The sequence below is a fragment of the Oenanthe melanoleuca genome, chromosome 8 (genome assembly GCF_029582105.1).
Source record: "Oenanthe melanoleuca isolate GR-GAL-2019-014 chromosome 8, OMel1.0, whole genome shotgun sequence".
Taxonomy (NCBI): domain Eukaryota; kingdom Metazoa; phylum Chordata; class Aves; order Passeriformes; family Muscicapidae; genus Oenanthe; species Oenanthe melanoleuca.
In genome coordinates, this window is record NC_079342.1 from 19,130,620 (window position 1) to 19,188,072 (window position 57,453).

Here is a 57,453-nt window from a genome sequence, read left to right on the forward strand (position 1 = left end):
AGGGACGGGCAGAGAGCCGAGATAGGAGCAACGGGTGCCACGGCTCAGCTCAGCCTTCCTGCCGCCCTGGGAACACCCCGGGGAAAACATCCAGTGCTTGCTTTGGATGGTTTAGGTGCCACCTGACCCAGAAAAGATAAAACAGCTCAGGGTTTGCAAGGATGAGGCAGGGAGCAGCTTGTGGGCGATTTCTGCTGATGGCAGCCAAAAGCAAAGCCACCCTGGAGTTTTGTCTGGTGGGGACAGCAGGCAGGGCAGTGTGCAAGAGGGGACACATTTGTGAGAATGTCACGGGCTTGGGTGGCTTGAAGACACATGCAGGACTGCATGGCCACATCCATCCAAACGTGTATTTAGGACTGTCTGCAAATTCCCACAGGAATGAGACGTGCAAAATATTTCACAGCAAGCAAAGTGTTCTGGAGCTGGGACAGCTGCTGTAAAGCATCCCCTTGTTGCCAATTTCCCCCAGGCAGCCTTGGATGGGCAGTAGGTGAGACCACGGCTGGACCTTTCAGCCATGCAGGATGACTGCACCTCTGGTTTCTGTGGGCTCTGGGCAGGCCCTGGGCAGCAAGGTCCTAATCCTGTTGCAGGGGCTGTGCTGCAGGTGGTGACAATGGTGGAAGCAGAACAGCTGCAGGACTGGACACATGCCCTTCCCTTCCCTGGGCTTTGGCCATCTTCCAGCTGTACATCTGGAGTGGGACTCTGTTGTTCCCTGACACAAACACAGGGTGAACAGTCCGTGCAGGCAGCCATGCTTCCCTATCCACTGTAGACGTGGCATCTTTGGAGCCGTTCACTCCCGACAAGCACAGCTCCAGGTCTCATCAGGAAGGACCACGACTTGACAGCCCCTCACACAAAGACCTGCCACCTCCAGCCTGCTTATTTCTCATGATGCAAGCCAGGATGCTCTGCCATGCCTTGGGCATGTCCTTAAACCTATCCTAGCCCAGTCACCTCCTTCCCTTCTTTCCAGCATTCCTTGAGCTACACAGCGCCAGCAGAAAGCCGCCTTTCATCTCGCCGTGAGGAGCACGGTACCACGGCGGGTACCAAAAGCCCTTTGCTGCAGGACCAGTTGCCACCTTGGCACGGCCAGATAAAGCTGGCGCCATGCTGGATTTGCCAGAGGGATGGGCAGGGAGAGAAGGCCCCGGCCCCACCAAGTGCTGCCGGTCGGGCTCGGCCACGGCACATCAAAGCTCCGGGGCAGTTTAACCATGCTCCAGACGCTCCCTCCCATTTCCTGCTGGATTCCCGTCTCGCTCCCTGCACCCGCATCAGCAAAACAGAGTGTAAAAATAGAGGCTGGGCTTCACCAAAACACAATAGTAAATTGTTCCCCGGAAAGGTCACTGGGGCGGCTGAGAATAGCTCCAGGAGCAGGGGAAAAGGAATGTCTACCGGGGGGACAAGTTTGAAAGTGCCCGCTGGATCCACCCCCAGGAGATTTCCTGCATCCCCATCAGTGGTGCAGGTCCCCGCTGTGGCCCTTGAGCTCTCAAAGCATCCTCATCTCCTCTCCCATCCACACCTAGCCCTGCTCTCCCATCCCAGGTTGGGGATGGAAACTTAAAAAAAAAATGGGGAGTGAGGAATAAGGTGAAAGGAGAGGCAGGAGGATTAGAGAGAAAAACAGAGCTGGGAGGAGGGAGAGGATCCTGCTCGCTGCTCATCTTGCAGCGTGTGACAGAGCGGTCTCCCCTGGGCAGCGCTGGCCGGCTGCAGCCTTTGTGCGGCGGTGGGAATGGCAGGGATGAGCCCCGGCACGGAGAGCAGACCCAGCAGTCCCAGAGAGCCATAAATTACTGCCTCCTGTTGTCACTTCGCCTGTCACAGCCAAGAGGAGCAGCTTTCTCATCGGCTGCGGGGTGGGAATGTTTGGGTCCTGTCGTTTCCCTGAGCATATTTGATTCAATTATGTGGGAATGCCCTTAATGAAGCAGGTCCTTGCTCCTGGCTTCGGTGGTGTTCCCAGGCAGGGCTGCCCGTGCAGGCTGTCCTCAACATGGCTTTGCCAGAAAGGCAGTGATTAAAAACAGATAATGAGGCTGGAAAATAGTAGCTGCCCAAATTTGGAGTGATTTTGGGGGTTTGTGTTTGTTGTTTCATCATTTTGGATATATGCAACCCTCCCACCTTCTCTCTGGTTTTTAATTCAATTTTACCTCAATGTCGAGTCTCCTCTGTTCTCACTCCCCAGTGTCATCCATGCACTTGTGAGGGAAATTTTCTGCACTGAAAGCCTGAATGTCACTGAGTTCCTGGAACACATTACAAAACTGGATGAACAAAATACCTTTAATGCATCTGTTTCAAGCTTATGAAGAAACTGCTATTTGCCAGGAAAATTCCTGCCCTACAGACCAGAATCCCCAACACCTTGTGGTGCCACCAGTGAGAGTTGAGCCCCAGTGCTGTCCCAGCTGAGGACAATGCCATGACATCCAGGCCATCTCACTCCTGCTGCACCAATCCCCTCTGTGCCTTCCCCAACTTTTTTTTCTGTTTTACATGAACAGAGAAAAAAATGGGTCGGGTTGGGTTTTTCTCCCCCATATATTTGAATCAACAGAGCATTGCACATCACCCTTTGCAACACAACATGATTGTAAAAAGAAATTACCATTTGATGAGAAATGAATTAAATTTTCCTTTGGAAGACAGGAATGGGAAGGGCTTTCAAAAATTAATTTTAAAAAGAAATACAAAGGCAGTTGAATATCTGCGACCTTCTGTGACATTTGCATTTTGGTGGCCAAGCAGCAGCAAGGTCCAGATGCTCAGGAGAAAAAGATGTTGGAAGAGAGATACTTCTTCCAGCATGACCAACACGACACAACCCTGGAGCCTGTCCCAGCAGAGCAGCACCCAGGGTCCCCCCTCCACCAGAGTGAATCAGGAGTGATGAACATTGACCATCCTACCATGGAGCAGGTGGCACTGGAAGCCTCTCAGCCCTTTCCATAAGTTATAAAATCTATAAATGTGCACAGAGTTTTTTGAAGCCTTCACCCTGCAGGTATTTTTCCCTTAAGGATGTTTTTTTATTTGCTGTTTGCAAAATATTTGTGGCCATCAAGGATATTTTATTTGAAGAAAGCAAAAAAAAGCAGAAGGGTGAGGTGAAAGGAGAGTTGGCAATGGAAGGAGGGAGGGAGAGAGGCAGGAGGTGGGAGACAGAGATAACTGGTGGGTGAGCTATCAGCTCTTGCTGGGCTGGCAGCAGAACAGGAGACAGGGGTTAAACCAGATGTACAACCATGATCTCCCAGCTCCAGATAAACACCCAGCAGCCGCACACTGCCCACACCTGCCCCACGCCTTGTCCCCGTGCCTGGGATGAAACCAGCCCAGTCCTGGCTGCCAGGGCTTTGCTCAGCCTGGCTGTGGAGGGGACACCCCCATGTCCCTCCTCTGGGGTGGGCAGGGCTCCCTGCACCCCCAGGACGGAGCCTGAGAAAGGGTTTCCTCTTCCATCTGGGGGAAATTTCACCTAGAAACCTTAAAAGCAAGCGTTGGCTCCCAGGCTGCTGGGGAGGAGGGGTTAGCAGCTGAACTCTTGTGGGGAGGCTTTTAAAAAGCAAGGGATGTTTGAAAGGGTTTGTTTAAATCAGCAACGACTCTGTAACTCGTAGAAATTAAAGACAAGAAAATACTTGTGGTATTTTACCGTTCCTGCTCATCTACTCCATGCTCTGTATGGTGTCAGCCACCATCAGCAACATAGTGATGTATATATATATATATAATACATATATATAATATATGTATGTATAAGATATATATATATATGCATGTAAGATACATATATATATATATATTTAAAAACACACACACTTCAGTGGACCACTTAGCCTGTAAACACTCCCTAATTCGTGCTGTATATTTTTAAGGGCACTTATGCACGTGGCTGTGATAATTTCTTTCTGAAAAAAGAGGAATTACTCTTGCTGCCTGTTAAATCATGGTGCAAAGGGAAGTAGCATGGCCCCCAGCAGCCCCTTCCTTGCACAGGCAGGCTCTCCAGAAGAAGGGAAAAGGCCACTGGAGCTTTTGGGGGACCTGCAAATGGCAGGGGGTGAGGTGGGGTGGCTGGTAACGCTCGCCTGCGGCGGGGCATTGCTTCATCGCCCGCCTTCCTTCCTGCCGGCCCCGCGCTCTTCCTCCCGCCCAGGCTGGACCGTGTGAATCAAGCAAGAAACAAAATAAATTAGCAGATCCTTTTGCAACGTTTTTTGCTGCCTGTTTATGTGTTTGGCTGGCTGGGAATGGGCCACCCTGGCTTCTTGACCCCACAACATTTAGGGATGAAACACCAAGGTAATGATGGATTCAAGGGGTGAGGTGGGACAGAGGCAGACAGCGAGTGGAGGCTGCTTTGTAAAACTTTATTTAGAAATATTCTTGATATATTCATTATATATATATATTTATATATACACACACATTACAACAAATGTGTTTTCTAAATAGCACATCCACAGTGGGTTGAGACTCAGGGTACCAGGTCTGGTTACTTCATTTCTGCAGAAAAAATGCAGAAATCCAAGGGGAGGGCGGCAGAGAAAGGGGTGGGGCTGAAAAAACCCAAATTCGTAAGGCGGGAATTCACTCACACGGTACGACACTGCCCCAGAGCGCTGTTTCCAACAGGAATGGGGGTGATGGTCCACACAGCGAGAGATGAAGCAGGCAGGAGGAGAGGTGGGCAGAGGAAATGTACCATTCAAATCACGATTAGAGTACAACTGTACATAGCCCGGGGTCCTGGGGCACTCCCTGCAGGACTGTGTGTGCCTGGGGGCGTTTGGGGGTGCTGACAAGGTTGTACCATTTTCCCAACTGTTCAGCTACCGAGAAGATATAAACACGAAGTAATGGATTTGTGTGGAATGAGGGACTTCTGAGTATCGCTGAATTATTTTCTAGCAATGGTTTAATAGCAAGGGTGTAAAAACCCCAGATACCCCACCCAGGGTTATTTGGGAACCAGGAACGGCTTTACCTGTGTGACAGCACCCCCCTACCCCCCTGAGCGCCCCTGGCAGCTCCCCCTGCTTGCCTCTCCTACCCCTGGCACCAGTACCAGTCCAAACCTTTTCTCAGCATCTCTTCCTCACCTGCCAGCACCTTCCCTGGCCCAGCCCTGCAGGTAACCCCCTCTAGCAAAAACCCCCATGCACAGGCAATCCAGACCAAGAAATTTACTCCTTTTCCCCAATTTAAGATGGGGGAGATTGGTGCTTTCCAAAAATTTGAGGGCTATGCTGGAAATCCTTGCATGGGCTAGGATCCCTTCCCAGGCAACTAATTCTGCCTAATATGCCAAGCCACATGCCAGACTCTTACCTAATATTTACAAAGAGGCATCAAAACCAGGCAGGGGTGGAAATGACAGGGCTCTGAATTAAGCCTGGATGGGTTTGCAGACACCCACTCAAATTCTCTGTGCTCCCTTGTACCTCAGCATCCTTGGGAAGGCACAAGTGTGGTGGGAGATGTCCCCACTCAGAAAGATTTATTCCCTTCCAAAGGAAGTTTGTGTGTGGGTTTGGGGTTTTTTTCCTACTGTATCATGGTAGAGATTTCTGTGCCTTGATGTCTCAGCAGAGGAAGAGGATGGGTTTGGGGCAATCACTCCATCAGGCCTCAGGAGATGGGCTGGTGGGAGGTGGGTCTGATGCAGCAGGGATGGCACAGTGTGGTTCTCAGCTCCCAGCCACCACAGCAGCAGCCTCCTGCTCCCCTGCCCTCCTGCTTCCTAAATGTCCTCCTGGGGGGCAGCAGGATCAGAGCATCAGCTCAGTTTGGCAGCAGTTTGACCACTCAGGAATGGAGGCTAATCCCACCCATTTTTACTGCTTCCCCACAAGATTCAGAGAAGCTATGGACTCCCACTAGCCTCAACAGGTAAGGACCTTCCTAACACCAGAATAAATCCAGAACTATGGTCCACACTGTGGACATTGGCACAGCTGAACCACCATTTTCACACAATAAAGCAAAAAAAAATTCAAAGCATACCATCAAAAAACCTTTTTATAACCCTATGTACACACACACTGTTGATACATCATTGACTCCTTTTGCCCTGTTTTTTTTTTTTTTTTTTTGATTTTTTGAATTTAAAAATTCCCCAGTCCAAAGAGATAATTCACTAGCAAATATTTTCTTCCCTTACCAACTCTAAAATTCATCTTTCTTGAGAGAAGCTCTGGCTCCACAGAAACCACTAGAAAAACTCTAGGAGACCACAGCAGGTTTGAAATTCAGCTGCTGAATATTACCAGCAGAAGGATGAGGGACTGGGAGAGTGGCAGAAAACACCTATGTACCTTTTCATTCAGTGGATATTGGATGACAGCGTTAAACAGAAGTAATCCCATGTCATAAATACAACAAGCCCAAACAATCTGAAATAAAATAGAAGAGAAAGGAAGAAAGGGAAAGGGAAAGGGAAAAAAAAAAAAAAAAAAAAAAAAAAAAAAAAAAAAAAAAAAAAAAAGAAAAAAGGAGAGAAAAAGAAATAGTCTAAATCCTTTTAATAGTTCTTTTGCTGAGGGTATTTTTTCACCTCTTTAAAAAGATACAGTCAAAACTCTCGGACAACAGGAATGTGTGGCCAGGCTCCTGCTCAGACCAGCTGGATGTGGCACAGGCTGCAGAGTGCTGCAGCACTGGAGTGATGCAGCAGTTTCCAGCACCACGCGGAGCTGGAAAGCGCCGGTGGCCTCCGTGGGCAGCACAAGAGGAGTTCCATGCCTCACCCAGACGACTGTTTGAAAAGAGACCAAGTGGTCTGAAAACCCTCTAAAGGCTGGAGAGGCACCAGCCACTCTCCTTCTCCTCCTCAGAGTCCCATCCCGAGCAGTTCTGTACAACGAAGATGACTTCACGCTTCTCTTCTTTGTACGGTCACGTACCTAAACCCCGAACATCCGTCTGGGTCGGTCTCGTCCTCAGCCCGGGGTGGGGAGAGCGGGCAGGCCGAGCTTTGGGGGAAGGCAGAGTCATAGACCCCACCACAGGAGTTCCAGCAGCTGCAGAGCCGGGCCCGTGGCGCTGGGGGCCCTCAGTGCCGGGCTGTGCCCTCACAGCTGGGCCATGCCCTCAGCGCTGGGCCGTGCCCTCAGCGCCGGGCCGTGCCCTCACGGCTGGGCCTGGCCCTCAGCGCTGGGCCGTGCCCTCACGGCTGGGCCTGGCCCTCATGGCCGGGCCGTGCCCTCAGCGCTGGGCCGTGCCCTAACGGCTGGGCCTGGCCCTCATGGCCGGGCCGTGCCCTGAGCGCTGGGCCGTGCCCTCACGGCTGGGCCTGGCCCTCATGGCTGGGCCGTGCCCTCAGCGCTGGGCCGTGCCCTCACGGCTGGGCCTGGCCCTCATGGCTGGGCCTGGCCCTCAGCGCTGGGCCGTGCCCTGAGCGCTGGGCCGTGCCCTCAGCGCCGGGCCGTGCCCTCACCGCTGGGCCGTGCCCTCAGCGCTGGGCCTGGCCCTCATGGCTGGGCCGTGCCCTGAGCGCTGGGCCGTGCCCTCAGCGCCGGGCCGTGCCCTCAGCGCCGGGCCGTGCCCTCACCGCTGGGCCGTGCCCTCCACGGGCAGCATGGCGTGGTGCAGGCCCCGCGCGTGCTTGGCCTCCAGCTCCTGCTCCTCCGTGAAGCTGTCCGGGCTGGCCGCCCCGTCCAGAGAGCTGCCACAGCTCGAGTTGGGGGACAACATGTCCTGCAGCAGGTCTTCCTGGACTATCCCCGAGTCTTTGTTGGCTTTGCCCCTTTGGTTTCCCTCCTCCTCCTGGTCGTTGAGCAGCTTGGCCAGGAAGTTGATGTATTTCATGGCCAGGCGCAGGATCTCGTTCTTGCTGAGCTTCTTGTCGGGCGGGTGGGTGGGGATGAGCTTGCGCAGCTCTGCGAAGGCCCCGTTGACGTTCTGCTGCCTCCACCTCTCCCGGCTGTTGGTGAAAATGCGACGGACCACCTTGGTGTGGGGACCTGCAATTCCAACCACGCAGAGTTAGGAGCTGGGCTTAACAGGCCAGGCATTGCTTTGCTGAACAAGTCACCACTAACTGACTCATTTGAGTGAGGTTTAATCAGCAGGGCAGTGAAACAAGTTTCCAGCTAGGTGGAAGGTGACCCCATGAGCTGAGAAAGCCCACAAACAGAAAAAAGCCTTGAACTGAAAGTAACTTCTGTTCAACCCAGTGGAAGGGGGAAATGGAGTTTCATCTCTTTGGATGTCTCCTCAGATACCTAAATTTACCTCTTCAAGGAAGAAGGGTTAGGCCATGGTATGTGTGCAGAAGGCTGCTATAATTTTAGGGTATCTCAACTCATCAACAAGGGTAACTCAGCAGCAATGGTCCTATTAAAAGTTTATTTCACTAGATGGCTTTATTTTCTACCACAAAAATTCTCTAAAGGACACACCATTGGGAAGGGAAGAAATTAGCTCAAGCAGAGGCTTTGACAGCTCTGAGATCCGGAGTTCTTCCCTGCTGAGAGAGACCCCAAGAGTGCCACCAGCCCTCTGAATGAAATGGGGTGGTGGGATTTGTCCCATAGCAATGAGGGCCGGTAGGAAATGACCCACACTGACTCACAGTGAAGGCAGTGTCCTGCTGGAAAGGTCATCACAGGTGAGGATGGAACAGTTTCACAGCTGACCTGAGGACTGCCTGCTCTCTCTCCTCCTCATCACTGCCAAAGGGCAACAACTCTCTCTGACACTAATTGGAGAAGAGACTCCAAATTGCTAGAGGTGTCCATTTGACCTAATTACATGTAATCTCCAATTACACCTTGAAATTTTACAACCTTGAAATTTTACAGTTTCTAAGAAGGGGTGCTACATAGGATGAAGGTACAAAACACACCAATTTTCCTTTCAGCACGTCAGGGCAGGTCCTGGTGTACATGAGAAAAGCTTTGTCTCTGTGCTAGAAGAGACCCAAAAGCACATCTACTAAAAAGTACTGTTCTGCAGGAGCAGCAGTGCTGTTAATCAAGATTGCAGGTCCTGGGGTCCATGGAAACCAGCTCACATGAGGGAACACTACCATAATATGCTTTTATTATTACATCCTTCCCATCATCTCCTCCAGGAGACATCAACAATGGAAGGTCACATCAATCTCATGAAAATCTGGAAGAATGACCAGAGTAGAAACTCCCATGGGATAGGAAGCATCACATACAATGAAAATCATCACAGTGTGGGAAGCAGAGACTTGCAGGTAGCACATTGGTGAGATTTACCCCAAAGGACTGTGGAATTCCCATTTCCCCCATTTCTCCCCTGTATTCCCCACTCTGAGACCCCTGCCTAACTTCTCCTCCTGGTGGGAACAAGTCCCTGGTCTTGGTGAGCAGTGTAAGTCATGGTTCTGACATCACTCAGTGGAGCCAGCACCCCAGGGCACCTTTAAACACCTTTATTCTTTTCTAGAAAAACTCTTGGCTGCCTTGGCTGTGGCACAGGAGCCAAACTGGTGTGACTTTTTGTTAAGTACCCCAGTCAGGCTGTGCCTCAGCAAATCCCACCCTGCACAACAGGAGAAGTGGAATCCCTTGTTCCAGCTGATCAGATACCATCAGGCTCTCCTCCTTCAGGGGAAGCTGAGTCCCTTCAGGCCAGCACACCACACAGAATGCCCTGCACTGCCACACAACTCACTCCTCCTCACGGTGTGCTCAGAGCTGGGAGTCCCCTAAAACCACAAACAGCCTCTGGCACAAGCTGGGGGGTGTAGAAATGACAAACAACTCTCTGACCTCTAAGATTCCAGTGTGATACTTTAATAAAGGAAATATTCACCCCCAAAGAGCACCTACTGCCCTTTGTATGAATTAACATGCAAGAGCTCATGCAAAGGGAAGGTTTCTTGTCGCTGATGTGCACAGCCTGCTATGCCACAGGATAGGGACAGGGACCAAAGGGACCTCAGCAGCACTGCTAATTAAGCAGTGAAGCATGTGTTACATCCTATATATCCTATAATAATATGACATTTTTCACACTTTACTGCTCTTTCCAGACAAGACAAAGCAACTGGTCTTGAATCCAGAGAGAGATGGAGCTTAAGAGCTATTTACTCCCAAAAGCGTATGAGAAATAACCCCAACTGGGATACTACTTAGTAAAAAAAAAATCCCCAAGTGACTTTCAGTCTTCAAACATGTGTCTCTGTTCAGTGAAAGTTGATGACTATAAGGTATCTATTCATAAATTGGTCAGAAATCAGAAAAAAAAAAAAAAGACCTGTTCATTTTCATCCAGAGGCACCCAAATCAAGCTTCAGTATATAAAACAAATTCTGACACCACTCAAATTCTTGATTCCTGCACCAACTGAATTAAACATATCTTTTAGAAAGAGATCAGGCTTTGGCCAAAACATGTCAAGCAATGGAGGAAATTAAAATGCCCCATAGCTGTATTATAATAGAAAATCTATTTCTCATAAAAATACTTGCTTCATAATTAATTCAAGCAATCAGATGAGAATGTTTGCCTAGATTTTGTTCTAATGGATTGACTGGTGCTTTTAAAAATTGTAATTAGAAATATGAGGAAAATTAATAAAAATATGATCTTCCAAAGTTCCAGGATATACTTTTTTAGGGATACCTTTTTGCATTTTTATCTTCACATCTAGCTATTTTTATATATATTAAATGGAACAAAATTTCCATAAAATAAATAAAGACCTGCTTCTAAAACCCCACCACTTATTCTCTCACAGAAAAAATACAAAAAGTGTCTGACAAGGCTTTCCTGCCCTTCTGTGGCCCCCAAGGGCTGAGGACCCTCAAAGTGGTGCTCCTGTGTACCATGGTTGTCACCCAGCAGGTGACATTCAGGGCAATAAGCAAAGTCCTTCAGACCACACAGATGCCTCAGCATTGGGATGTACAACCCTACAAATTGTTCCTGTTTAGACAACAAAATCTGATACCCTTTCCCCATCCCAAAAAATGTTGAATCCGATCTTGGAAATTCACATGAACCAGAACCTGCAAGATTGGGCCCAATCTGTACATTTGCCTCAAACCACATGTTCAAAAACTTGGTTACAACCAAGTATTTCTGTAATCCTTAACACCTAATTTAATAGCAAGTCCAGAGCTTTAGTCAGACAGTGAGATTGGATGGACTTTTCCCCCACAACCACTAAGCCTCGGAATGAAAACCCAGACAAAAAGCCCTTCTTGTGCCAGGGCTCTAACATCCCATGTCCCATGGGGCTGAAGTCTGAAAGGACCAGGAGGGCAGACAGTGGGAAGGGAAGAACTGATTAATACAGATTATACACTGAGCCTGTCATTTCGGGATGCACTATTTTAGACTGCTGCAGGTTATGATTTGATCTCAGATTAGTTGGGTAGAAGGAAAGGGACAGCTAGCTGGAAAGGAGGAGAATTAATTGTCCAGCAATTGAAATACAGTTTTCTCTAAAGAGAAAACACATTTCAGTGACTCTCATGTGTACGGGCTATTCACTCCAGAGACAAACAGCCCAGCTTTCCACGTGCAAATTGTTCTTTCAAGTGTCCCTTGGCGTGGGCAGCATTCCGTGGGCAAATACCCCCTTGCAAACACCACACAGCCCCAGCCTGCTGCCAGGAGCAGGCAGCAGATCCTGCCCTGCCCTCTCCCCGCCTTCCATTCTCCAAAACCATCCTGCGGCTCCAACAGGGATGCCCGCACCTGGGATCTCTGCTCGAACAACAGAATGCCGCCTTCCACATCTCCTGCCCGGCTCTGTCACGGATATTTCTCCAGGGCAGACGGGAGCGGCGTATGGATGTATACCGAATTAAAGGACCCGGCACGACCCCACCGCGCCGCTGCAGACCTCAGCACAGGGTTAGCTCTTTGCCGCCAGGCAGTTTAAAGGCAGGTTATCCTTTCTGCCCAAGGCTGTGCTCTGCAGCGCGAACGCCTCCCGGCTGAAAGGGTTTATAGAGGCGACATCTCACTGCAATGGCCCCGATCTGCACTTCAACAAAGACTTACATTGAATTGTCTTATTTCGGATTTAATCTCTAAGCAATTTGCAGAATAGGAGTGTAATTAGCCACGGGCTGAACTGCATCGCTGGGTGTGGGTGAAGGCAAACTCACCGAGTATACTGCTGGGACCGCTGTAGGCTCCGCTTACCGGAGAGCCACCCTGACTCCCTGGGCATCCTGGGTTTGGGGTTTAGTCCTTTTGTTATTTGGGGGTTTAGTCCCAGAGCGTGGCATCGTGCAGGAACTTGCCCCACTGGGCAGATGGAGAACCACCCCCCCCCCCCAGACCCCCAAAAAGGCGGCGCAGAGGCGAAATTCTCTCACCGTCGGTGATCTCCATCTCGTATGGAGACGGTCTCCGCTTCACCCGGTTGCTGCCGTACATGGAGAAGGAGTCCGGTTCGCCGAAAAACCCGCTGCAAAGAAAGGCAGACGGGCCGTGAGGACACACCGACATCCCCCCGGCCCTGCCCGTGGTGGGGGCTGCGTCCGGGGCCGGCGGGAAGCGGAGCCGCTCCGTGACCTCGCAGCGAGCTCACGGCTCACGAAGCCGAGCCGAGGTCGTGCGGTGACACCACACGCGGCCAGCCGGGGACACGCAGCAAGAGACGCCAGCCCTGAGTGGGCAGGGGGATGTGAGCGGCGTGGGGAGTCCAGACTTGCGGTTTAGGGCAAAATCCCCCCGTTCCCGCTACTCTGTGCTCTCCCCATGCCGGGTCCGCAGCGCAGCTTTACCGGGAGGCGAGGCGGGTCTGTCCCAAACACCCCCCTGCCTCAGCCCTTGTCAGAGCCCCTGATGTTCCTTTCGCTAATGTGGGACTCCTTGGAGAGCCGAGAGAGCCCGGGGAGCTTGGAAGAGCTGAACCGGTTTTCGTTCGTTTATTGTCGGACCCCTTTCGCTCTGCACAGGACTTTACCCCCGCAAATATTTTTCCTTCCAGGAACGAGTTTTATCGTTTCTGTTTTGACTTCCTCCCCTTTTCCCTTTCTCTCTTTGCAAAGTTGCATGCAAAAACCTGCGATGATTAAGCGACGAGCCCCGCGCAGAGGAGGGGATGCTGCTGCTTCTGCCCACCGCGCCGGACAGCCCTGGGGGAGCTGCTCCGGGATGGGATGGGATGGGATGGGATGGGATGGGATGGGATGGGATGGGATGGGATGGGATGGGATGGGATGGGATGGGATGGGATGGGATGGGATGGGATGGGATGGGATGGGATGGGGGACACACGGACCTGTTGATGGCGGCCAGCGGCTGGCCCAGGTTGTAGAGCATGGCCCTGCCGGGGGGCTGCAGCGGGAGCGCGGGGGGGCTCAGCTGCACCATGCGGGCCTCGCAGGCGGCCTCGGCGGCGCGGCACGGCTCGGCTCCCGGCGCTCTCTGCATCGCCTCCCCCGCCGCCTCACGGCTTTTTATGTCCAGGGAGCCCCCCCGGCGCACCAGCTCGATGACGGGCACAGGGGCGGCGGGGGGCCCGGGGGAGGGCCGGCCCGCCTCCTTGGCCGCCCCGTTGAGCAGCAGCTGGGGGTCGGCCGGCGCCTCCATGCCCCCGCGGCTGCTCTCGGGCTCGCTCGTGCTCTCCGCTTCCGAGTCGTGCCGCCGGGCGGGGCGGGCATCGCGGGGGTCACTGGGGGGCGGCGGGGCGGGCGGCCTGTCCATCGTCCTGCGGAGAGAGCAGCGGTCAGGGGGCCCCGCATGGGGACCGGGGGCTGCGCCCCTCCGGGAGCTCCGACCTCGTCGGTGAGAAACGGGGCAGTTCCTGATCGCCCCAAATAATTTAGAGTTTGCTGGCGGCACAGGGGTGGGTCTGTGGGTCCACCCCGCCGAGCCGTGCGGTGCCGTGACGTCACGGGGCGCCCCGGCCCTGCGGTGACGTCAAGGAGCCTGGCGGAGCGGCGCTTTGACGTCACGCAGCTCCCCGGTCCCGCACGGTGGGGACGGGCCGGAGCCCCCGCCGCGGTCCCGGAGCCCGCGGGGATTCAATCGGCACCGTCGGGGCGGGGGAGCAGCGAGGGGCTCGGGCAGCGCCCGCAGAGCCGCCGCGGCTGCGGATACATTGTGCGGCCAAAACACGGCCGAGGCTCAGCTCACATCCCGCTTTTTTCTGGGGGCATTTCTCCCCGTTTTGGGGTCCCCGGAGGTGTTTGCTACCCTGCGGAACCAGCCCTGTCGCGGCCAGGCCCGCATGTAGCGGTCTTAGCCTTACGGGCGGCTCCTTCCCCTCGTGCGATTATTTTTTATTGTTATTTATAAGCTATCGAAATATACCTGAAGCCACTTTTTGGGGGAGAGGGGGTTAAACCAGCCCCTAACGGAGTCAATCCCCCCGCGCATTCACTACCGCAGGAAGGAGGAAGGGCCCGGCCGCGGCCGCACACGGCATTGTCCCCTTCTCCCACAGAACAAATGCTGTCGCGACAGGGCACCTCGCGACCAGCGCAGGCTGCCATATCGCGATTATTTCTATGCTTTATCTCCCACATAAACCATTGTTCGTTTTCGGATTTTTTTTTTTTTTTTGATTGATTGATTATTCTTTTCTATATAAATAAGGAGCTTTACGGAGCAGAGAGCTGCCACCCAACCTTCTCGTTCTTTTGCCTAATTTTTTATTTCGTTTCTGATAGGCTGAGTCGCGAGAAAAAAAAAAAAAAAATCAACAATTTTTTTGGGGGGGCATATCTCACTATTTCGCTGGAAAATAAAATTTAAAAAATTACAACCACCCAACCCAAAGCACAAGTTCTCTGCCCCTTCCCGCCAGTCCTCTAGAAAGAAAAATCTAATTGCCTATTCCGATATTGTATAGGAAGAGATTACTCACATGTGTCATATTTAAGTAGGGACACCGCAAGTCTCTCCTGTTTCAACAAAAGCGCTCTCAGTGTCAGGCTGAATTTACTCCTCCCACCTCAAGGTACTTACGACTTTACAGAGAGGAAGGACACCCGCATCGGGATAAAACTGCTAAATCCTGGGAGGAAGAGAAGGGGGGGAGAAAAAAAAAAAAAAAAAAAAAAAAAAAAAAAAAGGAGAGGGTGGATCTCGTGGGTCCGGATTGCCAGAGATCAGTGAAGGGAGAAAGCTGCAGGGGAGAGGGAAGGAGGGGACAGCACCCCGGGGAGGCCCCTGTGACAGGGGGCAGCGGCCACCCCCGGGTCCCCCCCCGCCGCCGCCGGGAGCCGCCGCCTCGCACACGGGGCCACAACGAGCGACGGCCATGGCCTGGCGTGGAAAAATAAATAAACGCAGAAAAAAAAAAAAAAAAAAAAAGGCGTGAAAAAAAGCGCCCTATATTTGGGGCGAATTGGGCGGTTTTTTGGACACATTGCAAGCCCGGTCTTCCCGGGAGGAAATCACAGACGGGGCCGGACACGGGGTTGTTTTTCTCCCGATGGGCTCGCACGAAGCGGCGACGGCGGCGGCGTTTCTCCCACGTCTGGCTGGAAAATTTAATTCCTAAAGGGGCAAATTAAATTCCTCAAGGGGCCGGTTACGGGCCGAGGAACCGCGACAGCGGCACCGGGCCGGCGGCGGAGCCAGCCCGCTCCCCGCCGCCCAGCGACAGGAAAGTGAGGCCGGTTCACCCCGCCAAAGAAATCACCAAAAATTAGGTTTTTCCCTTCGTAAAAAAAAAAAAAAATCCCGATGGTGTCTGTTCTCGTATTTGTTAAAAAACGAAATACGCAAAACCGCAAAGATATCAGCAGAATTTTGCCTTGAATCGGGGTGGTTTCGTTTAGAAAAAATGGAGGGGGGGCATTAAATCCCCGCCCGCTGGTTTCTGCTCCGCAAAATCCTTTTGTTTTCCAGCAGCCGATCGGCAGGAAATTTCCAAGGCAAAAGCGCACCTTTCCCGCCGGCCCTTTGTAGGGAAACGGCCCCAAAGCGGAGGGGCGGCGGGGAGCGGGATATCGGGGACCCCTCTCGGGGAGAGGCGCTCCGGTCCTGGCTGCCGGCCGGGCCGTGCCCTGGTGTTTGTCCCCGGGGGAGCGGGGCCGGCGGGCGCTTCGCCCCCTGCGCCCCACAGCCCGTCCCAGCCGCAGCCCGAGGGTCCGGGGCCGTGGGGGTGCCGCACCCCACGATTTCAAAGGGGAAGGTGTATTCTCCTCCTCACCGACCCCGCATCAAAGAATAAAAAAGATTAAAACCCAACCGCGGAAAAGATTTTGTGTTTCTTCCCGTCTCTCATGTGGGGCAGAAGCCCCCCAAAGCTCGCTCGGTTCCCTCCGGAGCCCCCCAAAACCACATCCCGCCGTCCCCAGCGCCCAGACTTCTGCAGAGCCGGTTCCTCTTTACTCACCATTTGCTTTTCATTGGGAAAAGTGAGTGGAGCCATTTTGTGGCCTACGCATCGCGGCTATATTTGTAGTAAGTGTTGGGTGGCTTCAGCTGGGTAGGCTCTAATTCCACATCACGTCCAGTTTCCTATTTAGTATGGAGAGCGGAACACTACTGCAATGTGGCCGAGAGAGATAAAACCCCAGCAGTGGCCCGCCTGCCCTGATAAGCTTCTAAACCCATTATTTATGAAATGATTCATTATTATTTGGCAATTTTATCGAAGGAAAGCGGAAAATTATTGCAGGGATATGCATAGGAATAACTCCGGAATGCATGCCTTCTAGCTTTTTATGTGTGTGTGCTTAGATGCTCTTAAAAAGACACTAAAAAAAAAAAAAAAAAAAAAAAAAAGTAATAAAAAATTGTACCGTGGCTGCTTGCATCTGAATAGCGATTCTTTATTTTAGTCCTCTTGGAGGTTATTATGCCCTGTTTTTTTTTTCTTTTTTCTTTTTTTTTTTCTTTTTTTCTTTTTTTCTTTTTTTTTCTTTTTTTTTTAATTTTTATTATTATTAAATATGGAACACCTACTCCGTTCTTAATTAAATTTAATGAGCCAAAATAAATTGTTGGAGATGTTGAGAGAGGGGGAAAGGGTGTGGGCTGCTTTGGGACAAGAGGAGGTAAATAAAGCACATTGAAAGGAGATATTTTGGAGAAAAGCGGCCCCATCCCCAGCCTTCCTCCCTCCACACTGTGTATTTTTGCTGAAGGGCTAAATTGGGGCGAGCTCCCCGTCTCGTCTCCCATTCTGGGCTGAGAGGAGGCCGAGCATCCCTGCCGAGCTGGGGGATGCTGGAGACTGTGAACGGTGCCGGCTCGAGTAATTTGGGATGTGAGCGGCGGACCCTGGAGGAGAGGAGCTTGGGGAAGGGACTAAAGGGCCCTGACTCGCTCCGTAGCAGTGCGGGGCAGCCAGCGGGGCTGGAGCTCGGCACCGGCTGCGCGCCCCGTCGGGGCAGGGGTTCAGCCAGGCCGGGCGGACCGGGACCTCCGGCCCGATCAGAGCCCCCTGCCCCCGGATCAGCTCATGGATCCCCGGCCGGATCAGAGCCCCCTGCCCCCGGATCAGCTCATGGATCCCCGGCCGGATCAGAGCCCCCTGCCCCCGGATCAGCTCATGGATCCCCGGCCGGATCAGAGCCCCCTGCCCCCGGGGCAGGTCATGGATCCCCGGCCGGATCAGAGCCCCCTGCCCCCGGGGCAGGTCATGGATCCCCGGCCCGATCAGAGCCCCCTGCCCCGGGGCAGCTCATGGATCCCCGGCCGGATCAGAGCCCCCTGTCCCCGGGACAGCTCATGGATCCCCGGCCCGATCAGAGCCCCCTGCCCCGGTGCAGCTCATGGATCCCCGGTCCGATCGGAACCGCCTGTCCCCGGGACAGCTCATGGATCCCCGGTCCGATCGGAACCGCCTGTCCCCGGGACAGCTCATGGATCCCCGGTCCGATCGGAACCGCCTGTCCCCGGGACAGCTCATGGATCCCCGGTCCGATCGGAACCGCCTGCCCCCGGGACAGCTCATGGATCCCCGGTCCGATCGGAACCGCCTGCCCCCGGGACAGCTCATGGATCCCCGGTCCGATCGGAACCGCCTGCCCCCGGGACAGCTCATGGATCCCCGGTCCGATCGGAACCGCCTGCCCCTGGGGCAGCTCATGGATCCCCGGTCCGATCAGAGCCCCCTGTCCCCGGGGCAGCTCGTGGGGACGGCAGCGGGCGGTGCGGGGATCACGGCGCCCTGCACGGGGATCGTAAAGAGACGGGACGCGTGAAACCCTCCCCGAAATGCCAGAGGATCCTGGCATGGAGAAGGGCAGGCAGGAGTGGCTGGAGGGTCCCAGATCCGCTACTCCGGACACCCACGGGTAGCGCGGCCCTAAAGGCAGCGGTGGGGAGCGGGTTTGGGCAGCTCGGGGATCGGGAACCCGAAAATCAACGAAATCACCGTCGGCGCGGGGCGGGAGGGAAGGGGCCCGGGCTGAGCCCCTCCCGGGACAGCCCCGGTTCCCTCTGCGGGGCTGGGGCCGGGCGGACAAGCGGCGGCGAGGCCCGGCCGCACCTGCCGAGAGCGGGGGACAAGCGGCGGGGCCGGGGTGCGGGGTCGCTATTGTCTCCCAGCACCTGCGCGCCCTCCCGCAGGGGGAAATGCCGGAGCTGTTATTCTTCCTTTCACTCCTTCCCGCTCTGTTCGCGGCCGTGGGAGAGGTTTCCCCCAGCGGCAGGAGCCCGCACGATGCCGGCAGCGTGCGTGGGGCGGCGGGGCAGGACGGTCACGACGCGCCGGAGAGCCCGCCGTGCCTCCCGCCAGGAAACACGACCATGTTCGAGCCGGCTCCTCTCCCCAACAGGAAGCGTTAAAGATAGAACAGCCGGGGCTGGGCGGCGGAGATTAGGAAGCCGAGCATCTTCTGAGCACGGAGGGCTGCTGCAGGGCCATTCCCCCCGTGCCGGTGCCCGCTGCCGTGGGAGCCGGGGCCGTGCTCATCCCACCTCCCGCCCGCATTTTTACTTCACTGAAGAGGGATCAAAGCCTTCAGTCAGGGCAGGGAGCACCAAAATGATCCAAAGTAAAGTGGTCAGTGATGCTCTGAGCAGGCCCAGCACCTTTTCAGCTAGCACTATAAATATCTACCCTTAATTGTAATAAAGAAAGCTAGAAACAACAGAAGAAAAAAACCAAAAAAGCCTCCCCAGTCAATCAATAAAGTCTTAATATTGCCCCATTACCCATGTCAGCACCTGACAAGCCAGCTCTAGAGTTTGGGCCTCAATGCTCAGTTAACAAAGCCAGACCTGGCTTTACATGTGTTGTTTTTTTTTTTTTAACCTCAGATTGCAGTACATGCTTCAGGGGAAAAAAATCCAGACATCTTAAAATTACTCAGCACCACACTATGAAAGGAAAATGCTGCTTAAAGGGAAGGGTGTTTTTTATTGTTTTGGTCCAGTAAATCAACATTTTGCTTGCTTGGAGGTTGCTGTCCAGGATTACATACTTTGTGTAACTTATTATAACACCACACCCTTGTCCTGAGCTGTGCACAAGTAGTTTGGCTTTTGTTTTCAAATTGTTTCTAGCCCTTAAGCATTTGAATAAAGTCTTTAAAATATTAACCAATACAACTGTCATCTTCCTGTGTTTCCAGACATTTTACAATAGGAAACAAAGAACAAAACCCTACAACAATAGCTCAGAGGTATGAATTGCCTCATTCATCTCACTGGAATGTTCAAAAACATTAACTATTTTTTGACTGATTCAGCAGAAAATGTGCTGGCAGATTATAAGCTTATGCCTGATCCAGGGGAGATTCAGGGACGGAGAATGGTTTTATTTTTCAGCACAGCAAAGTAGCACCTTTCCTGAAAGGAAGCAAATATCCTTGTTGATGGAAGTGTCTGCGTGAGAGGAGAAATTCTGGCTTAGAAGGAGCTGCTGCCTTCCTCTCTCTGTAAAACAGCACATGGTTTATCTCAGCCCAATTCTGTAATAAATTAATTAGCTATGAGTGCCCACTCAAACATACCAAGAACTAATATTGCAGCCCTTAGGATTTAACTGAAAAGGCCAGGATTTCAGTGTGGGGAGTTTTAATCTCTGGTTTAACACTCAGAACAGGAAAGGCAAGGTCAGCACCACTGGCTGAACTGCTGTTGAGACAATGCCATCACTAAAACAAAGTTTGTTCCAGCGCCTGTGAGAGAATGCTGATGCACTAAAAGGTCTGTGAGAAAACACATGGCTCCACCATCATTCTATTGGATCCCACCAGGAATGGTAGAAATGGGAATGAATCACTACTTCCAGCCAAATTCTTCACCTTGTGCAATATTATCATCACAAGGTTATGGAAAAGAGCTGCTTCATTAATAGACTGGAGTGCTCAGTGACAGAATATTAATGTGTAGATTCAGAACAAAGTAAATTATTATTTCTGCTTACCCCACCACCCAGTATCAGATTCCTGAGAAGTTCTGTAGCAGGTGAACCAGTAAACTTCAGGTTAACCAATCTAACAGTGACTGAAGCCACATGTGTCTTAAATAAATGCAGCAATAGACAAGTGAAAATTATTTTTTTAATGGAATCTTTGAGCTTTATGAGCAGTATGTAATTTTAAATAAATAGGAAACAATCAGGTGAAAAAAAATTACAAGTTTTAAAAGTGCCAGCTTTCCCCCCTTTCATTAAAGATTTCATGATACAGAGAGTTACATGTGCCATTTTGGCTGAATTCAAAATAATTTTATGGAAAGTAAAGCCAAAGTTATACTTCCCTTCCCCAGAGACACAACCCACACACAGTAATCCAACCATTTCAGCAAACTTCTAGAAATTAGTGCTTTAGGTCTGTTACTCCTCCTCTGCCACACACATTATCGGTGGCTCACAGTTGGCACAAACATAGAAAGGTCTGTTTCTAAAATGTCAACAGAAGAACACTTAAGTAATCACCACTGTTAAAATTATATTAAAAGTACATCTTGGGCTCAGTTTGATTCACCTTCAATATGTTTAAAATCACACCTAACTGTAAACAAAAGTGCACACACGTCTGCGCTGATCAGCATTGCCTCAGCCAGGCACTTTGAGGTGGTTGGACCTGAGCTGGGCTGAAAAGTCAGTTCTGCAAGTTTTACATTGCTACAACAGAGTGACCTCTTCAAAGACAGCTCAATCCGTGGTTTCCTGTAGTCTTTCACAGAGAGGTCCCTCTGATTTGGAGCAGTGGTTGCACCCATCTCGGGATGTTCAGAACAGCTTTGGTAGTTGCCTGAGTTGTTTCACATCAAGAATGGTGCCAACAGAATTTATGCTGCTCGACTGGTTTAACATTTCAAGAGTTGGAGCATGGAGGTTTCCACGGAAGGCCTGAGTAACTCCGTCATCCTTCCTGACGGGTTGTTCAGTGAACTCAACCCTCCCAGGTAACAATCTGGGTTTTGATTTTAAATCCTTTAGGAACTGCAGTGAGTTTTCATCTGCCTGATCTGTTCTGGGAGGAAAAATTTCATTTGTAATATTTCTTAACATAGGGCTGTTTAATTCTGGTGGAGAAGCATTAGTAGGCAACTCTCTGCTGTGACTTTTTAGGTGAACAGGAAGTCTTCCATCCATTCTTTTGGGTAATTCAGTCTGGTGGCTGAAGCTGTCCAATGCAGGGGTACAGTTTTTGTCTGGCACGTTTTTGCTTTTGATAGTGCCAAAATTGTCATCTTGAGCCTGCAGTTCCTCTTCATCTTCACTGCTGTCACCACCCTGTATCAGCCCATATCGCTTCATGTACTTCTTGGTTGCAAAGGACATGTTGCTGGGTGAAATTAAACTCAGACCCACCATGCTCTTGTCCGTGTTTGTCTGCAAGATGTCTTGGAAGGAGAAATCTGTGGGAGGGTTTTGGCCAGAGCGGCTGAGAGACAGGCGGGATAACTGATTCTCACTGAGGTACTTCAGTGCTATGGCGTTTGCTTCCATGCTCAGATCAACAACATTGGGACACATGCTCACATTGGCAAGTGACATGGAATTTAATCCAGGCACCACTGCTTCAGGACTTATGCATGCCAAGATGCTGAAATAAAGCATCAAAAAGTTACCTTAGCATTATAGGAAAAGCATCAATTTCACAATCTTGCTCACTGTACTGATTTCTTCTGAACATGGCTCCATCAGGACTGAGATAATATTATCTGCACATACTGAAAGCCAGCTACTCACCCCCACAGCATCCAAATACTGTCAGAGGATGGATGATATTCCCTTCTCCTTCAATACACAGTACCCTCATATGAAGAGCCACCCATCTCTAGCAGGTTACAGAGCTGGTTTTGATTTTAACGCAGGTTTGAGCTCTTGGTCTTTTCTCACCAGTGACTGTGACATTATGTGTGTCTGATCCTACAACTCTGCTTTCTACCATTCAGCCCAAATTTTATAGCTAGAAATAAAAGCCCAATGACTGAGACCAAGAACATCTTTCCCAACACACGGTAATGCCATGATTTTTATAGAAACTCATAGCATCTGTTTCCAGAAGCCTATAAGGTTCTTGTTTTTGAAGTATCTTCAAATGGGAAATATTCATTTGTTCTGTTGCCTGGTGCAGCAATTTCTTGTATATATACCTCGTGTTTAAAGATAGAAAGAACAAGCCCTGGCACACCAGGAATGGTTGTAAACCACTGCATTTAGTTCACACATCATATACTAGTTCACCAACCCAAGCTCCTCATATTAAGAAGCTTCCTATTTCACTAAGCACAAATTCTGAAGTTTGCCCAGGGAGAATAAACTGGCTCAGAACAACAACCACCACTTATTATGCTATGGAGCTGCACTGTTGTTTCCTTCTCTACTGAGCTGCAGACCTTTTCTCAGAATTGTTTATCAGTCTTGAAAGTGGCAGAAGGAAGAACTCCACCCCACTCCCCAAGTTTGAAGAAAAAAACCCGAAGAGTTCCAGTTTTGCCTTATGGGTTCACATGTTAGCAAGTTATTGATATGAAAAGAACACTGACAGACTCCAGCCAGGAAGGTAGTCCAGAAATTCCAGAAAAACACCCAATAAAATACAAGTAAAAAGGAGAGACAAGAGGTTAGAAACCATATGACTATGGAAACAGCTTTTGACACGTGGCTGAAGAGAAGATTAATTAGGAGGTGGTTAGATTTTTTTGTTTACATAACAGCTACACACCAGGATCAAGAAGACAATAAGGATGAAAGTGAAGCTGTACCAGGCAGTCAGCCTATATCTACACAGCTACACAAGTTAATTCCTGTGCCTAAAAACCCTCCTTCAGAAGTTACTTCTCTGTTCCTTCCTCTGTTTCAACAAGGTTGTTTCCCTCCCCAGCACTTTCTCTGCTCAAGGCACAGCACCCACAATAACAAGCAATTAGGACAGAATCAGTTTTGATTAGATACCAAAGCCACAATAACAACTTCACATATACTGGTAAAGTGCAAGACAAAGTTAAGAACCAATGACAAAACACACAGCTGCTTAATGTTCAGTCTCCCAAGTCCAGAGTTGCTCTGGAATATTTGGACACAGACCAAAGAACTGCCCATAGCTTCCTTGTTATTCTAGGGGAATTGCATGCACAATGCTTTAAGAATCACCAGATGCTCTAACAGCAAGAGCTACTTGTGTTATACTTAAATAATCTGAGTTTTGCTAGCAGAGCTCTTAAATCTCTCTGAAATGCCCATAGCATGAACCAGCGTCTCAGTTCTGCAGGAAATGTAGATCAGTGGCAAATCCCAGTGGCATTGAACAGTTTTCTCTTGACTCATTCGGCCAAATCTTAATTTTCAGTTGGATCTACACACTACTCAAAACCACCAGCATTTTACCTGGCACTCTCCACTTTGTGTGTATTTTCCTTCATACTGCCAGGTGAGTCCACTGTCACTCCAAGACTCCTCAGCTGTTTGAGTGTGGCACTAATGACACTCTCTTTGTCCACCCCTCCTGTGTCAGTCTCTGAAGCCACTTCAGCTGCATCATCAATATCCTGATATGCAGGACCATCATCAGTAAGAAATCCTGATTTCAAAGGCAAGTGATCTTGCTGTTCTGAGGTTTTTAAGAGGTGCTTTACCTGGCCCTACAGAAAAAGGGAGCACATGGCAAAAACATCATAACATACAGGGACTGTCAAATACTTATGCTTATACAACTTCAAATACAACTTAATGGATTAATAGCTTATTCTGACAAAAGGCAAATTCAGATGCAGTTCAGATGCAATCACTTTAACTCACAGCAGTGTAGTCAAACACTGGGACATCTTACACTTCAAGATTTATATAAGAGTCTGTTCTGAATTTAAACACATCACATAGTGATAGTCTTCAAGATTAAAATATCTGCCCTTTAAGGCACTTGAAGGTAAAACGCTGTGTTATTTTAAAGGCCACTAATTTGGGAAGTTATCAGCTGGCATCTTTGAATTAAAGGATTGTTATTTATTAGATAATAGAAAGTACTCCATCTATGCATGAAAAAGAAGTACAAAATAACCACTTAAGCACTTTAAAAAAATTGAAGAACCACAAACTTGGAGCCTTCTGCAGAGCACAATGTGAATTTGAAAACCACACACAGCTTTCATTCATGCCAATACCACATCATAACTTCAGCAGGGTGCTGTTCTGACTGTTGCAGTCAGTGCAGAATATAAAATGTGCATGAGTTACCAGTAAGTCCTGGTAAAGCTTCTGCTCCTCTGAAGGCTGCTGAGGCAGCAGCGAGGTGGGTGGCTCCGAGCCCTGCTCGCTTGTTACCACCACCTGGCTCCTGGCTCCCTCCGATGGCTCCTTCTGTAAAGACACACTGACACCTTCTGCCAAGGATGAACCACGAACAAGTGCTTGGGAAACGTTTCCAGTTCTGCAAGAGAACACCAGGATAGCTTCATACTTGCTTGAAACAGCAAAAGCAGCATTATCACTACATTTACTTTATTTTTTCATGAATATCAGAGGAGGAGAACAATTGAGTACTGCAAATGGATCCCAATGGGTTTTAGTTTTGCCTGCTGCTTAAGGCTTTGCTCCTTTCTGCAGTCACAAAAGTCATTTGAAGACCGAGGAAATAGACCTCCAAATGTGCAATTACAACAGCCCGACTAGTTTTTCAAAAGATTATTGAAAGTGGCAATGGCATCTCTGGACTAGCCAAAACTCAGTGACACTTCATGACTTAAACCAGATGAAAGGAAAGTTATTAACAATTTGGAATTTGTTTTCAGCATTTCACTTATAAGCCTTTAGGAACAAGTATCTTCTGTATTCTCTGACACATGATTTATTAAAAAAACTGCTTTTACCAATGTACATAACTTATCATGGGATTCCTGTGGCAGTTACAAGTACACACATGCACACTGAGTATCACAAACCGAAACACTAGCTGAAATACTTTTCAATAAGAGATGTGAAAGAGGAAATAAAAAGGGTAAACACTGAATGAGTTATAACACAATGCTCTGCACCCCCCTTGGATGGTGTGTGCACTGCATAAGCCTTTGGAGACCAGACATATCAATACTACTATCATCCCAAGAAGATCCTCAAGTGACCCTCCTCCCCTTTCCTGTTCCTCCTGAGGAGACAAGTGTAAGATAAGGGAATTTCAGAACTCAACTGATCAATTGCCTGTGTTGAAAGCGATAAGATTTAAACCACGTGACATACCAGATAGTCAATGTAGGTTATCAGCTACTGTTACACTAGCAATTATTCATCATTCCCAAAAATGTCCCCTCCTCCTCCTCAAAGGAATCTGGGTGACACCCTACATTCTCACTATAAGATACTTTACAGCTATTTTACTGGTTTATGAATCCAAGTTGAAGAGAGCCTTAAGATGGCATTGTCCTAAAATACAGTTCATAAGACTGATCAGAATCCATAACATTTCTGGTAGCAGTAAATGTTTGCAGACAGTACTTTAATAAAGGGCTATGAATTGTTAAGTTACAGCTCAATTGCCATAATTTTTCCCTAATATGAGTATTTTAGGAACCTAATTTAAGTGGAAGGGTATTTCCCCCCCCTTTGGCTTCTCATACTTAGACAATATTAGATCACTAAAGTGCTAAATTGTTGAGCTATTCCTACGTAGAAATAGCATCCATATTGATAATTAAAAATATTTTTAAAACCACTTCCCAAATTAGTCTGAGATTAGTCACTGCACTATAAAGAAACTGAGCTTAAAAATAATTAAATTAACAGCATTGATATCTGCATGCACCACACACAAAGTAATAAGGCATAAAATAAAGAGAAATTCACAGAACAGCCACATAACCACAAACTCCTCATCCCAAGCCCCTCAGAACTGGAAGGGTTCTGAATGCTGACAACGAAAAGCCATTGTAGGAAAACAACTGAATATAGCAGCACCTTCTTTTGCAGTCAGGATTTAAAGGTAAGAAAATGCTGCACAGTGCATGCTTTTGCAAGTTAAAGGCTTTTGCCATCAGCTGCTGCTGATAGGTAGGCAAGCTAAACCTGCATGACTGATAAATGTAGACTCTAAAAGGCAGCTGTGTGTTGGTGAGCTGTACAATCCAAAGCATAATTAAAAAATAAAAAAGGGAGAGAACACAACAGCTGAGGTCAGACTATTTATAACTCCTGAAGAAAAAAATATTACAGAAGTAATAACTTACATAAGGCAGTTGAGGACATTATGTGAGCACAGGGTGTTTCTGTTACTTACTGGGGAGTGTTCTGATTAGTTTCTTCTTCCATAAGGTGAATACTCTCTACAAAGCTGGGCGTGTCAACCACCCTCAAGGAAGAAGCAATACTTGTATTACTTGCATCTTGTTCAGCATTAATTGAAATGCTTATGCCCTCCTTAGAAATCTCTTCATCTTCTTTTTTCCCTCGTGGTATGGAGTTGCCTTGTTTTTCTGAAGCTGTATTCCAAAATAAACTAGCACCTAGGACAAAATTAGATTTAACTATTTAGGAAAAGTCATTACTTTCTTCTGAGACCCTTCTGAGGCTTTGTACAGCTAGAGGAATAATTTTCTCTCATTCATGTTTCTCCCACCATTTAAAAAGTGATTTACAGTTCAAATCATCTAAAAGTTGCCAAAACATCATTCAAGTCCTAGTTTCTTCCAAAGTATACTTCATGAAAAGGAATGGTTGCATTAAATCATTTTAATGCATTGACCTTGAGCCTGTTTCAAAGTTTCCTCCAAATTAAACAAAACATTTCCACGGATTTAACAGGAACCAATATGTTAATATGCAGCTGTACAGAAGCAGTGGCATAAGCTGTCTAAATTAAAGCAAATACAGTCTTCATGCATGATTTACAAACATCAATATTTATTGGAACACTGTATGGTGTAGAAGCTATTACTTATTACTTTTGGAGTTATGCTTCAACAAGACACCATTTTAAATGGAACACCTTTTTAAAACCATTGGAAAAACAATTATTTCAGTGATGGCAATCAAAGACAAAAGTAACTCCAGCATCAACTTGCAAATAACACCTCAACAACTTAGGTGTTTTTTCATCTAGGTGCATGTTTGCACAGCTCCAGCATTTCTGCAAAACATTTCCTCCATGCCCAAACAGAGCCCAGAAAGGTCCAGAAGTGGTGCCAGCCAGTTTCAAAAGAAGGAAGCGTTACCTGTGCTCACGGCAACGCTGACACTCCTCCTGTGCGCCGGCGGCGAGGTCTGAGTGTCCATGGAAACCCGGTCCCCCGGCTCCCCGGGATGCAGCGCCGCGCCGGCCGCCCCCGCCCCGCCCGCCCGGCGAGCCTGCGCCTCCAGCAAGCGCTGGATCTGCAACAGCAGCACAGTTAGCGTCTGCACAGCAAAATGTCAGCTCTGGCAGCAAAAACGGAATTAACTGGCTTCTGCTAAGATCTGGATGCCAATACGGGCTGCGCTGCCACAGCGGTCTGAACACCTTCCAGTTCTCAGCAGTGCACACGGTGTAAATCAAAACACCAATTTTGATGTTGGCAGAGCTAGCAAATAAAATCTTTAAGCGCGTTGGCAGAGGCAGCACCAAGACAACTTGGTTAAAGCCTATTTGCACCACACTTGCTGGAAGTATTCCTTCCCTTTCATTCACACACAAAGCCTATTAACCGACTTACCAGCCAAGCATTTATATGCCAACTGTCCCTACACCAACTTTGTATTAATTACAAAGCTAAGCAATTAAATGATAAAATTTAGGTTGCCAGGCAATCTTCTCTCTAGGATTTTCATCCACCCTGTTCACCGATTAGCTTGCAGCTCCAGGGGGAAACACAGTAACAGTGAAGGCTGCAGTAAGGAGGGGTTTCCCTCACACACAACCCATGCTTTGCTTGACTTTACATACAGGAACTGTACCAACAACAAATTCCAGTTGTAACTTTCTAGTTCAAGTACTGCAAACTTTCCTGTTTGTATTGTTCATCATTAGCAGCAAAATTTAAACTCTGGCTCTTCAGCCCCAAATCATATCCTGCAAAATCCAGGGTCTGCAGGTTAATTAAGTGGCTGGTGTTTTGAAGAAACTTAACCTAGTGAGGCAACAGAACACAGCAAGGTCCCCAAAATCCAGTTTTCTAGCACAGCAAAGACCTGATGAATCAGGTAGACAGCTGAAGTTTTCAAAGCAATAGCTCAGGGAACTGCAAGCTTGAAGGTGGAAAAAGCAACATTCTGTGTTTCATCAGTATGTTTACAATAATTCCCAAGCCTATAGCCTATGCAATAATTATTTTTTTTTTTTAGAGATGAGCATGTAAGTAGAAAAGCATTTATACAGAAAGTACATCAGTTTGCATTACAGTCTACTAAAGAGAAACGTCATGTTATGGAAATACCACAAAAACAAATGCAAAATTTAATTAGATATCAGTAAAATAATTTTTAAAGGGACACCAATTGGTAGAGCTATTGAGTACCCTCTCCATGCCCAGACTGCAGCTGGTCTGACAGGCTCCCTTGTTCCAACATGGATAGACAACAGTTAATTTAATTCCTTTGGCAGGGGAGCTATCAAAGCTTAATCACTGAGAGGGTAGAGGAGAAAGCTGACATTTCCACAAACCTGAGCTTGAAGTAATTTGAGTTGTCTGTCTTGTTCAGTAAGAAGCCTGTATGCATCTGGAGATAATCCCATCATTCCATTATCTGATGCTGCTGCAGGAGCAGGCGTGTGCAGGCACGGCGAGTGGGCTGCACAGCACTGCGGACTCGAGGGGCTCCCACTCGATGGCATCCTTATTCCAGGTGATAAGCCACTGTCAAGAGAGCAGCTCCCTGTTTTCCCAGGATATCTCACATTTATAGGGCTGCTTGTGGCATATCCTGGGTTGCAGCAAACATTTGGGCAAATGATATTTTGATGGAACGCTGCACAGGGATTTTGCTGAGCCATCTCCGATTGGATTTCCGCTCCGTGCTTGGGGCTCATTTTACCAATTCCTTGCCATGAGTTCATGGGATTATACTGGAGAGAAGCAGGACACTGACAGCTGCATGCTGGACACGAAGGTGGCACTTGAACTGGCAGCTGCAGGTCTGGTGGTTGTCTGCAGCTCTGTGGTGACAAAGCAGAGTTGTGAAGGACCGGCTGTGTAACAGCAGGAAGCTGCTTGGAACCAGATATTGATGTTCTCCTAACTGCAGGCTCTCCCTGTGGTGTGACACTTTCAGGATTTAATACAAGTTTTTCCAGTGGCTTTCTGGGGTGGTGCACAGATGTATCTGGGGAAGGCCCACTACAAGGAGTTGAAGGAGATGATGATCCTGAACTTTTTCTTGATTGAGGGGAAGCCTTCTTACACTGCACCTGCTGCTGTAGTAGAGCTTGATTTCCTCTACAAGGCATTGAAGCTGGAATTTTCTGGTTTATAGGGTTTGGTAATCGTCTCAAAGAGGGATCTCCCTTATTAGCAGGAAAGTTCTGCCTGTCTTCAGAGTGCTGGCTGGGGTGACATGTAGGTCTCATGCACCAATTCTTTTTAATAGGCTGATTTGGCACTGTGGGTACATTTTTAGCACCTGAGGTTCCCATAGGCTTAGATGATTGTCCTGATTCTATGAAACTCCCATCCAAAATAAGTGACAGCTCCGGCACTGACGGAAAAATTCTGGTAACCTGAAGAAACAATTACACACATGTATGATATGTATGATTCAAAAATATTGCCTGCTCTTTGAATGCAAGATTTCTTCAAAGAAAATGTTTTCATTTAAAATCAATACATGATGATTATCAGCTCCAAACCAACCACATATTAAACACATTCCTAAAAGACTGGAGAACCCAGAAAAAGCAGCAAGATCTCTAGAATCATTCTTAAAGAAAATTGCTTTCATATAGCATAACAGCCACATCTGCCAAATCATAGCATGTACAGGAATTAAAGAGTCTAGAATCCTAGGAAAATGGCAGGTTAACTAGAGAAGGAGTGGGACTCTTGGTTCATTCTGCAATTATGTTTTTCCCTGCTAGCACTCAGAGAGAAGCTTTATACTCTCCAGTTCCCTACAATGAGTTTGCTGCTCTAAAGTGTCACATCTGACATATTCAGAGCAACTATTTAGTTACCTGTTGACTCACTGGGTGAGGACTTGGAATTGGTCTGGGGGATAAATCCTCATCTTCCACACCAGAGTCGTGATCACTTGCTGACAACTTGCTGGGTGAAGAGCCTTGGGGAGAACTAAAACCAAAAATAAATCAAAGTAAAAGTGTTTGCTTGTCAAATTTGGCAGTAGTAACATGAAACTTTGTGTTTTTTAATGTGCCATCTACAGTCCCATCATTTTTCCAATAAGCAGTTGCTATCCATCTTCTCCCTGGTTAGCTGTGGAGTTCACCCAGCAAACAGTTCTGAGATCAAACAATGAAAATACAAATGCTTCTTTTGGGCAAGAAGTTACAAACCCTCCCTCCTCCACAGCATCACACAAACAAACCTTTTAAATGACATTCTAACAGCAAAGCACTGATTTATAGTAAAAAGATAGGAGGTGCTACAGTAAAGATTGCAATGTCTGAAGGAAAATAAAGGACATCTTCTAGTCATAGATAAAAATTTGATGGATAAGCCAGGTTCTTAAAAATCACTAAGTTTCAGCCTATCAAGTTACTGGAGCTCTGAAAAGTAGGAAGAAAAAAAAGCAATTTTTTTCCAACTTAAGTAGATTTCAATTAGAGATTTGCTTCAAAGGACAGATCTCACTTAAAGCTTAAAACAGCGAACTAAGCCTCATCAGAGAGGTGGCCTTTTTAGACACATCCACTGTATAAATTAAAACCACCAGTATCAAGTAGGTTTCTTTGGAATACAGTCAGCTTGACTATCTTACTTGAAAAATATTAACTCTAGGAATAAACAAAAGCACATACACAGATTTTAATGCAAGAGAATGTATGCACAGTTAAACTGACACATAGCACAGAACAGATCAAAAATCTCATCCAATAAATATTGGCTTTTTCCACATATATAGCATGAGATATTTACCTTTTGATTGGAAGTTTCTTGCAAATTCTGCTGAAGAACTCAGTTTCTGCATTTTGGTTTTCTCCACTCAACTCAAACTGGATAGGACTCTTGTCTGATGGTTCAACATTCTGGAATGAAATGTTCCACATTTGTGAAGCATGAAACCTTCAAACTTCCAATCACTGAGGTACTACTCCCAAAGAAACAGCTTTAAGGACGCTTATATGATTATCTGCTGTTTGTCCTCTCTTTTCAAATTTTTCACCACTACAAGGAAGCAGGCAACTTCCCTTCCTGTTTAACACTGTTCCCCTGCTACTCTGTAAAGTAGTTGGGCTAATTATAGCCATGAGCAGATGCTTCCTCACTCTAACTGCTCAGATACTCCTCCAGGGCCATCACCCCTACAGGAAACAGCAAACGTTCCTGTACTGTTTCACACACCACAGCTGGGCAATTCCTTGAGACCACAGAAATGAGATCCTGTGGAGAGATCTGTCATCTCAGAAAGCTAAGCTGTCCCTAGGCTAAAGGTAGAAGGCAGCTCTGAACAAGGAAATTCAATTGGGAAGAGAACTGAGTACACAGCATAGCACACACATTACACTTACTGCTTCTTTGACAGAGCATAGTAGCATTTACTGGGCAAATTACCAAATCCAGGTTCTGCACAAGCCTAGGAAAGCATATACAGAACTGAGATTTCCTAGAACTTCCTCAAACCTTACTAGCCATCTCCTACACTTGTATCATCTAATTCTTTCAGAGATGACTTTGCACAAAGCTTAAATTTGCCATTGATAAAACTGATTAAATTGGTAAGCTCTGAATTCCTTTTTGCATTCAACTTCAAGCAAAGCAAAACACTCAGCTTTGCTCTCCAGCAAGCATCACCCAGAGCAGCTGTTGCATGTGGCCAAGGTGAACACAGCAGACCAGAGCAACATGCTGCAAGGAAGTCTGAGTCTCTGCTCATAGAAGGAACACTAACCAAGTATAACATAGCACAGTATACTTAGACACTTAATGCTATTAGAAAAGTGAGCAGTGCTGACTTTGGAAGTAATTTCTCAATTTGAAGGAAAAACTGAATTTACAGTAGTCCCTAGGAAAAAAACAACTTTATAGAGCTACATTATCCTCAAACACTGCAGATCCTTTGGGTCACATGATAATGACTCTTTTAAAGCAAATTTTGAAGTACCACAATGCAGGAGGAAAGCAAGACACTTACTTTGAAGAGGTGAACAGTTTCATGACAAGTTAGGATCTGAAACCCCAGCTCAGTCTGCCCACTGTATGGAGCACACTCATAAAACTCTGGTTCCTTGTGTGTCAATGAATACAGCACAATAAGAAAACTCCCAGATTCTGAAAAAACCCTAAAATAGAAGAAAAATCACATCCTTAAATAACTTAAACATGAAGAAGGCCCTTAGATTTTCAATATAGTGAGCCAATTTTCACACAACTTAGCAAACTGGTGAATCACAGTATTCTGAGTGGTGCTGAGCTATAGATAGTGCAGAAGGATTTATGACTGTAGCCACATGCAAGAATCAAAGAAAAGTAGAGAAATGGGAATAATTCATCTCCTTTGTATTTCAAACCTTTACGATCACTTTGTACTCTAAATGAATTCCTGGAAGAGTTTAAACATAACACAGAAGAAAACATCTGCAAGAATAATACTGTGTTTTATTTTCTTTTTAGTTTTCAGTTGAAGATGCATTGTAAAGACACTTAGAGACATGGTCATCCCTAAATATTCAAAAAACATTCATTAGCAAACATATTTTTTTTAAGGAAAGTTATATTGAATGTTTTTTTTCTACAAATTGAGAATAGCAAGTAACAACAATCAGCATTTAACACAAGGTCAAGGATAATGACAATAATGTATGTTTCCAGGAAAAGGCAGTACTACTTTCAGACCAGTTTTTCTTTTTATAGCACTCGTGACATGCTTGTTTGTGGAGTTTTTTACTTGTTTGCTTTTTCATTAAGCAATATATGTGATAGAAAAAACAGTAGAAAGAGGATGCTTGAAAAACACATTCGTGCAACTTCAAAATTATACTTACAACTTAAAGAGTTAAAAATGTATGATACACAGATTAAGCAGTTAGCCTGCAGAGGTTAATGCTATTTGCATGGTTCATCAAATCTCCCTAATCCACTTCCATGATGGCATCAGTGAAAGTTAATGAGAGTCAAGCATCCAACTTGCCTATCTAATAATCTAATTGGTCTCTTATCTGTGTTTGGACAGATTTCAGTTGTTAAGGGAAGGGAGTCTATTTTGTAATTGCAGACACATCTGTTCACCAAACGTGGTTGTATTTCATAATTTAACAATAAGTGTGGTCAATCAGAAGAGGTGCTTATGCATACAGCATATTTTAGAGTCTCATTTACCTGAAATGCAGTTTCAAACTATGAACACCTGAACTCTCTCCCAGTTCCATACAAATAGAACCCAGTAAATATTGTAAGTGAAAAGATATAGACAATGAGGAATGACTATCCACTAACATCACAATATAAAAAATACCCCAGAATGCAAACACTCTTAAAAAACATGAACCTTTAACAGGAAGTCATAACAGGACAGCAGAGGCTGCAAATCAATATGCTTCAATATGTTGGTCAGGCACAAGCAGGAAGAAAACTTCAAAGAAAATACCCCTAAGAAAAATTCAAAACCAAAACCCCATCACGGTTTAAACTACTGTTTCCTGTGGCTTCTTATTTAAACCAAAATTACCTTAATGATATTAATGTTTACCCTCTTCTGACTTTGAGATATCAGCTAAGCTTTCCAACATTTCAGTCTCAGAAAATTTTTGTACAGAAGCCAAAACCAAAAAGAATACTTAAAGCTTACAGCCTTACCTATAAAACACATAAATCACAGAATTTCCTCAAATATCTTTGAGCAGAGCCCATGTTGTCGTGCATTTCTGTGGAATACTTTTTTAGGTAGACAACAGCTTCTATGTTTTACCTATAAAAGTGACTTGCCTTTCTTGAATTGAAGAACTGAACAAATATCGCAAGCAACAGGCCCAGACTTGAGGACTGCAGATATGAGTAACTCCACTCAGCCAACTAGAAACAAGAAAAAAATCAAATTACAGACAGCTATGTTACCACATTTTTGCTATGTAATCCTTCAGATAAATCTCAAATCAATGTGTGAATTAATCTGGACAAACACTTACACTCCAACTAATGGCAGAGCATAAGCCTTGGGATCAGACTCAAGCAGCAAAAGCAATTTCCGTGTTTGGTCCATAGTGAGGTAGCTGAAAAAAAAGCAAAAGTTGGGTTTGATTGTATTTTGGAAGGCAATTTTTCAGAATAAAAAAATCCTGAAGAGACAAGTTTAGAAAATACTGTAAGAAAATAAATTTAGGGAAAAAAAATAAAGGACCAAAACGACTCTTACTCCATACACTTAACAGCAACTTCCCAGCAATTCCCTGTGTGTCAAAGAGTTAACAAAGACAAAATTTACTTAGTACTACTTGTAGTATTTTAGTGAATACTAGAATTAGCATTTATAACAAATCCTGAAGTACAAGTCATTTAAATTTGTAGAATAACTTTCAGAGAGGCATTTGTAAAGTCCCTGTCCAAATAAAATGATATTCAGTTGCTTCAAATTATTTCCCTGATCTATCCTTAGTTCATCCTAATAAATTAGTTACCAGTCAGAATGATGACTCCCCAATACCACCTCAGAAACACAATTAACAAAAAAAAAAAAAAAAAACACCCCAAAAAAAACCCTGGAAGCTGTTTATATTTACTAAAGAGAGGTGTGTTCTTCTGCCCCAGTAGGAAGATCTTTTCAGTGATGCCAAAAGCGAGAACTCCTACTCAACCAGTTAATGTTTTTGCTCCACCCCATTTCCTGTTTCTTTTAATAACATTTATTATATAACTTTTAATACATTTCCAAGGCCAGAAGACATGCCATTTTTATGCCAGTTATTTTTAGTAAAAACCAAAGTACAGTCGAGATCTCTCCTACCCACCTCTTTTAGGAAAGGCAAGAAACTGACAGACAACTTTGACAGCTTTAGCACCACCCTTTACTCACCCACATTTGTAAGTTCCTTGAACTTGTGCAATATTCATAGGACTGTTCAAATTTCTTGCTAGGGCTGTTGGAATAATTGGGACAGACTTCACAGGGGTGTATTCCAAAATATTTGCCACAGTAAGAGAAGCCCAGCGAAAATTAAAGTGGAGATTATCCAGGTTTTCTGTGAAAACAATGTGAGCTCTAACAGTGAGCAGTTTAGAAAGATCCAGAGATTCTTTACTGCACAGACTCTGCTGCAGACCCTAGGAGGAAGAAAAAAGTTACATACACTAAATTATTTTCATATGATTACCATGATTCAAGATATATTACACTAGGAACTCACAGCTACTCTTCCAGAAGGTACTATACAAAAAAAGCCATTAACCCAGGTCTCCAAAGATCACTGCTCTACTGAATATAATGAATAATGCAGAATACACTTGAAAATTACCTATGCAAACCTTAGCACTGTTTTATGATGTATTAGAAAGCCTAGGGCTACTTCAGTTATATAAAAATTAATATAACAACAGAACTAAAAGGCTCAAGCTGATTTGTCGAAGTTTTCTTACTTGCATTCAAGAAATATGTAATTTAACATATTATCATCATGATAATGTTATCATATTATGTATCATCATGAGAAAGTTCAGATGTGAAACAGGCTTAATTTGTATTACAAAATACACACTACAACAACTACAGGGAAAAGTCTACAGGAATGAAAAGTGTATTTAGTAGACTACATACCTACAGCAGAGCACACATTTCAGTTATGCCTGCTCATCTACATAGGGCTTTACATGTTTTGGGCAGGTCACTTGCCTAGCAACACTCAGCAACAACTGTCCAAACACTGCAATTGATTAATGACAGTTTTGAGGGGGGGAAAAAAAACCAGTCAAAAAAGTTGTTTTTTTCATGTTTAAGTAAGTTTGCTGCAATTGCATTTGCTTTGCTGGTTTAGGTGGTTAGACCAGATGAAAAACTTTGGTCAGTCAGCAAGATTTCTGTCCAAGATTAAGGACTGTGTGATCCTTAAACACCTGTGAGGATTAACTGATTTTAACAGTTTCAATACACTTCTCAATGACACTCAAGCAGCTCATTTCACACAACTAACTGCACAGTTTTGCTACAGCCATAACATTGCTGTGCTGGAAATCAAGCTGTTCATAGTCCCATGTCCTGCCTGCCAGAGAGTTCACTGTTGAAGAGACCCAAAAGTTGCTGAGAGATGCCTACCTTGAAAGCCAAGGTGATATCTTCAACACTGTGCACTATTATATTATCTGAACAAGGTCCCCAGGCATTAATTGTACATGGAATCAAAAAGTCTCCAGGAAGGGATGCAGTTGGAATTTTGCCCGATCCACCAGCAACTTCTCGGCCAGGATCAAAACGATCGATTGTTAGCGTTACGCCTTCCCCATCTTCAAAACAAATAAATAAAGTTAGAGTCCCAGAGCAACAACTCAGGCTCCTTAACAACAGCTTACTCAACCAACCAATACTGCCTGTCTACCTCATGTAGAGGTAATTCTAAATTAATTATTAATAAATTAATTCTAAATTACCTTCATCTACTGCCAGGGTCCCAAGCAAAAAACAGGAAAACGGTTTCTTTTCATTCTGCTTAGCATGGCGATAGGCAAGCCGCAAGGTCTTCTCCACCAGAGATAGTTTGGGGCTTCTAAAAAGAGACAATAAGCAAGTTTAAGTTACAATTTCTTTTTAATGGCTGTTTTTAAAAAGTATCACTCATCCTTAGGAGAAGAAAAACAGAAAGAAGTTTCTCTAGACTGATGCACCTTCAAGCCACTGGACAAAGGAAAGGAATGGAGACTGAAATCTTTTCAATGAAAATCCCTGTTTGTTTATAACAAACACACTGCTTCCTTTTCCTTTGGGCCTTGTCACACAACAGAATCAAAAGACAAAATGAGGCTTCACATCACACAATCCATAATTTATTTTAACCATTACCTTTCCTGAAAAAGTTATTGATACCTGTAATAGGTGATGTGTGCGCCAATGACATCGCCCATGGGGACTGGGTCCCAAAGTGCACACTTGGACAGAGGGAAACTGAAAGGGACCATCCTTCTGGGAACAAATCTGGGAAGATCACAGATAAAAACAATGGATTAAGGTACATCACAATCTTGCAATGTTTAAAAGAAGGAACAAAGGCATGACACAGTAAGAAAACCAAGAAATAGGATACATAAACTGTTGGTACTTTTTTTGTTTCAAGTTCAGGCCAACAAAGCAGAAACTTTGTCCTATGAAGTTGTCAGAGTTACAAAGTCAACACAAAACCTTTGTTGTCCACCTGACAGTTTCTCTGTGGAACCTCGGAAGATGCATAGGGGAAAATACAAGCTTGCAGATAAAGCTGAAGTATAGTTATAGTTGGGTATAGTTTAGGGAGAAAAAGAGTTATCATTAGTTAGAAACTCTCATGGCACAAAAAAACTGATTTAGCAAATTTAATACAAGATCAGCTTCCCAAAGCCCTGTTTTAGACTTCATAATTCAAGTGAGTATTCAAACCACTTAAACTTAGAAGACTTCTGAAATAAAGCCTTGGCTTAATTCAAATAATACAGTGCAAAACTTGCAGTCAGACTTCAAAGAGACCTGAAGAAATTAGTATGTCATCACATTAACTTATTTACATGACCAGGATTAGATCTTTTTTTGAGGCCCCTAAACAAAGCAACATACAGGACAACTGACAACCCGTATCATTTGGCAAATACCTCAATACCTTTTAACAAATAAGCAAGCAGTCTCTTTATAGTTATCGCAAGCATGAAACCTTGCCAAGCAAAGGTGCTTCCTCTGCATTTCAACTTGCCAGGAAATAACTTTACTTTTAAGGCAGTCCTCCAAGGAACCCAGTCACCTCTTCCAGCGGCAGTTAATTAATTCCCCTTAAAAGCCAAATGCCCAAATTAGCCTCAAACTTAAGTTTGTAAAAGCGTGAATTTTTTTTAAAGCCCCACTATTTCAACTTGACAAGCACGAAGCAGAAGCCCACCCCTCCTCCTCGCACAGCTGTTTACATCCAGACGGGCTGAGGCGACGCGGGCCCTCCCGCTGCCAGCGGGTACCTCAGATCCGCGCCGAACTCGGTGCTCTCCTCTTCCCCCTCGCCCCGGCTCGGCCGGGCAGCCGCCGTGAGGAACGAGCGGTGCCGGTGACGCCGCGGGCTCCAACTCCGGCACCGCCGCTCCCGCCGCGTCCCGCCCGCCCCGGCGCCTTCTGCGGCCCCTGCCGGCCCTCTGTCCACACCGGCCAATCAGCGCGCAGGCCCCGCCCCCTCCACCCGCCCCGGCCCAATGGGAGCGCGGCGGGGAATGGCTCGATCGGCCAATCAGAGCGAGCCCCGGGGAAACCAACCGCCAGCGCGCGCGCAGGGGGTTTAAAAATGCCAGGGGGCGGGGAGCGCGCAGGCGCAGTGCGGCGATGCGGCGGCGTTGCCATGGCAGCGGGGGTGCCGCTGCTACCGCCGGGCTATGCCGTGCTATGGTATGCCAGAAAGGGCTATGGCGGGGCGAACAATGAACCGACACGTCCGGTCCCGCTGGAGCGCCGCGCCGGCCTCGGCCTTCCCCAGCCAGGGCCCGGGGCCGTGAGTCCCGGCAGAGCCGCCGCCGCCAGCCCCGCGCCCACGTGCCCGCCCCGCCCCGCCCCGGACCCGGAAGCACTTTCCCTCCGCGGGGACAGCGCGGCGGCGGCGGTGCCACAGTCCCAGCCCCGGTCACAGTCCCGGCCTCGGCCCCGCCGCTCCCCGCCCGCCCTTCGGCCGCCCCACGGCCGCCGCCCCGCCGCCGCTGTCCTGCTGCTGCAACGCCGCCGCCTCCTTCTCCTCATGAAGCCCGTCGTCGTCTTCGTCCTCGGCGGGCCCGGGGCGGGCAAGGGGACGCAGTGCGCTCGCATCGTGGAGGTGAGGTCGGGGGGTGCGGGACCGCGCGGCCTGGCGCCCCGGCGGCGGGGGGCCCTGGGACTTGTAGGGTCCCCTGTGGGGTCCGTCCCCCTCTTTGGGGTGCTCGCCTGCGGGTCGTGTCCCGCTCTGCTCGGTGGCGGGACGCCCCTCTGCCTTTCGGTCTGGTCTCTTGTCGAGGCTCCATCCACTCCTCGCCCCTTCGAGGAGATGAAGAACAATAACTAACCCACATCTGCCCTTCGGTGGGTGAAGTGGTGGGGCAGCCCCTCCGTTCCCCTTCCAACCCCTGTCAGGCCGCCTGTCCTTTTCCCTTCTGCCTTTCCCTCAGCCCCGCGGGATCACAGCCTGCCGGTGTGCCACCACTGGGGTTTTTACGTGCGCTCTGGGGACACCCGCTGGCTGCCCCAGTTCGGGTGCCCCGCTGTGCCCGGGCGGAGGGGCCGGAGCTCCTGCAGGGCTCCTCCTGCCCGGTCAGGCCGGTCCCGCTGCCCGGCCCCAGGGGGTGGCTCCCAACACGTCTGCACGGCCACGTCGGTGGCTCCGGGGCTGCCACCCGGATGCTCAGGCAGCTGGGAGAGGAGGTGAGGTGTCTGATAGCCATTGGGAATACGTGCAAATGGATCAAGGTTCATGTCTCCTGAGGCCTGTCCCATAAAGGTTACAGCTGGTACAGCAGACATTGCAGGGTGTTGGCTTTTTTACCCAGTGCCATCTCAGTAAGTTGTGGAAGTAATATGTTAAAAATAGAACAAAATTTCTTCTTTTCTTTTCTGTAACACAGTATGATAGAGGTCAAAGGATATCCTGATCACATAGACTGTTCATCTTTTTCGTTCTTTTTAGAGCCTAAAATTGACAGTGTAATTTGACTAAACTTTTAGTTACATTATCAAATTTTCAGTTTTCCAAATAAATTTTTTCCAGCCTTTTGGGACAGCAGATATCTGAGAAAGAATGGTGGATGATACATGGTGTAGTACTGTCCTTTTAAACACCAAAAACCACAGGAGTAATTGCAGCATATCCAGGTGGATAATTACAGAAGTAGTTAGGGCTGAATGCTTCCAAACATGTATGTTGGATTTGAAACAGATCTTTTAGCTCTTTTATTCCCCCCCCCTTTTTTTTTTTTTTTTTTTTTTTTTTTTTTTTTTTTTTTTTTTTTTTTTACTGAGCAGTTGTATGTACTTTTCTTATTAAAAGCCATAACTTCACTGAAAGAACTGGCCAGGAACTGTGGTGATGCCCATGTTCCTGAAACTACCAGTGGGAAAGAACCCCAAAACTTCTGGAACAGACACATTGTGTGTGTCCTCTGTTCTAGTGGTGCCCTGTAAGTGCTGTTACAGTTTATCCACGCTGCTGTTACATCCTAGACCTCAGTGGTGTATAACTAAGTTAAGTGAATTTCGTCCAGACTAAAAAATGCCGTTATAACTTTAGTTCTGAAAGATTTAAACCTCAAATTACAGACTCACATTCAAACCAGCATATTCATTAAATTAAATTGTGGGATGGAAGGTTCACAGTGCTCATAAAGCCCTTTTGGTAAGGTTAAATTCAGCCCCTGGCATGTAGCAAACAAATGAGCTCAAACTATAGGGGAACCTTGTAGGCTGTCATTAATGGCTTTCAGTAAACCATTAGTGTAGCCTCAGGGCTGAAGTACCTTGTGTGGCTGCTGGCCTGTGTTTAGGAGAATAAATGCCCATGGCTGGATAGGCTGATATAATTGGATAAAGACCACTTTATTAGAAAGAGTTCAAATGAGCCATTGCTACTCAAATGGTATTTCCAGCTAGAAAGGGAAAAAGAAAAACCTTACTTTTGCAGTATTTATTTTCTTCTCTAAGCCTGGAAAGGGAAATCCAAATTTGAATAAATACACATTTGCTTTAATTCTGCTAATCCTGTTCACTACATGGAAAGAAATTTATTGATGTCAGTGAGCTGACAGTAGAAGGTACTCAGACCTGTTGAATGCAAAGGACAACCTTCCTGCTGGCTCAGACACCTCCACAAGAGTAACTGGCTAGACTGGGAGGCAGAGAGGGTCTGAGGGTGTTTAAAGAACAGTTGGACTGATGCAAGTGTGCTGGAAAACTGTAGAGAAGGGCACATCAGCAGGGAAGTGTGGGTGAAACACAGCAGAGGAATTGGAGAGCAGGAGCTTTTCTAAGCACAGATCCTCAGTGTGGCCCCTGGCAGCCTCCAGAGAGCCCTGCTGCAGGCAAGTGAGCAGCCTGTATGCAGTCAATGCTGCCTTTAGGTTGAAAGTGTGTTTTTATTTGTATTTTAAACCCTGTTGGCAGTTTGCCACAGAGAAAAGTGGGGTGTAGCTGAGTAATAATAAACTTCATTCATCCTTGTTGCAAATGGGTGCAGTAATATTAGTTTACATTTGGAATGAATCTGACCCAGTATCTTGCTGTAGAGCTGAAGGTTGTGCTGAACAAAAAGTCAGTATGAGCTATAAATATGTCTTGGTTGCTATTCATCCTGGAGATTTGGGACAGAGCACATCACATGTGGAAGAAGTCTCATTTGGCTGAGGTGAGCTCTTGTATGAATTTAACATCAAACCATTTTTATTAAAAACCAAGGGTGCCTGTGTTTTGTAGAGTAAAGGGGATATTATGTACTTACTACCTGGGAACAGTTTCTCAAAGAAGTGTAATTTTTTTGCTGACTTTGCTTTATGTTCCCAAAAAAGGGAGGTGGGTATCCCATATTGTGGGTGAAATATGTATTTGTTAAGTACTAGCCTAAATCATAACTGCTCAATATGTGTTTGCTGGAGTCCCTGAATGTGGAGAAGGCGTGTATACATGCCAAATTTGGACACAAATGAAGAAATTATATGAGGGAAGAAGACCTAATAACAAGTGGAAATGGATACTGACACAATGTAAGAAAGGGAGCAATGGGTAAGTGATTAGGATTCCTTATCTCCACAGATAAGCTTGGATGAGACAGCTGAACCAGGCTGGTTTTCTCTGATACGGAGGGGAAGACTCGACTCCTGTATGTTCCACAGACACAGAATTGTCAGAGAAATGCAAATGTAGCAGAACTGCTGCTGTTCTGGAGCAGTTCCTCCTATTTAGAGAGGGATGAAGCAGAATTCCCTCTTAAGTTCTTATCCTCTCCCTTCCAGCTCTGCAGATTAACTCCTGAAACCTTCCTCAGCTTTGTTAGGTGGAGCTTGCCATCATCTGGGACTGTTGCATGGCTGTCATGTGAGGCAGAATATTTGAGCTATTGTTGAATGATGTCATTTGAATGCAGGTTCTTGCAATAACCTTCATGCTTTCCACAGTGACTGTGAGATAATGAAATGTGCTTTATTGCTGACTTCTGAACTTTGGTATAAAATCATTACGGTAAAGTCAAGGAAAAAAATGCATTCAGCAAATCTGCACAAAATATGCTTTCTTGTGCTTAAATTTTAAATCCTTATAACCTCTGCCTGAGAGGCAAAGCTCTTTGGTTGGTGGGAAGGATAATAACTAAATCAGTTGTCTTTATTCCAAGCAAGATTTGAGTTGTACTTTTTTTGTCTGTTTGTTTTGGCAAGGTGATCTGTAGAGATTTGGAATATGCAAGACATTGCTTACTGTGTACCTAAAATATAATTCACCTCCACCACAGCCGTATCCTGTATGCTTGTGGTTAAATCTAAAATTAATTCCACAAAGTGGGATGCTGAGCCTTCTCGTTTTTATAAGAGCATAAGTTAATATCCAAATGGAAAAAGCTGTTAAGTTGCTTTGGGATATATGATAAGGAGATTTTCTAGGGTGAAGGAAACAATGCAAAGAAGAATTCATTGTATCAGAAATGCTCCTTGGAAAGTAGCAGAGGATTTAGGTTTTGCTGTCATGTGTTAATTGTATTCTAGAAGTCTGCTGAGATACACCGTTAACTTCCTTGAAAATAAAAATACAGTTTAAATTGTTTGCTTTAAACTCAGCTTCTGAAACCTCTTTAATGAGTGTCCTATATTAGTATTCTACTTAGCCTTAAGTTCTCATAGTTGGTATAGAATATAAATGTATGTTTCTGAACTTTGGAGCTTTTTTAAACAACATGGTGAGTGTTTAAATCTACCCCCTGAAGATTTATCCCTGAACATTTCCATTTTGCAGAACACTAGGCATTAAATGTTAGGCTTTCTTAAACATACTGATTGCCTTGTATTGAGCCAGTGCTCCTGAAGCACCCTGGGTGCTCTGTTTGCCACCCCTCCCTTGGAGGCAGTGGCAGTGGGATCTCCATTGTGTGTTTTGGTTTGTTAATGTGGAGTTTTGTTTGCTTTTATTTCCCAGAGACAATAACATATTTCAGATTAAGAAAATGTCTTCATTTTTTTAATTGGAATAAACAGACAGAAGGTCTATTACTGCATTATAGTCTGTACCTCAGAGATTTAATTCCTTGTGCTAGTAGGACAGACAAAAGCTTTCTAGGTTAAAAAAACTCCAAAGGCTGCAGGCTTTGCACAGTTCTGTTTTTATTTTAACTAGTTCTTGAATGGTGTATGTAGCAAATTTTGGTTGTTTATTAAGGTTGCCCAAGATTTGACAGGTCAGAACTAGAGCAATAAAAGTTTGTATTTTATTTGTTTAAATCTTAAGCCCTGTGACTTTCATTTTCAAACTAGCAATGATAAGCCAAGATAGGAGTCAAGGTCAAAGCAGTAATTTGTGTTTCTCTTGCTTCTTGGCTTCTGCTCTCTTAAGGAAGTCTCAAGCTGTGTGTTTAGTGGGGAGCTGTGCTGCAGAACCAGCAGGGCTGAATCGGAAATAAACCCCGTGCCCTTCGGAAAGGGCTGTGGAAGGAGTCCCGGTGCCTGTCACCTCCGATCCTCCCTGACTGCCCGGGATTGCCGGGGCAGACTCCGCCTGGTTCCAGCGTGACACAGATGTGACTCGTGGATTTCCAGTTCTTTGCATCTGTTTGTTGTATTTACTGAAAACAAAGCGTGTTCTGTCTGCAGAGTGAAAGTTGCAAATCCCGGCTGACAGAAGGGAGCTGGAAGGGCTGGAGGACAGGGGAGGGAAGGGAATCCTGGGGAGGCTGCAGTGTCAGGTTGGAATTTGGAGATGTGGAGCACACAGCTTGTGTGTCCCTGTTTGTCCTGCTGTGATGGGACTGACTGACCAGGCAGAGGCAAACAGCAAGTGGTGTTCTGATCTGCTCTATCCCTGCTCCTGTGATGGGATTGATGGAAACTTGAGCTCACTTTTCCATTTCACTGGGATTTTTTTAAGAATTATTTTTATTTTCTATCTTTTTAAAGCAAAAGAGGATGATGTCTTGAGTGGTGCAGCACTTTTTTAATTTACAGTTGATTTTTGTAAGTTATATTTGGAGGCCCATACTTCAAAAAAATGGTTTTAAGTATAATGAGAACTTGTGTAATAAGTAGATGTGGCGCTCACACTGCTCTTGCCAGTTTTAATCAAGGTGTTTGAGGCACAAAGTTTTCTTTCATTTTAGGTGAGAGAAACCATCAGCAAGTGTCCTGAATTGGAGCAAATCATTGCAGTACCAAGGGCTTGCACTACTTGTGTAATGATGAGAACTTTTGTAATAGTAACTTATCAATTTAATCTTTTTTTTCTTCTTCTAGATCACACCAGTCTGACTGCATAGCAGAAAACATCTCTGAAATACATTTTAGAATAGTTAATTCTGTATTTTCTTTTTTCTTCGTTGTAATACCGAAATGTCTCCAGATTTTCAGTGCTTGGCATCCAAGTATTTGGAAAATATTTTTTACCTAATTTTTTTTTTCAAGTTGTCCTTTCAGTCTGACATTATGTGCCTAGTAAAAGCTGGGGAAACTGCTTTTTCATTGTTTGGCAACCACACTCCTGCTCCCTTTTTGATTGCAGAGAAGGATTAGGTGGGAGTGGCAATGAGTCACATTCTGAGATTGCATCAAGATGTGCTTGGCACTGCTGGCAAGTCCTGCTGCCACAAGGCAGGCCTTGTCAAGACCCAAGAGTGTTTTGACCCGTGTTTTGTTTCTTCTCCTCTTGCTCCAGTTCAGGATGCTTGCTGAGGGTTTCTATGACCTAAAATGAAAGAAAACTTTGTGCCCTGAATGCCTTGATTAAAACTGGCACGGGTAGCACGAGCACCACATCTCTGAAACCTTCTGTGTGTGGAGCAGCAGCCAAGCCGTTCTCCCCCCTTGTTTGCATTGTTTAAACCCATGTGTTTTCTTTGGCTCTTGGCTCAGTACAGTTCACAAATAGATGTTTTGCCCCTGAAGGAGAGGTTTGTTTTTCTTATTGCCTGGTTAAGCCATTCTGAGGGTTACTCTTGAATATAATTTATTATTATCTCAAACAAGTCTGTTTGTACAACAGCACTTTAAAACACTTCTTCTACTTTCCAGTTCAGCCATTAAAAACTACTTTAGTTTGCTGTTGCAAAAGATAGAGAATTCCAAAAATTGTCTGACTCAATTTCATTTTCATGCATGAAAAGGGAAATGCCAAGGAAAATTAAATGGTTTGGTAATCCTCTAAAACCTAAGGGATTATATTTTCCTCCTGTTTTCTCCTTTGTAGAAACCTGATGTTAAAAAAAATCATTATTCTGTAATTTTAGCAAGAACTACGTGTTAATTTAGCATTCAGCAGAATAATGTTTCTTGCTTATAAGGAATAATTTATTCTGGTTTTTGGCTTCTGTGGGTTATAAATATTTAGATTTGCAATTAGTTAGGCATATCCAAATGCAATGTACATTAAAGCAAGAGTACAGTGAGCTTACAGAGGATGTTTGTGAAGCTTTTCCTTCACACTTTGAGAAAAATCTTGCTTGTTTTTTGCCAACTGTGTACAGTTTTGGAGATTTAGGTAATTATATCCCTTCTTAAATTATGACTATGGCAGAACTAACTTTCCATGCTTTTGTGGGTGAAATTGGAAAGCAACTGAAATGTTTTAGAGTCACTTAGTGGGTTGTGTAATATTTCTGTTGTACTCAGTTCAGTAGCCAAGTTTTTAAATCCTAAGTTCACAGCCTCACCAAGTGTGTAGTCACATTATTATGCCTCTCAGGCACCTTGTTTGAAATTTGTTTTGGATGTTGCTGCAGCCAAACTGATAACCCTGAAGTTTTTTGCTGCTGCTTTTGTTTTGTGTAAAAACTTTCAGATGAGACTGTATGTGTGTGCTGTGTTTTGGATGTATAGCTAGCCTTAGGTAATCACCAAGGAGATGTCTTTATTGCCTGTTTTTATGGACTTACATTTGCTCGAGGAGCATAGTGCACTTTGTTAGTTTTCTTGCAGTGTTAAATGAGCTGAGAAAATGATTATTTTGAGCTGTGAAATTTCCTTTATAACAATGCATTTCTCTTTGGTAGGAATGTATGTGTGTGCTTGCACTAGGTATCTATTTACAATGTTAAATGTCTGAGAAACTCACATGTACTAAATAATTTCATCAGTATTTTTCATAAATTACTATTTTAGCTGTGGTTTGAGGTGAAAGAGCAATGGTGTGTGCTGTTTTCCTACACTGCTATCAGATTGCTAGATCTGAACCTGATCTCTCTGCTCTCTCTGTTTACTCTATGTGGTGTGACAGAGGGTGGCACCAGTGTAGCTATTTACCTTCATCTACCACGTCATCCTTAGGAAAAGTCACTGGCTTTTCCCAAGGGCTGGTCATCCCAGGGAAGGAGGTAGCAGGGGCAGGAGGAGTGTTTGTGCAGCTGCTGTGTTATAGGTGATTGCACCAAGGTAGGGGAGGAAGTTGGTGTCAGAACCTCAAAATGAACACAGGGATTTCTCACTTGCCCTGTACTTGGGACATCCCTTCAGCTCCAAAGGACCCTCAATCACCCTATGTGTTTTCTTTAAGTAGGTCATTAAACAAAACTTTAGTCTTGTCTTGTTTTCAAACATAACAAAATTTATTTTGAAAACTGTACACAGATACCTGACCAAAGCCTTGTTGAGCATTTTACCCAAGGATGTCCAGTCCTGGGCCCCTCACCTCAAAAAATTAAGGTGCTGGAGAGTCCAGAGAAGGGTAATGGAGCTGGTGAGGGGTCTGAGAATGAGTGCTGTGAGCAGCAGCTGAGGGAGCTGGGGGTATTTGGCCTGAAGAAAGGGAGGCTTAGGGGAAACCTTGTCATTCACAACTCTCTGAATGGAGTTTGTACTGAGAAGAGAGTCAGGCTCTTCTCCCAGGCAGCCAGCAACAGGACAAGAGGAAATGGCTTCAAGGTGCACCAGGGGAGGTTCAGGTTGCACATCTGGAAGAATTTCCTCACTGAAATGGGTGGCAGACACTGGAACAGGCTGCTCAAGTCATCATTCATGAAAACATTCAAGAAGTGACTGCCTGTGTCACTTAAAGCTTTGGTTTACTTGTCACAATGGTGTTTGGTCACAGGCTGGGCTTGATGATCCTGGAGGTCCTTTCCATCCTTAATGACTGATTCTCACTGTGTGTGTTGTGTGCAGAGTGTGCTGTATTGTCAGGTTGCACGCTGAAGATGGAACAGATCCATCCCTAGTAAGATGCTGTTGCCTGGGTTTTTCTGTTGCAATGCAAGGATGAACAGGGCTGACAGTGTTGGCTGATGTTAGGTTTGCCCAAATGCTGTGTCTGAAGGGAGGCTGTGTCTGTCTTGCCTGTTGCAGAAGTACGGCTACACGCACCTTTCTGCCGGTGACCTCCTCCGGGATGAGCGGAAAAGGCCGGGCTCCCAGTATGGAGAACTCATTGAGAACTACATTAAGGAGGGGGAGATCGTGCCTGTTGAAATAACAATCAGCTTGCTGAAGAGGGTAAGGAAAGGGCTGTTTCCTTGCAGGGTCACTCCTGCAGGCTGAGTAACAAAGCAGTGGCTGTGTTCTGACAGAACTGCCTTTCCTCCAGTGTGAGCACGTGAATGGGCAGACACTGCCCATGGGAGCTGTCTCAGCAATCACTTGTGTTTTTTTCTGACTGCTGGAGGGCTGATGGCCTCTCATACCTGGGGATCTGTGAAAACGGGTTCTTCTTATTTTCCTTTATTTTTAGTAGCTCTAGGAAAATCAGTGAAACTGCATTTCTTAGTTCCCTGCAGTAGCTTTTGGACCTCTTGGACCATTCAGTCATATTTTATTGGAGGTGTTAAAGGCACTAAGATATGTTATTTTTATCAAAATAGATAGTCAGGTGAAGGAGAAGAGCAAACGCCTACTGATGTTCTTGTGAAAGGAAAAGCTTCAAGCTCTATTGGATGTCCATGAAAACAATAGGAGTGTACCTTTGGTCCATGAAAACAATGGGAGTATCTCTTTCAAGTAAAAAAAAAGGCTGCTATTCATGGCACTAAATTTATCTGGAGCTTTTCCCTTCAAATTAACTCTAGATCAGGGATCTTCTGATGTCTTATTGTGTAAAGACACTTCCCAGTATCTTGTAGAAAATAAGCTTTAAAGCTGGGATTTATTATAGGATTTGTTTGTTACGAGATTTTTCAGCTTTGTGAAATAATTAATTCAGTTTGAACAATAGCTGTGTTGGTACATCAGTGAATTAACCAGCATGCATTGAAAGTGAAACAAAAGCACATTTTGTAAATCTGCAATAATCCTAAAATAAATGCTTCTCAACTTACCATGTCAACATCTTGGGGGTAAATTAATAAATAGATAAATCAGAGTATGTGCAGGAGATTGTGAATTGAATTATCTTTTATCAGGCTATGGATCAAACAATGGCTGCCAATTCCCAGAAGAACAAGTTTTTGATTGATGGATTTCCCAGGAATGAAGATAATCTTCAAGGCTGGAATAAAACTATGGATGGAAAAGCGGATGTTTCCTTTGTTCTCTTCTTTGATTGTGACAATGAGGTAATGAAGTGTGTAATTCTGTAACTTCCTTTCTTGCAATATTGTGGGAATCATTCAAGAAGAACAATTAAACTCTGACAGGGAGAATGGACTAATGTAAGAGTAGAAGGAAAACTTGGCCTGGGTGTTTAAAGGATTTTTTGGCAACTTGTTTTAGCAGATGAAAAGCTGCCTGTTTATTGAAATAGACAGCTAATGACACTTAGTAAAATCACATGTGAGTAAATTATATTAAGGAAGTACTTCAGGCAATTGCATTCCCAAAAAAAAAAAAATGTATCAAAACTTTAAACACATTTTACAAAATTATTTGGTAACTTTTCAGAAAATATTACTCTGTTTACTCTTAGTAATTTATTGTTTAGTCCAAAATGAACTTGGTACAATGTCTGCTTTAATTCTGAAGTGCATCTGTATTTTCATAGTTATGAGCTATGCTATAGGATAGTCAGTAATCAACATTTTATTCAGCAAGTCATTAAAGTACAAGGGCATTTTGACAATGATGCATTACATTCATTTAACAAGTGCCATGATGTGCTGTCTTTTTAATTTGTCAGTGCCCTTGAGCATAAAAACTATTACAAGTATCCCAGCACCTTAAGCTGACTTTTTTCCTTTTATCCCTTTCCCCAACTTCCCAAGATTTTTTTTTTTTTACTTATTTGCAATTATTTTGTAATCTTACAGAGCATGTGAGGGATTATTATTTTTCTATTAGAACCTCAAATAAGACTAAATTAATTTTTTCACTTGGTGGGACATTAATTTTGTAATTCTGATTTTATTAGATCTAAAAATACACAATGCCTAAATGATCTTTACCATGATTGTACAGTGTAGGAAAAAATATGTTTTAACCATTGTCTTTTTGCATGACTAGGATAAATAGTGTGTACATGTGTCAGCTTTGCTTATTTAACTAAAGGTTTAAAAAACTTACTTCATTGGGACAGTTCTAGTTATGGTTAGTTCTTCATTTTTTACTTAGATTTTTGAAGTCTTCATTATAGCAATGTTAGGCAAGAACATTTTAATTGACAATAACTTAGTATTGTCAGTTTGCCTTACAAAGTTCTTGAGAGAACACACAGTGACTTTCCTTTAGAGCAGACATATATTAATAGTTCCATTTGACATGCTGCTTTTCAGAAAGCCTGAACACATCCTTGAAAGTCAGGTAATTTTCTTTTTTAATGTCTCAGGCTGGGGACCCAGTCAAATCACAGAGCTTGATGCTGCTCTTACTTCCTCTGACTCCAATCCCATTTCATAAACTGGATTGTAAGCCATCATCCTTCTCTAGAAAGAACTAACTTCCCTGTTGAGATCTGCCAGATCTGCACTGGATTTTGTGTGCCTGGCCAATTTAGATTTAGAGGATTTTTGTTTGTTCCTGCTCTGAGGATGACAGCTTGTGTTCCTGGCTGTAGTCACCCTTTTGATGTTTTTTGTAGATTTGTATCGGCCGCTGTCTTGAAAGAGGCAAGAGCAGCGGTAGGAGTGATGATAACCGGGAGAGCCTGGAGAAGAGGTATTGTCTTCAAAACTTCCCTGTTCCCTTCTCTTTGTATTTTACTATGTAACCTGGGGTTTTTTCTCCCTGTGCTTTCTCTTAGAATTCATACATATCTGCAGTCTACTAGGCCTATCATAGATTTGTATGAGAGAATGGGAAAAGTCAGAAAAGTCGATGCCTCTAAATCTGTTGATGAAGTAAGTATCTAAGCCAAAAAACCATGGGGATCACAGGGTGGCAGGGTGCATATTTTTGGCATTCTTCTGAAATGTGTGTGTGTGTGATTAGCCTGCTAATTAAGCACTGATTTTATTACTCAGGGATATTGTGACACTCTTGATTTGACTCTTGAAGGACCGAGTAAGATGTGAATAACTTTAGGAAATTGATTTGTTCTGCTTGAGTGTGAGCTGGACTAAACACATTTCCAGTGTTTCTGTGTTTATAATAGAGTCTTGCCTTTTTCATTTTCATGAGGTTTTGCTTTTCTGAAGTAATGTTGCTCTTCTGACTGCGTTCCAAAATTGATGCCAATTTCACTGTTAAAGAATTACTCTGAATATTTTAAAAAAACCCTATGTATTTCTAAAAGTACTGTCAAATATTGTTTATGTTGATTTAACTTGGAGTAACTGTTTGATGAATGCTTCATAAAGTTCTTCTTTATCTTTTTAGGTTTTTGAAAAAGTTGTACAAATTTTCGACAAAGAAGGCTAATTCCCAGCTTGAAACTTCATTTAAACTTGTGCTTGAATCTTGCTTGAATAGCTGCTACTGCAGTCCACTCTTTGTAATTCTTTTAAAAGATTTTTTTATTTTTTTTTTCACATATCTAATGATGATTGGCAAAACAGTTGATTAGAAATGGATCTGTTTTTTAAATAGGAAATCATTTCTTGTGGCAATTGTATACAAGTTTCAGGGTTCTCCATTAGTGCAAGTTCAGTTACTCACATGGCAGAATCACAGTTAATACATCTTGCTGTAAAAACTTTTTATTCTGTCACAGTTCTGTGCCTGTCATGGGCAGTCCTTCTTCCTTGTTGCTGTACACCTGCTTTCTTTTTAAGGATCAACTGAACAGCAGCATTAGGCTATGAAGGACCCATATACCTTGGGTTTTTTGATGCTTGGACCAAATTTTGCAGGTTTTTTTTCAAAGTATAATTTTGCCCAAAATTCTCTTATATCTCCAGACCTGAATTCTCTAAGTCAAGCTGCAGTTAGTGTGAGAATCTGTTTTAGCAGTTCTCACAAAACTATTAAATATGCTTATCAGGAACAGACGTACAAAGTACTTTATGGAAAGTGGTGCTTCCTTATGACTCTGGATGTAAACTGTCTTGCAAGTTCTTGGATGACATGGCCCTGGATTTTTCCTTGTTTTCATTTGCAAAAGATGAAGAAAGTCAGTTTAATATTTCAATACTCATTTCTCTTAAATGATAGTTATATTCTTAACTACAGCATGGTCTTCACAAGATGGCAAAGCTGTTAGTGTACAGAAAGCAAAATCTTCTGACAGTTCTGTCTTTTGTAACAAGTGGAAGGGTTTTTTCCTTATTATTATTGAAATACTGTGTTACCAAATGCTTTAAGGTTTGTTATCTGGGGAAATATTTTTATGGTTAAACTAGTGAATATGTTTCCCTAAAAATGTGTAATTTTAATAGGTGTTTGTTTGAGAAGTTTGTAAGTTATTGCACTTTTGTTACGATGTGATCAGCTGAGGGGAAGATAATTGCAGAAAAAAGTTTAATTCCCTGGAATAGTCTCATGCTTCCCCATGTTCTCTTGAATAAGCCAAGTGCAGTCAGCTGGGGTGAGCAGAGAACTGGTTGAAACAACCTGGTTGAAATGTTTGCACAGATGTTGTGCAATTTTGTCTTTTGTTTAAGCTTTTCTGTCCCCTGTATAGTATGCATAGGTCTGGGGGGGCCCAACCATGCATTCCTTTCATGCCCTAAGCTTCCACTGACAGCCTGAAGATGAGAGTTTGAATTGATTTTAGTGCTAGAGTGGTTGTTGCTACATTAACTGATGCTCTAATTGATTTGTGACATGCTAAGTACACAGAATTGCAATTTGGAAATCTTGGCACTCAGCTTTTCTTTAGTCATGACTTTCTCTATTTCGGAAAAAGTTTAAATTAAGCTTAGCTTTTAGTTAGAATCAGATGTGCTGGTCTTCATCCTGCAGTCAGATTTGTATTTTCAGGAATTCTCATCTTGCTGAGGTTGTTGAGGCTCCTGGACTGGGGAAGAGATGAGTGCAGAAACAAGGGTAAGCTGCAGTAGCTTTTCTAGTCTGGTAGGAGTTCAAGTAATGGACTGGCCACAAATAGCTGTTTACTACTGCAGAATATATGGACCATGACTGCTTTTGTGAGTGTGGGAGGCCAATGCTCTCACTTTATGAATTTCTCCTTTAAAAAACAAAAAAAAAAAACCGTGGAATTTAGCTCTTGCTGTATAAGTATGCTGACATGGATAGGATCCAGCAAAACCTCATGTTTTAATATGAAAGTTAAAATCAGGGTTTTTCAAAAAATACTTTAAACTGGATTCTTTAATCCAATTAGAGAGATTTAATTAACTCTTGCTTCTAAGTTATTGGTTTTTACAAGTTCTCTTAAGAATTTTCTCTCATAATATACTTTTCTGTGTATTTAAGTACTGAAACAAAACAAAAAAAAAAAAGCAACCAACCTCTGAAGTAAGTTTTAGAAAAACACCAAATGTTTTGGCAATATTGAATTTGGAGTGGATTGTAATGTGTCTGTGCAAGGACTAGATTTTTTGTTATTTTATTTATTGAAGATGCCATTAAATGTGTTACCACTTATTTCAAGATGGACTTATGATTGAAATAAAAGTTAAAGGCAGTATGCCAATGTGTTGTGACCATTTAGCAGCAAAACTGTAAAAAAGAATTTGAAGAGATCCAATAAACTTTGTTCTGTGGCTTAATGGGTCCTTGCCTTACAGTTATCTGTCACAAGGTATATTTTTCATATATATCCATCTATATAAAGTGAGTATTTATTAGAGTTAAATACTTCATGTGGCTACGTGCACAGGTATGTGTATAACAGTTCAGTTTTCACCATCAAAACTGGAGTCCTGAAGATCCTTTTAGGCACAGGAGAAGATCAGGCCATTGCCTGTGGAATTGTTACCTTTTCTTGATTATACAGGTTTGTCAAATGACTGTATTTATATAGTTGTGCAGTGATAATTCATTTGGCACGTGTGAAAGAAAAGCGACTTGGAGTGGTCTAGGAAACACAACCTGTTGTGCACCTGCTGTTGGAGACATTTTTGGTCTGGATTTCTCATGATTCCTTGCTCAATCAGCAGCTGATCTCCTGACTGCCATTCTTCTGCCTGTGCAGCACATGCCTACGTGCTGTACTTCAGGCTGTTCTTAAGGAGATTGGCACAGCATAATATTCTCTATAAAAGAAACTGAGAGGCTGCCATGCTCATTTTAAAATAACCCATTTTATGGAAAGGTCTATTGCAAAAGAGGTTGTTTTGTCACATGTAGCTTACCATTAAACAACTTGTTGAACTGAAAATTATAGAATCATTTGGGTTGGAAAAGACCTCTAAGATAGATCATTTAGTCCATCTCTTCCAGCTTGAAACTTTGCACTTGAAAGATTTGCAGAGCTGGTCTGAAAGGGGTGGGGAAAAGCAGTGGTAGGTTCCTTTCTGCTGGTAAATCTGCAGAGGCTAAACTTTTGCTGAGACCTCACCCTGAAATTGTATCATCTCCTCAGGAATGGACTGAAAGGGGCAAAGCTGCCCATCGGATTTGCACCTTTTGGGCAGAGATTTTTGAATTAAGTCTCCCACTTTGGGAATAAGAGCAAGCAGAGAAGACCATAAGCATGCACTTGAGGATTGCCTCAATATAAGATCCCCCACTAGGAACAATTTGTCCTTAATAAGAGCTGGCTTGTGAGGGAGTTTCAAGGTCTTGTGGAAAATTCTGTGGGGATATCTGTGCTGCTGCCCAGGCTGCACTGGGGAGAAGGGGAGAGTTAAATGGAAACAACGCTCAGTTCAGCCCGGAGCTGCCAGCTGTCGTTACCGGTTGGCAGCTCTGGCTGCCAGCATTTAGGAGAGTTGCAGCTTAGGGGATTACTTTCCTCCTCTTGTGTGAGGTTCACGACCAGTTCAGTCCCTGTTGAAGCACAGATGTCTCTGAAGGCTACAATCTGTGACAGCTCTGCTGGCTTTCTGCTCTGAGGGGCAACAGTTGGCTCCTTGGCACAAGCAGGTTTTTTCTTCAAGCTGTGGTGCAGCAGGACTTGGAGACCCGAGGCTGTGCCCTTTCCACAGTCCAAACATCCCAGGGTTAATGGCTGATAATGAAAACTGCAAGACAATGTGAAGAGGATTTGCCTGATCAGGTAACAAAGGAGGCAAAACAGATAATATAAAAACATTAATACGGTTTCATATAGCAGCATTGTGCACACTCTTGTGATCTGCAGACTTTTATAAGTCTTCCAGTGGAAATAGGGGAGCATGGAAGAATTTAATCTTGCATCTCTGCTATTTTTCATGGATTGCTTAGTTTAAGATGGTGGGTTTCAGCCTTTGTATTTTTAGTGTATTTCTGTGGTAACAATAAGTGTCTTTATTGAGTCTTCTAATCTGCTCAGCTGAGGTATGCTCTATCCTCTTTGCTTTCTGCCTTTTAATGCTTTTTGCTTACCTTTCTGAATTACAGATACTCTTTGGGATAGGGAAGAGGGTGTTTTTGCCAACTCTATGAGCCTTGCTAAAAAAGGAAAACATTTAAACCTTCATCTGTAGCAATCTGAACCTGTTTCTAACATGAACTTGGTACATAAGATGTTACAAAACCAACATAACAAAAGCAAAACATTGGTTTTTTTTTTTCTTTTTTCCCAGCTACAGGAAATCTGTGTAGTAGCTCTTCTCTTTTCTCTTGTGTGAGTCAGATCAGCTGTGTCTGCCTTGCTTCAGCACAGTGCTTAGCAGCAGTTGCATGAGAAAACCTCAGTCACTAGATGTTAAACCAGCAGTGAGCAGTTGTGCATCAATGGAGGCAAGTGAGATGGTTGAAGGAGGGAGGGAAGATGCTGAAAGCAGCTCAGTGAATTCTGCTTCACTCATAAGACTTCAGCTTGAGATAAATACCTGTTCTACAGGGCAGCAATGCTTGTGGGATCCAGCTATTTCATGATTGTGCTGTATAGAAATTAATGCAAAAGCACTTCCTGCCTACAAGTTACTCTCATTGAGTCTGCCACCTTTAGTGCCAAGGGTTGTGGAGACAGGATTTTTTTCTTCAGGATAACACTGTAGAAAATAAACTGGGCAGGATGAAGGCAACATGAGCTTTGCACGTGAGGTGTGAGACACAGTGTATTTCACTGTGGACAGCAGTGCCAGGCAGTTTTGTCATCCTGGCTTATAACTGTTCAGACAGCAAAGCAGAAATTTTCTCTTCCCCCTCAAATGTTTGGCAGAAAGCTTGCTTTTGTCTAAAATGCTTCTTAAGCACTGTGTGAACCCTTCAGTCTTAAACCAAATACCAGTTTGAGTTGTGCTTTTTCTATCCAATTTTCAAATAGGAGGGTTTGGTTTAGTTTCTTGTAATAACTGCTGCAGCAAGACAACTCTTGGAAAATACAAGGCACCATCCCAAAAGATATTATCTTCTTTACTCTGGAGGGCTTTTTAGCACAATGCTGTTTCTGTGTGGTAAGAAATGGCACAGATTGCTTTGTGACTACCAAAGGGTGATGGGCTGGGTACGTATGGTAAGTAAAAATGGTATCTTGGGCAACTTCTGTTCTCAGCATGCACTTTTATTTAGTGCCAAGAGGTATAAGAAGAGATTTGAGGATAGAATTAAATCAAGTCTTAGGATTAAAGCTTAATCAATGGTGGATGTCTTCAGGACTTTCAGGATCTATCTGTGTACTGAGGATGTGATATCTGCTCCTGACTGAGCAGAGGGCAGCTCTTTAGTTTTCTGTTCAGGGCATCACTACTGTTATCTTCTTAAACCACACCCAGCTGAAGTTCCCAGCTATGGTCACCAAGTATGCTGAGGTCTCTAATATGTTCTAACTCGAACACCTCTGTTCTGTCTGAATACCCCCTCCAGCTTCATTTGGACGTGATGGAAATCATCAGAGAGAGGGACGACTGGCACAGCTGAAGCTGCTGCTCCCCCTCATATTCTGCACACAAATTTTTATGAGAGTGAGATACTTTCTGGGAGCTGTAGTGGCTTTCTTACTTCCATTTTCCCTTCCAGGCCATGTGTGATGGATGCACAAGAATTCCAGAGGTATAGCAGTATCTCCATACCCCAAGTGGGGAGGTGGTAGCTGGGCAATGGAAGAAACCCTTCGGGCAGAGAACATAACCATAGCGTGGAACATCCTGGGTGGATTTTTCAAATGAAAGTATAATCAGGAACCACTTTTTTTGCTGGGTAATCAAAATATCTGTGGAAAAGAAACAGGGATGATTTCACCATGTTCTTTCTAATTTAAAATTTTCTGTGGAAAGAAAGTGCATTTGACCCTTTCCTTGCAACAGCAAGCACAGGGGTTTAAGTGCTGTTCCTGAAGCAAGCATTGCTT

The 57,453-nt window shown here is 45.0% G+C and overlaps 3 protein-coding genes across 4 annotated transcripts; 1 reads left to right on the forward strand and 2 right to left on the reverse strand.

Moving 5' to 3' along the window:
• Positions 1-7,399: 7,399 nt before the first annotated feature.
• Positions 7,400-16,574, reverse strand: TAL1 (TAL bHLH transcription factor 1, erythroid differentiation factor). Of its 2 annotated transcripts, XM_056497327.1 has the most exons (5): positions 16,321-16,574; positions 14,842-14,991; positions 13,252-13,680; positions 12,341-12,432; positions 7,400-7,994 (listed from the first exon to the last, which is right to left on the reverse strand). In XM_056497327.1, coding segments are annotated over exons 2-5 (939 nt in total). In that variant the 5' UTR covers positions 14,844-14,991; positions 16,321-16,574; the 3' UTR covers positions 7,400-7,578. The 2 variants fall into 2 exon arrangements, with proteins under 2 accessions (XP_056353302.1, XP_056353301.1); XM_056497326.1 differs by lacking the exon at positions 14,842-14,991.
• Positions 16,575-20,429: 3,855 nt separating this feature from the next.
• Positions 20,430-38,736, reverse strand: STIL (STIL centriolar assembly protein). The gene is made up of 16 exons (XM_056497318.1): positions 38,586-38,736; positions 37,477-37,584; positions 37,044-37,159; positions 36,712-36,899; positions 35,479-35,726; positions 34,595-34,678; positions 34,395-34,481; positions 32,605-32,752; positions 31,389-31,498; positions 30,467-30,581; positions 28,961-30,013; positions 27,537-27,693; positions 26,603-26,828; positions 24,571-24,763; positions 23,725-23,978; positions 20,430-21,937 (listed from the first exon to the last, which is right to left on the reverse strand). The coding sequence occupies exons 2-16, from the start codon at positions 37,566-37,568 to the stop codon at positions 21,118-21,120; spliced, it is 3,891 nt and encodes a 1,296-aa protein (XP_056353293.1). The 5' UTR covers positions 37,569-37,584; positions 38,586-38,736; the 3' UTR covers positions 20,430-21,117.
• Positions 38,737-39,158: 422 nt separating this feature from the next.
• On the forward strand, positions 39,159-53,785 carry CMPK1 (cytidine/uridine monophosphate kinase 1). The gene is made up of 6 exons (XM_056497324.1): positions 39,159-39,421; positions 48,096-48,242; positions 49,145-49,297; positions 50,755-50,831; positions 50,917-51,013; positions 51,492-53,785. Exons 1-6 carry the CDS (start codon positions 39,347-39,349, stop codon positions 51,531-51,533), a joined length of 591 nt encoding a protein of 196 aa, XP_056353299.1. The 5' UTR covers positions 39,159-39,346; the 3' UTR covers positions 51,534-53,785.
• Positions 53,786-57,453: the final 3,668 nt, after the last annotated feature.

Bases quoted from the DNA above. Each gene is read 5' to 3' on its own strand.
- TAL1 (XM_056497326.1), bottom strand. The intron at 12,433-13,251 runs GTCCGTGTGTCC...CTTTCTTTGCAG, and splicing joins CCGCTGGCCGCCATCAACAG to CGGGTTTTTCGGCGAACCGG. The intron at 7,995-12,340 runs GTGAGAGAATTT...TTGGAATTGCAG, and splicing joins CGAGATGGAGATCACCGACG to GTCCCCACACCAAGGTGGTC.
- STIL (XM_056497318.1), bottom strand. From the start codon at position 37,568: ATGGTCCCTTTCAGTTTCCCTCTGTCCAAGTGTGCACTTTGGGACCCA. The intron at 27,694-28,960 runs GTTTGTGGAAAT...CTGCTGTTGCAG, and splicing joins TCAAATTACTTCAAGCTCAG to ATCCAGCGCTTGCTGGAGGC. The intron at 26,829-27,536 runs GTAACGCTTCCT...ATTTTGTCCTAG, and splicing joins CAGCGTTGCCGTGAGCACAG to GTGCTAGTTTATTTTGGAAT.
- CMPK1 (XM_056497324.1), top strand. From the start codon at position 39,347: ATGAAGCCCGTCGTCGTCTTCGTCCTCGGCGGGCCCGGGGCGGGCAAG. The intron at 39,422-48,095 runs GTGAGGTCGGGG...TGCCTGTTGCAG, and splicing joins AGTGCGCTCGCATCGTGGAG to AAGTACGGCTACACGCACCT. The intron at 51,014-51,491 runs GTAAGTATCTAA...TTATCTTTTTAG, and splicing joins CCTCTAAATCTGTTGATGAA to GTTTTTGAAAAAGTTGTACA.